The 72,089-nt window shown below is 40.0% G+C and overlaps 2 protein-coding genes across 2 annotated transcripts; both read right to left on the bottom strand.

Moving 5' to 3' along the window:
- Nucleotides 1–43,400: 43,400 nt before the first annotated feature.
- LOC138887168 (uncharacterized) lies at nucleotides 43,401–44,458 on the bottom strand. Its single transcript, XM_070168885.1, has 2 exons — nucleotides 44,155–44,458; nucleotides 43,401–44,068 (listed from the first exon to the last, which is right to left on the bottom strand). Exons 1-2 carry the CDS (start codon nucleotides 44,456–44,458, stop codon nucleotides 43,401–43,403), a joined length of 972 nt encoding a protein of 323 aa, XP_070024986.1.
- Nucleotides 44,459–46,686: 2,228 nt separating this feature from the next.
- On the bottom strand, nucleotides 46,687–49,824 carry LOC138887169 (uncharacterized). Its single transcript, XM_070168886.1, has 7 exons — nucleotides 49,269–49,824; nucleotides 49,153–49,220; nucleotides 48,917–49,045; nucleotides 48,485–48,802; nucleotides 48,141–48,393; nucleotides 47,273–47,903; nucleotides 46,687–47,182 (listed from the first exon to the last, which is right to left on the bottom strand). The coding sequence occupies exons 1-7, from the start codon at nucleotides 49,822–49,824 to the stop codon at nucleotides 46,687–46,689; spliced, it is 2,451 nt and encodes an 816-aa protein (XP_070024987.1).
- Nucleotides 49,825–72,089: the final 22,265 nt, after the last annotated feature.

Below are 72,089 nucleotides of genomic sequence, written 5' to 3' on the forward strand. Positions count from 1 at the left end.
AAATCACTCCAAAAGGTCGACCCAGGCCCACATCTCAGAATCATGTAAAAGTCACAAAATCCGAACACCCATTCAGCTACGAGTCCACCCGTACTAAAATTTCTCAAATCCGATACCAAAATCTCAATCAAAATCTCAAAATTCAGTCTAAGAACTCTCCTCCATATTTTTTTCAATTTTCCACCCTAAATCACTAAACCTAACAACAAGTCCTAAAACATCACTTAGTCGAGCCTTCAAACCATAACAAACAATGCTAAAACCACATATTGCACCCCAATTCAAGTTTAATGAACTTATAAACTTCTAACTTTCACATCCGATGCCTAAACCTATCAAATCACGTTCGATTAACCTCGAATTTTGCATACATATCACATTTGACATTATGGACCTACTCCAACTTCTGTATTCAAAATCCGAACCCGATATCAAAAAGTCCACTCCCGATCAAACTTTTCAAAAATCATCCAACTTTCCAATTTTCGCCAATTAATGCCGAAATGACCTACGGACCCCCAAAATAATAATCGGACACTCTCCTAAGATCAAAATCACCCTGCGCAGCTATTGGAACCAACAAAACTCCATTCCGGGGTCGTCTTCACACAATTCAACCTACGCTCAACTCTTACAACTTAAGCTTCAAACTTAGGGACTATGTGTCCTATTTCACTCCGAAACCAAAAATCAAACCTCCTGGTAAGTCATGTAACCACAAAATGAAACAGAGGGAGAAGTAAATATGGGATTGGGACTAATACTCTCAAAATGACCGATCGGGTCTTTACAACATTTCATCCTAAAGTTTGAATCTTTACTCTTTCATTGTCTCATAGATAGTGAAAACATGTGTGTCAGCAGTAGTTGAGTAGGAGCCAGCGCCTCAGGTTGTAATTTCTACTCATGGTAAAGGCCAAAGTATATGTAGGGCTAGATCCTAGACCGAGGCACATGCAACAACCCCTAGTGGTGGGTATCCCCAGCTATTATGCTCATGCTAAAGCAGCTTCTAAGGAGCCACCAATAGCTCTAGAGGTGGAATAGGTTCCCAATAAGGTTATTCCACCGGGTCCAGCTCTAATTCTCGAGGGTTTCATTGTTATTCAAGTGCTTTAGGACATTATGCTATGAATTTTGGGTTATTTCAACATTTTGGCACATGCCGGGATGATTATTGTGGTACCAACTACTTCCTAGGCTGAAAGGGGGAGCACAGACTCCAGCTACTTACACTCCAGAGCAGGTCACTACTGCATTTTAGACTCCAGGAGTTCTAGTTTCCCCACTAGTTGGGTAGTTCAGCATATTGCTACAGTTAGGCCTAAGGTTAGACCTGCTATATTTGTTGATGAGGAAAAGATGACGGATCAGTTCTAGAAGTTAGATCCTTCATGTTTGATTGTGATCCTGCAGCCGATGCTCAGGACCTTTTGGATAGGTGTCATGATATTTTTCACAATTTAGGTCTGGTGGATTCCAATGAAGTTGATTTTACTACTTTTCAATTAAGAAGGCCAACCAAGAGGTGATGGTAGACTTATCAGTAGAGCAGGCCAGTAGGGTCATTTTCTCTCTCTTGGACTTAGTTTTCTACTCACTTCCTATAGAAGTTCATTTCATTCACCAGGAGAGATAAGTTGTGCATCCAGTTTTAGCATCTTCATCATGAGAGCATGTCAATTATAGAGTATGAGATGAGGTTTGTGGAGTTGTCTTGTTATGTATCTATTTTGAGTCCCACCGACACTAAGAGGTGGGGAGATTCATTGAAGGGCTTAATTTTGGAATTAAGCTCAGTATGGCTAGGAAGACAAAGACTGGAACTACTCTTCAACATGTAATTGAGATATCATGGAAGATTGAGTGCATCTATGGTCAAGGGAGAAAGGTGGTGAAGGATAAAAGGCCTCGACATTCAGAAAGATTCAACAGTACCTTGTCTGGAGGCAAGAGTCATTTATGTAGAGGCTTTTCTGGTAGGCCAGTTCACTCAGCACTTCTAATTTCTCATGGTACTCTAGTCAGCCATGGTTCTCATTCAGGGCAAGCATTCTACAATATATCTCTAGCTTATGGTTTGTACGATGGTTATTCTGGTCGTTAGTATCAGACTTAGGCCCAGTAGCCATGCCAGCAGAGAGGTTGATTTGAGTGCAGAGATTTGAGACATCTTAAGAGAGATTGTCTTAGGCTTATAGGTGGTATGTCTCATTAGGGTACTCAAGATATGATTCTAGCCTCATTGTCACACTACCTTCCAGACAGCTAGTAGTGGAGCCAAGACAGTTAGAGGTCGCCCTAGAGAAGGAAGATAGGCTGGTGGAGGTCAGACTTGTTGTTATGGTTTCCTTGGTAAACCTAAGGAAGAGGCATATGATGCAGTCATTATATGTATTATTTCAGTTTATCATAGAGATGCTTCGGTTTTGTTTGATTTGGGTTCTACTTATTCGTATATGTCATCTTGCTTTGCATCATATTTGTGTATGTCTTGTGATTCTTTGGATATTCCTATTTATGTATATGTTCCTAGTGGAGATTCTATTATAGTGGATCGAGTTTATCGGTCATGTATGTTGCTATTAATGGATATGATACTATGGTTGATAGCTTATTGTTGGACATGGTAAATTTTGAGGTGATCATTAGTATGGATTGGCTATCTCCATATCATGATATTTTGGACTGTCATGCTAAGACTGTGACTTTAGCTATGTCAGTTATTTGGTCATTCTACCAGTAGGGTAATGTCATTCTTGAAGGCTTAGTGTATGATTAAGAAAGGTTGTCTAGCATATTTGGCTTTTATTCCAGATTTTAGTACAAAGGTTCCTTCTATGAATGTGACACTGGTTATGAGAAAGTTTCTAGAGGTGTTCCTTACAGATTTGTCAAGTATGCCGCCCGATAGGAATATTAATTTTGGTATTGAGTTAGTGCTGGGCGCTCAGCCTATATCTATTCCACCTTATTGCATGGCTCCAACCGAGTTGAAGAAGTTAAAAGAGCATTTGCAAGATTTTCTTGAAATGGGGTTTATTAGATCTAGTGTTTCTCCTTTAGGTGCATCAGTTTTGTTTGTTAAGAAGAAGGATGATACTATAAGGATGTGCATTGACTATAGGTAGCTGAAAAAGGTTATTATCAAGAACAAGTATCCATTATCTCGTATTGATGATTTGTATGATCAGCTTCAAGGTGCTAAGGTATTTTATATGATTAACTTGAGATCGGGTTATCATCAGGTGAGATTAGGGCTTTGAATATCCCTAAGATGGATTTTAGGACTCGTATGATCATTATGAGTTCTTGGTGATGTCATTTGGTCTGACTACTGCTCCAGCGACATTCATGGATTTGATGAATCAATTTTTCAAGCTTTATTTGGACTTTTTATGATTGTATTCATTGATGACACCTTGGTTTATTCTCGCAGTAGGGAGGAGCATGAGCACCACTCGAGGATTGTGCTACCTTGACGGAGAAACAATTTTATGCTAAGTTTTCTAAGTGCGAATTTTTGTTAGATTCAGTCTAATTCTTGTGTCACGTAGTATCTGATGATGGTATTAAAGTTGATTCAAAGAAGACCGAGGCAGTTCAGAATTGTCCTAGACCTACTAAAACTATAGAGAACAAGAGTTTGTTGGGTTTGGCAGGCTACCATTGTCACTTTGTAGAATGGTTATCATCCATTGCAGCTCCATTGACTACTTGAATCGGAAATGTATTTCTTTAAGATGGTCTGATAAATGTGAAGAAAACTGTCGTAAACTCAAGGTTGCTTTGACTACAACACTAATGTTGGTGTTTCCCACAGGTTCAGGATCATATACTATATGTTGTGATACTTCATGCATTTGTCTTAGTGAGATATTGATGCAGGATGGTAGGGTGATTGCCTACACGTCATGGCATTTAAAGCCTCATGAGAAGAATTATTTCTTGATTTATAGTTGGTGGTGATTGTGTATATGCTCAAGATTTGGAGGAACTACATGTATAGTGTGTCGTGTGAGGTTTATACTGAACATTGTAGTCTTTCGCACTTGTCAAGCAGAAGGATTTGAATTTAAGGCATCGAAGGTGGCTTGAGTTGCTTAAGGATTATAATATCACAATCTTGTATCATCCGAATAAGGCGAATGTGGTAGCGGATGCCTTCAGTAGAAAGGCAGAGAGTATGGGTAGTTTGACATCCATTCTAGCTGAGGAGAGGCCTTTGGTGATGGATGTTCAAGCTTTGCCAAATAGATTTGTGAGATTGGATATTCGAGCCTAGTAGAGTTCTTTCTTCTAGTATATCGAAGTTGTACTTGTTTGAGTGCATTAAGGCTCGCCAATATGATGATCCTCATTTACTGGTGCTTAAGAATACAATGCGGCAATGTGGTACTAAGAAAGTAGTTATTAGAGATGGTGTTATACGACTCCAGGGTCGGCTTTGTGTTTCTAATGTTAATGGCTTGAGGGAGTTGATACTTCAAAAGGCTCATATTCGCGGTATTCTAGTCATCCAAGTTCTACAAAGATATATCATGATTTGAAGGAAAATCTATTGGTGGCCGAGGACAAATAAGGACATTGTTAGTCATGTTTCACGGTGTTTAAATTGCCAGCAAGTTAAGTATGAAATCCACAAACTAGGTGATTTGACTTAGAAGATAATTATACTGGAATAGAAGTGAGAGCATATTGTTGATAATCAATCTTTCCCTATGTATTTTTATATACTCAAAATACTTTTAAAATAACATACACATGCATACATAAGCACGCCCAAGAGTTTTGGTATTTTTTCCTAATTTTTAAGATTTTTAAAATCAATTTATTGTCTATTTTTAGCAGTATAAAATTCAATAGTTATTTCCAAAATTATTATTTTGGTGAGTAACTTATTTTATTCTTATATTTACACCAAAATATAATTAACGTGATTTTTTACATATTTTTACAAATTCATTTGATATTTTTAAGCTAAATTGCATAAAATTGCAATTATGGCCTATATTACGATTAATAGCGTTTTGCGATCATAAAATCATTTCCAGTATTTTTAGATTAATTTTTATATATAATTAATTAGCTCAGTGCTTTTAATTTGTTTTTAAAATCATTTTTACTATTTTTTATAAATAAAAAGGGTAAAACTAGCTATTTAACATATAGCCTCAGTTCATTTCAATTATAGCCCCATTACATTTCGATTTTTTAGCCTAAAAATTGACCCAATTTCAACTCAAATTCGGACGACCCAATTCTTATTTTTACCCGACCCCTAACCCGTTATCCAACCCGCTCGACCCTCTTTTTAATCCAGGCCATTGATCATTTTGATCAACGGCCACGATTTCCCCTTTCCTTTTTTAATCCGCCTACACCCCTAACCCTAACGCATTTCACTCAAACTGCCACCTCTAAACACTCTCCTCTCTCAAACTTTCTCAAAGGTTCTGGAAACCCTAATCGTCTTCTACTATCTTCTACCTCAAGCTCACCGGAATCCATGGCCTCTCAGGCCATGGGTGGCTTAAACTCGTCTCCATTTGCTCTTATACGTTTGGTGTTCGAAGGTTCTAGGTCCGACCTCGGTGGTGTCTGTTCAGATCTCTACATATCCGAGGTTCTAGGGCCCTTGGCGACCTTGCTTCGGCACACTCAGGCCTCATGAGCCTGATTCGTCACCTCTTCGACTCAGGATCTGATTTTTTCTTCCAAAGCCTTTCTCATTTCTAGGGTTTCGGACCCTAAGCTATTCGAGGTTCTTTCTATGTTTGTTTGCTTAGATCTATGCTGTATCTATGCTTTACTCGACATTTAAAGTGTTTTCCCCAAATTTTCTTTTCAAAATCGTTTGTCTTCGATTTAGGGTTTCTGAAAGGGTTTTCAAAAAATATGTTCTTCTTCTTCTTTTCTTTATGTGTGTTTGTATATATCATGCTCGTGTGACTTTTTTTTTACTACGCATGTACTGTCCTTCTACTTTTCTTTTATACATGTTACTCCTGTTAATCCTTGTTTTGTTTCCCTTACTCTTCTACTATATGTGCTTGCTGTTGAGTTCTTTGATTTTACTCTATTTATGTTCTTTCTAAACATGTTTCCTCTGTTTTAATTTAAGTCTGTATCACCTCTTCTTTTCTGAACTAGTTTCTCAAATATGTTCTCTATGACCTCATGCCTATTTGTTTCTCATGATTCTGAACCTCTCTTTGATTAAACTCCCTTCTATATAACTTCTTTATTCATATGCTCGGGTGCTTTATATATGAGAGTTCTTCTTTCAAAAGGATTTTGCCAACTATTGATATGATTCCGAATTCCTTTTAATAAGGTTTGATTGATTACTATTGATTTTTCTCTAATTGAATCCTCTTTATCTATTCCTGGCTTGGTTCATTTAAGCAAGGCTTGTAATTTTTGATTTCCTTGGCTATTTGATTGATTCTCTTGCCTTATTTTTTACAAACTGTGTACTACTACAAAATTTTAAATAACTCATGTGCATTTATCCTTCTTGTGCTACTTTGACAGTTTTAACTCAAAATTTCTTTCCTTAATTGTCTTCTGCCCGTTTGAAATCAGAATCCCTTAGTTGAAGGGGAATTCTATGTGATTGATTGCAAATTATTTTCTTACCTTTTCTCATTCGTTTCTCTGCACTATAAAGGGACTGCCCTTCTGCACTTTTAAAACAAGACCTGGACTTCGAAAGAAAGTAGAACTTTACACTGCATACTCACAATCCAATATTTTTCATAACAAACACACACTTTCAACTCAACACTTTTGCACTACAGACTTTACAGTTTCACAATCTCAATTCTCTTCTAGACTCATCGTATTCTGACTGCCTGTTTACACTTTGGATTTACAAGGCTGCTGCTTTCTTCTTTGTTTCTTTAAGACTGGTATGTTATAGTTTTAGTTTCAGCATCATCCCAATGTGTTTACTTACAGCCTTTGCATCTATGCTTACTTTATTGTCTATATGGAGTTAAATGTTTAACTGACATGCTAATTTCTTTTACCTGTTTCTGCTATGAGTCCCTACCCCTATTCCCTTCTATATGCTTGAGTTAAGTCCTTGGTCTGGCAGCATCCTAATTGCTGTCCAGACCTTGGCTTGATCCACAATGGATCATGACTCTCAATGTTCGACCAGCAGGCTGGTCAGGGGCGTGCCAGCATCCCAATTGCTGGGCACGACCACTAGCTTGCCTTGGTTTTCTCTGATTCCTTTTCCCCTTTGTGCACTTACACCTATTCCTAGAATCCTAAGTTCTGCCCCTCTCTCTTGAGCCTTGCCTTGGGACCTTGAGTTCCATCTGAATTTAGACATCTGAGAGTTGGCATTTCCACACTGCACTATAATCTAATTCTGTATATCTGGGGTGTAAGCACTGCCTGGAGTTCTTGAAACTCCTTGGATCTCTGAAGCACCCTAGGTAAGAGAAGGCTTTGGAAATCTGGATCTCAGAAGTGGTTCAATTTCATATTGTTAGATACCAAGTCTGAATTAGGCTGCTCGGATGTAGCTGTAATTTCTGATGTAATTTTTTATTTCTGTCTTATTTTTCGGTTTGTAATAATTTGTATAAACTCGGGGATCTAGTGAAAAGGGGAGGGGTTTACTTTTATGTGTAAGGGTAGAAATCATGCCTATAGGAGTGTTATTTCTGATTTCTACAACTCCACGCGTAGTTATCATGCCTATAGATCCCTATATTTCTATGCAAACGCTATTAGGCAAATAGTTAGGCTTAATAATAAAGGTCGTACATAGATATCATGTTCATAGGGCTCCTGTTCAGGTATTAATCAGTAATTTGTAGAAAGCATGCCTATAGGGAATCTTGGATATAAACAGTCTTACTCATTTAAAGACTTATCCGACTTCTGAACTCGCAAATCTTTTTCCTGAAATTCGTTGCATTTGCAAAAACTGGCAGTCTTCTGCGATTGCCTGAACAGTGTGAGTTAACAACACTCTTCTGAATAAGCTGGCTAACCACTTTTCTGAAATTAGTCCGTATATTTTAAAAAATCACCTCTTTCTTGGTAAATCTGCTAAACTTTTTAAGTTGGTAACGTTTTCTATAACAAACTAAAAACCTTATCTGAAATTCATTTTTACTCTGTCCAAGACCAGCATTTCTTTTATCAGTTTGCTTTCAAAATCAGTAGTTCTATTTCAACACATAGACAAAGGTTGATTAACTAAGCGGCTCAGTCTTTGACAACTGCATTCGAGTGAGCCTAATGCGGACTTCTTGTCTAAAAGTATGTGTTGAATCAGTCCGCTTATCGCTTTATTTTTTTTAAGACCAAACTAGTACGTGTAAGACACGCTAAACTATATGCTGTTATTTTAATTTAAGGAGGTTTACTTGAGCCCTATTTACTTACATTCTTTCCCATACCTGTATTATATGTTTTGAATGTCGTCTTAGTATTTTATCCTTTGAAACTCTCAAAAGCCCCAAGCCCCTTTCCCTTTAGGATTAGTAGTCCTAAATACCTCCGGGACTGATAAGATTGGGACGGGTACTAGCATGCAATAAGTGACGATACCATTCGCGCTTTAATACCTTAACGGGGTAGGGAGGGTAGAATATGGATATGATGACCGGTGCGCTAATATCACGTGCGACCCCTCTTCTGAGGAGTGATTGCTGGATATTGCATTGAAGTGATCTATATTAATCATAAACCTAGGATCCCCTTCCCTTTATGTGCTTTCAACTTTTCAAATCTTTTAATAAATTTCTATCCTCTTTACTTACTTTCAAAGGTTTTTTGTTCTAATCGCAGTGCCATATGTAAGTCCTTATTTGAGCCTTGTTTGTTTACTTATAAAGTCACAATGTAACATGGCCGAGAACCACACTAGTGGATCTTGAGGGGTGCCTAACACCTTTCCTTTGAGATATTTTTTAGCCATTACCTGAACTCTGGTTTTCATCTCAAACCCTTCTAAAAGTGTCCTAATGCACTATAATCATTAGGTGGCGACTCTTCAAAAACTCCAAACCCAATTCTCGAAAGGGAATAGAGTTGTCCTCCCCAATGTCGTATACCCGATTTCTAACCCTCAGAAGGGGGCGGAGGAAAAAGGGGGCGTCGATAGCATGGCGACTCTGCTGGGGAGTCTTTAGGATTTTACCATTGTATGTTGCTTGTGACTTTACTATCTCATTAATTGCTTTATTTACTGTCTTTTATTCTATCACTACGAAACTGACTTGGCTCTTCATGTCTTTCCTTTCCTTTAGCTGCTTTCCTTTACTGCTTTATTTCAATACTGTTGTAATTATTGCAATTATTGTAATCATTTATCGTATGAACGTGGAAATACATGTCAATTTGTTTCATTCTTGTAAACTGCATCTTCAATATCATATTCCACTCGTGCCAAAAAAATACCATAGAAACGCTTATAATGAGTGGTTGCGTTCTTCCAATATTATCACCCTTTAAATTTGGCAAAGGCGTATTTGCGATAAAACTAGTCGATCAGCGGTGCAGTCGATGGTTCCGTGCCTTTCCCTCTTGAGTTGTCCGCTCAAGGGTACCAGTCTAATACCTCATAGAAACCTTACTCTGTTTAATTATGCATGCATCATGGTCTAACCTAGCCGAGTCAGTTATGTTATCCGCATAATGACTCATTAAGATAGCCTTGTCCAAAGTCCATCGGGTTTCCCTGAAACCCAAACGGACACCTACATGTTCTATGCATTTATTTGGAGAACTAAGTGCTTGCTATGCTAATTATTGGTTTAAATAGTCGAGTCTGGTGGGGTAAGGTTCTAACACTCTGATTTGCAGAAAATGAGGCACGAAGTCCCCAGATTTGGCATGGTAACCAACATTCATCCAAAGCTGCTAAATTGGTGGGAAGACCTCCACTCCAGTGATCAGACACTCATCCGCAAATACTTAGGGAATCTGCCATCTCTTCTAGAAATCCATCCTGACAACAAAATCATAGAGGCTGCGACTCCGTTTTGGGATAGTGACAGGTCCGTGTTCCTCTTCGGGGACCTTGAAATAACTCCTTTGCTCGAGGAAATAGGAGGTTTAGCTAGTATTTCTTGGGAGAATCCGGGTTTGCTTATGCCAGAGAATCGCAAGGGTAGGGGTTTCCTTAAGATGATGGGACTGAAGAAGAATCCAGACTTGACCTGTTTGAAAGACTCCTACATCCCATTCGACTATCTGTACGAGAGGTATGGCCATAGCAAGTCATACCGCACCTATTCAGACGAATTTGCCCTCACCTCACTAGGGCATATTCACAGGAGGGTCTTCGTATTCATGATTTGCTTCCTAGGAATGATAGTCTTCCGTATGAAGAAGGCTAGGATCCACACTAGACTGGCCATGGAAACTAAGACTATGATGGAAGGAATTGACGGGCAACATTTCAGTATAGTGCCCATGATTGTTGTAGAGATATACCGAGCCCTGGACAACTGTCAGCGAAGGGCCAGTCATTTTGAGGGATGCAATTTACTACTTCAACTCTGGCTCATGGAACACCTCCATAAGGGAGAATACCGGAAAGAGATCTTACGCAGAGACTGGGATGATCACATTGCCTTCCACCAGCCAAGGCGTATGAACTATATGCCTAACATGTTCGCTCAGCCAGAGGACGCTGGGGGATGGGTAGAGCTAGTTGAGAATCTGAAGGAGGACCAGATGCAGTGGATGGTTGAGTGGTTCCCTACGGAAGAATTCATTATTCGATCCCGAGATGCGCCATTTCTCATACTCATTGGTCTAAGGGGAACTTATCCCTATGTCCCCCTCCGGGCCATGAGACAGGCTGGGAGAAAGCAAATCATACCAAGGGTCGACAAGATGAGTCACTTTAAGGCCGATTTCCAGGACGATGATAGCCCTCACAAATGCCAAGCTCAATGCATGTGGCATTGCAAGCTCGTTTTGGGGAGAGAATCTATCGATCCAGACAGGTACCATGCCGGTTGTGTGCCATACTATTTGGGTTGGTTGGAAGACAATCACAATGATATGGGTCAGCCCGGGTTCATTCACAGACACAGAATCATCGACGAGAAAGCTGAGGCACCGGTTAAGTACAATCAACTACGCAAGAGAATTCGAGAATGTGAAAGTGAGCTTCGGGAGATACAAGAAGCCCATCAGAAGTTGATCGAGGAATGGAAGGATATGGCTGTTAGCGCCAACAAGCGATTAGGGTACTTGGAGCGAGGTCTAGTGGAGCTAGAAGGAAAGTTCCTCAAGAGGATTGAAGATTGTCAAAACGCCGAAGGAAATGCATGCGGACATCTGGCCCAAGCTTATCTACTGCTAGGACTGCACGAGCTGGTAAAGCTGTTCGAGGGACACAAAGATGCCGAATCTGGGGAAGGTCCTTCCGGGACCAAGTAGTTAGGAGTCTTTTATTTTTAATAATGTAATAAGGCCAATGGCCACTAGTGACATTTTACTATTTAGCGTTGTTTTGGATTCGTCTTATTTTTATCAATAAAATGAGGCATTTAGCATTATAAGTTCTCCAAATTAATTTGCCACTAGGCCTACCTCGGGCACAACAAGGCACCCAAATTAGGACACGATTTATATTCTTGCACAATGTGTTTAAATATTGCAACATTTTCTTCTCATAGCCCGCACTAACTTGTTACCTTTTTGTTTTTCTTTATTTTTTTTTATTCCCCTCCCCAAAGGTTAGTTCGTGCATTCTGGAACTATCATCATACAGTACAAAATCCAAGGGCCCTCTACCTCCTCCTCCTCCAAGTCCTATCCGGAACAAGAACAAAGGCAGAATGGGAGATTCAAACGCTAGAAAAGAAATTGAAGGAATTGAGATTCCTCAGGGTACCCTGGTTGCCAAGGAAACTGCTGCCCAACTTGAGCAAAAATTGTTGAAGTTCCAAGAAGAACTGGATCAAGTTCGGAATTTGGCAAATTTATCATTCACTCTCACCGCTCCTGATGTCAACTTTCCAAATACTCAAAATTCCGTACCTCTGTAGAACACCCCACAGCCACAGAAACAACCCACTCATGCTCAATGCTGCAACACATGCCACACTCCAAACAACACTCCGCTACCTATTCCTGAACCTCTAAACACAACAAACAATCACCTCCCCAACACTCCCATCTACGTAGATACTATACCCCACTATACTCAACCAATCTCAAATGTACCTGAGTCTGATGACAAGGACTCTCTCATTAGAAACTTGGCAGCAGAACTCAAGAAGTTGACCAGCCGAATACAGGGCATGGAAGGAAACAAATGTATAAAGGGGCTGAATTATGAAGACCTTTGCATTAAGCCAGATGTTGAACTTCCGGAGGGGTACAAACCTCCCAAGTTTGAAATGTTCGATGGCACAGGAGATCCCAGAGTCCACCTGAGGACGTACTGTGATAAGATAGTTGGAGTCGGAAGGGATGAGAAAGTCCGCATGAAACTCTTTATGAGAAGTCTGAAGGGGGACGCTTTATCCTGGTACATCATCCAGGACCCCAAGAAATGGACCAGTTGGGTAGGTATGACATCAGATTTCATGGATAGGTTCCGATTCAATACAGAGAATGCACCAGATGTATTCTTCATCCAGAATTTGAAGAAGAAGCCTACCGAGACATTCCACGAGTATGCTACTCGTTGGAGAGCAGAGGCTGCTAAGTCAGGCCAGCCTTAGAAGAGGAATAGATGAACAAATTCTTTGTCCGGGCTCAGGATCCACAATATTATGAGAGGTTGATGCTGATCGAGGGCCACAAATTCTCCGACATCATCAAGCTGGGAGAAAGAATTGAAGAAGGCATTAAAAATGGTATGGTTACTAATCTTGAAGCATTGCAGGCCACCAACAAGGCTTTACAGTCTGGTGGCACGTCCAAGAAGAAGGACGTGAGTGCCGTGATGTTCGTACAGGGAGCCAAATCACCACCGAAATACCACACTTACCCGTCACCTCCACTTATATATCATCCTATCCCAAATTACCAAGCACCCGCACCCTCTTACCAAAATCCGCCACCCGTTTACCAATCATCTCCACCTCCTACATATCAACCTACTTCATCCAGATACTCTCAACCCGCACCTATTTACCAAGATTATAGTGCCCAACCCTCTCACTACCAATCACCTCCCACTCGCCAAAATTTCCCTAGACCCAGGCCAAATTTTGACCGCAGACCTCCCAGACAATATACAGCCATCACTAAGCCAATTGACCAGCTGTATGAGAGACTTAAAGCTGCTGGTTATGTCTCCCCTATCCCTGCCATAACTCCAGAAAATCCTTCCCTGTGGGTCAATCCTAATAAGACCTGTGCATACCACTCCGGCATGAAGGGACATACCATTGACGAGTGCCGCTCATTGAAAGACAAGATTCAGACTCTAATCAACAATAAGGTTATCATAGCAAAGGAGCCTGCTCCTAATATCTGCAACAACCCTCTGCCCGATCACAAGGTTGGAAACATTCACATGATCGAGATCGAAGATGACTGGGACCCTAAGGGATCGATAGGATTGATTGCTGAGGGTGATGAGCCAAAGAAACCGATGGTCACACTTAACCCAATTGTGGTACAGAATCAGCCCTCCAAGGGTAATGAAGTAAATATGTCTCTACCTCTCGAATTTGAAGCACCTTCTTTTGCAAAGGCGCCCAGACCAATTTAGGTTGAGTTTGGAGTCCCAAAGGCACCTGTATCTTTCGAAGTTGCTGTGTTACAGCCAATGACACCTATTCCTGTAGCAATGTCAGACATAACACCATCCAACTCAAATGCCATACCGTGGGATTACACAGCTGAGGCGAGAAGAAAAGGAAAGACCAAGACGGGAGAAGCAATTGCTGCGCAGGGTATGACCAGGACAGGCAGGGTTTACACTCCAGAGCACCTAGCTGAGTCCAGTAAGCAAGCCTCTGGACGGACTATTGAAACTGGGCCCGATGATCTTTGGAGAAAAATACAAGCTAAGGAGTATTCAGTCATCGAGCAGTTGAACAAAACACCAGCCTAGATCTCCATCCTAGCTCTTCTGCAGAGCTCTGACGCACACAAAAATGCCTTGATGAAGATATTAAGCGAAGCTTATGTACCCAACAACATAACTGGAGGCGAAATGGTAAATATGGTAGGGCAAGTATTGGAAAGCCACAAGATCACCTTCCACGAAGATGAGCTGCCACCGGAAGGACTAAGTCACAATATGGTCTTGCACATCACCGTGCAGTGCGAGGATTATTTCATCACTAGAGTCTTGATCGATGGAGGCTCCAGCCTCAACATCTATCTGTTGATAACTCTCAGAGCATTGGGAAAGAGCCTGCTTGAGATCAACGACAGGGCCATCAATGTCAAAGCCTTCGATGGGTCCCAAAGGTCCACTATCGGAGAGATCAACCTATGTCTGCAAATGGGACCAACTTGGTTCGACGTTGACTTTCAAGTGATAGATGTCCCAACATCCTACAACTTGCTATTAGGGCGATCATGGATCCACGCTGCTGGAGCGGTAGCATCGACCCTGCATCAGGCAGTGAAATTCGAGTGGAATCACCAAGAGGTGATTATTCATGGCGATGGTACCAACCCCATATACAACTACCAGACCGTCCTAATGGTTGGAGGCAGAAGGAAAATAGGTGGAGAAATATACCACCACATCGAGCAGGTCAACGCTGTAGACAAGGATAAATGGTGGGATAACAAAATTGAAAGTATCCTGAATTGGTGTGGGTACGAACCTGGAAAGGGACTCGGCAAAAACCTCCAGGGAATCACCAAGCCCATCAAGCTGAAGGAACATGGTACTACATTTGGTTTGGGTATGAATACACTTGGGAGGAGTTCAATCACTGGTCTCCACCATGGCGCGGTCCCTACTACCCACTGGAGCATCCGATACCTCGCCTTGAGCAGACTTCCAGTAGGCAGACATCATATACGGATCAGAGGAAGATGAAGCTTTAGCGGCCATGAAGAATCTGTTCCTAGAGGACGATAATATGGACTGCTATGTTCTTTTCGAGGAGGAAGGGGAGGAAGGCCCTTCTATACAAGCTGTGAACCGAGGAGAACGCCTCAGCAATTGGTCGATCAAAACCACCAGGGCCCGGAAAGCTTCGGGGTAGCAAGGCTAAACAAAAGCACCATGCATTACACTTTTACCTTTTACTAGCTGCTTTTATTTCCGCATTGTCTTTAATTTTGAAAAGAGCTCTGATATTCAAAACAATTATAAATTCAATCTAAGCATTTCAATTTACTATATATACCACTCTTATTATTTTTCTATCATTCACTTTATTTTACACAGCATTACTATTACTTACCTTGACGATAAACCAACGATTGTGACTTGCAACGAGACAACGCAACAAACGAATATGGATTCAGAAGAGGATGATATACCAGAAGAGGTCGTTAGAGAGGTTGAGAATTTTGAGAATAGGCCTAAGTCTAACTTGGAAGAAACTGAGGTCATTAATCTGGGAGATACAGAGAATGTCAAAGAAACGTGCATCAGTGTTCACCTGTCACCATCAGAAAAGAAAGAGTACACAGAGTTCCTAAATGAATATGAAGACATATTCGCCTGGTCATATGATGGCATGACTAGTCTTAGTACATCCATTGTATCTCACAAACTGCCAACGGACCCAACATGTCCGCCGGTAAAGCAAAAGCTCAGGAAATTCAAACCCGACATGAGTTTGAAAATCAAAGAAGAGGTTACCAAGCAAGTCAAAGACAAGGTTCTCAGGGTGGTAGAGTATCTGACATGGTTAGCCAACGTCGTGCCAGTACCAAAAAAGGATGGGAAAGTTAGAGTTTGTGTCGACTACCGGGATCTTAACCGGGCCAATCCCAAAGACAACTTCCCCTTTCCTAACATACACATTCTAATTGACAACTGCGCCAAGCATGAGTTGTAGTCCTTTGTTGATTGTTTCGCTGGGTATCATCAGATATGGATGGATGAGGAAGATGCAGAGAAAACGGCCTTCATCACGCCGTGGGGAATGTACTGTTACAAAATGATGTCATTCAGTTTGAAGAATGCTGGTGCCACCTATATGAGAGCCATGACCACCATCTTTCACGACATGATACACAAGGAGATCGAGGTATATGTCGATGACGTCATCATCAAATCCAAGAAAGCCAAGGATCACAGGGAAGACCTAAGAAAGTTCTTCAACAGATTAAGGAGGTACAATCTGAATCTGAATCCCGCAAAGTGTGCGTTCGGGGTTCCTGCTGGAAAATTATTGGGTTTCATCGTAAGTCGTAGAGGGATAGAACTAGATCCATCAAAGTTCAAAGCTATCCAAGAATTGCCACCGCCAAAGAACAAGAAGGACGTGATGAGTTTCCTAGGGAGACTCAACTATATCAGTCGGTTCATAGCTCAGTCCACGGTCATTTGTGAACCTATCTTCAGAATGTTTAAAAAGGACGCTGCTACCAAGTGGATGGATGATTGTCAGAAAGCTTTTGACAGAATCAAGGAATACCTGTCAACGCCGCCGGTCTTGGTTCCGCTTGAGCCAGGAAGACCCCTATTGCTTTACCTTGCGGTATTGGAGGGAGCATTCGGGTGTGTTCTGGGACAACATGATGAAACAGGGAGAAAGGAACAAGCCATCTACTATCTCAGTAAGAAGTTCACACTACAAGAGTCCTGGTATTCCCTTTTGGAACGCACCTGTTATGCTCTGACTTGGGTCGCGCAGAAGTTAAGGCATTACTTCTGTCCTTACACTACTTATCTCATATCCAGAATGGATCTTCTGAAGTATATCTTCCAGAAGCCCATGCCCACTGGCAAGCTCGCCAAGTGGCAGATCCTACTAGGTGAATTCGACATTGTTTACGTGACCCAGAAAACAATCAAAGGGCAAGCATTGGTGGATCATCTCGCCAAAAATCCCGTGGACGGAGAATACGAGCCCCTAAAAACGTATTTCCCCGATGAAGAAGTATCTTTCATAGGAGAAGATATTGCAGAGTCCTATGATGGTTGGAGATTATTTTTCGACGGAGCAATAAATTTCAAAGGAGTTGGCATAGGAGCAGTGGTGTCAGAAACCGGTCAGCATTACGCGGTATCCGCCAAGCTCAGGTTCCCTTGTACCAACAATATGGCTGAATATGAAGCCTGTATCTTGGGGCACAAAATGGCCATTGACATGAACGTTCAGGAGTTTCTAGTGATCGAGGATTCGGACTTGCTCAAACATCAGGTTCGAGAAGAGTGGGAAACCAAGAACTCTAAAATACTCCCCTACTTGCATCACATACAGGAGTTAAGGAAAAGGTTCACAAAGATAGAATTTCAGCATGTCCCCAGAGTCCAAAACGAGTTTGCTGACGCCTTAGCTACTTTATCATCCATGATCCAGCATCCAGATACAAATTTCATTGATCCCATCACAGTAAAGATTCATGACCAGCCAACTTATTGCGCCTATGTTGAGGAAGAAGCGGATGGAAAACCATGGTTCCATGACATCAAGGAGTACTTGACAACAAGGGAATATCCAGAACTTGCCAACGCTACTCAGAAACGCACACTTCGTAGGTTATCCAGCAACTTCTTTCGCAGTGGAGAAATCCTGTACAGAAGGACTCCCGATTTAGGTCTACTAAGATGTGTCGAAGCAAAGGAAGCGTCCAAGCTATTGGACGAAGTGCATGCAGGGACCTGCGGGCTGCACATGAATGGTTCTGTCTTAGCAAAGAAGATACTTCGGGCAGGATACTTTTGGATGACTATGGAAACAGACTGTGTCCGGTATGTTCGTAGATGCCATCGCTGTCAGATACATGCCGATATGGTAAAGGTGCCTCCAAACGAGCTCACTGCAACAAGTTCACCATGGCCATTCGCCGCTTGGGGAATGGATGTTATTGAACCAATCGAGCCTGCCGCGTCAAACGGGCATAGGTTCATTCTAGTGGCAATTGATTACTTTACCAAATGGGTTGAAGCAGCCTCTTATAAAGCAGTAACCAAGAAAGTCGTGGCAGATTTTGTCCGTGACCGCATTGTTTGTCGGTTTGGAATTTCGGAATCAATCATCACTGATAATGGTTCCAATCTCAATAGCGACTTGATGAAAGCAATGTGCGAAACATTCAAAATCAAACACAAGAACTCTACAGCCTACAGGCCTCAGATGAATGGAGTTGTGGAGGTAGCCAACAAGAATATCAAGAAAATACTAAGAAAGATGATTGAAAAGCACAAACAATGGCATGAGAAATTATCATTCGCCTTATTGGGATACCGCACCACAGTCCACACATCGACCGAAGTAACGCCCTACATGCTGGTTTATGGTACAGAGGCGGTCATCCCCGCCAAGGTAGAAATTCCTTCCTTAAGGATCATATAAGAAGCGGAGTTGGGCGATGCAGAATGGGTAAAAGGTCGCTACGAGCAGTTGGCCCTCATAGATGGAAAAAGGATGAATGCAGTTTGCCACGGTCAGTTGTATCAGAACAGAATGTCCAGAGCCTTCAACAAAAGAGTTAAACCAAGGAAGTTTACACCGGGGCAGCTGGTGTTGAAGAAAATATTCCCACATCAGGACAAGGCCAAAGGGAAGTTCTCTCCCAACTGGCAGGGTCCGTACATGGTTCACCGGGTTCTAACTGGAGGAGCCCTTATTCTTGAAAAAATGGATGGAGAAGTCTGGCCGAAGCCAATCAATTCAGATGCAATAAAACGTTACTATGTGTCATCTCCATGATTCCCTTTATGATGTAATTTGAACTACGCCTGACCTGATTCCCGTTTAAGAGGGGATACGTAGGCAACCCTATGGGTTTGGTCGCAATTTAATAAAAATTCCATTTTCCCCCGCTGTTGGAACTAGGGCAGAATTTTGAGGAGGACCCTCAAAATTCCAAAGTTGATTTTAGTCCATGCATCGCCAGAAGCGCCGGCTCAGCAAACTGGGGCAGAATTTTGAGGAGGACCCTCAAAATTCCGAAGATAATTTCTTTTAGTCATTCAGCACGGCCGTCGGAAATGTCTGCTCAGCAAACTGGGGCGGAATTTTAAGGAGGACCCTCAAAATTCCGGAGCAAAAGAGGTTGCAATGTCTTGAACCACGTCGCACTCGTTGGTTCATCTAAAGAAAGCTATTTTCGATTATATATTTACGTTATATTTACTAAATCATGCATAACTGCTATCCGAATTGCTGTTGTTTAGAGACGCTGCCCCAATGACGCAGAATGCCAAAAGCCCGGGGAAGACGAACTAACCTTTTCTCTTTACAGAACTCGCGATTTTTCTTTGGATGCAGGTAGTCGACTTGCAGTATCGTTAAATATATTTATGTAAACACACTTTCCCAAGAAAGCAACTTCTCAGAATCATCACTTGCCCGCAATTGCTATCCGCACACAATCTCCCCAGCAGTCATATTATCGTAATCGGCCATCAGCTAAGAGATCTTACTACTAATCTCCTTTTACACTCTTGCACTGCATAAGGCTACTTTTCTGCCTTCCGAGGTTAAACTCTACCTCCATCTGCATATCTTTGCATCTGCATTAGGCTACTCTTCTGCCTTTCGAGACTAAGCTCTGTCTCCATCTGCATTTTTGCATAAGGCTACTCTTCTGCCTTTCGAGACTAAGCTCTGTCTCCATCTACATTTTTGCATAAGGCTACTTTTCTGCCTTTCGAGGTTAAGCTCTACCTCCATCATCATCTGCATAAGGCTACTTTTCTGCCTTCCGAGGTTAAGCTCTACCTCCATCATCATCTGCATAAGGCTACTCTTCTGCCTTTCGAGACTAAGCTCTGTCTCCATCTGCATTTTGCATTAGGCTACTTTTCTACCTTCCGAGGTTAAGCTCTACCTCCATCCCGTATTGCATAAGTCTACTCTTCTGCCTTTCGAGACTAAGCTCTGTCTCCATCTGCATTTTTGCGTAAGGATACTTTTCTGCCTTCCAAGGTTAAGCTCTACCTCCATCCTGCATTGCATAAGACTACCTTTCTGCCTTCCAAAGTTAAGCTCTACCTCCATCTGCATTTTTGCATTGCATAAGGCTACCTTTCTGCCTTCCGAGACTAAGCTCTGTCTCCATCCTGCATGGCTGAAATATCGCCACTTTATTTTCTTGCATGACTGAAATATCGCCACTTTATTTTTTGCATGGCTGAAATACTGCCACCTTTTATTTACGTCTTGCATCGGCTGAAAAGATCGCCACCTTCTGCATTTCATGGGCTGAAAGATCATCAAATTGTCCAAAGGCGACATTGTTGGGAGGCACCATTCGCACAGCCCGAGAACGCCATGCCATGGCCCGAGCACCCCATTTTATCTTTTGCATATCATTATTCAAAGGCATCATAGTTCGGAGGCATCATTCACATAGCCCGAGAACATCATTTCATAGCCTGATAATCCTTTACCATACGCTTCATGGCCCAAGACATCATGGTCCAAGGACGTCATCTTAACCGTCCTAGTACAACATTCATGGTCCGACGGGAATTTGCATCACGTTTAAATTTACACATGATATACGCTCGTATTGTTTACTTGCAGGTACACTGGTTGGCGACGGCCGTCTCAGCAGGAGCAATCTCGCTCCGGCTCCCGCAACCTATCGATTTTTAGAAACCTTTCTAAGACTAAACATCACATTCGACCATCGACATATTCCGTCAATGGTTTTTGAACTACATATGACCTGATTCCTGTAAGACCATGGATATGTAGGCGGCTCAAGAGCCATATCTCGGTCAAAACTCTTTACAAATCGTCTCTTTCGGTCAAAATAGGCCATCTTATCTTTACCCGACAACTCTTTCTTCCTTCCCGGGTAAAGAGGGGCAGCTGTTGATACCCAATTTTTCCCTATGTATTTTTATATACTCAAAATACTTTTATAATAACATACACATGCATACATAATCATGCCCAAGAGTTTTGGTATTTTTCCCTATTTTTAAGATTTTTAAAATCAATTTATTGTCTATTTTTAGCAGTACAAAATTCAATAATTATTTCCAAAATTATCATTTTGGTGAATAACTTATTTTATTCTCATATTTACATCAAAATATAATTAACGTGATTTTTTGCATATTTTTACAAATTCATTTGATATTTTTTAAAGCTAAATTGCATAAAATTGCAATTATGGCCTATATTACGATTAATAGCGTTTTGCGATCATAAAATCATTTCTAGTATTTTTAGATTAATTATTATATATCATTAATTAGCTCAGTTCTTTTAATTTATTTTAAAATTATTTTTACTATTTTTTATAAATAAAAAGGGTAAAACTGGCTATTTAACATATAGCCTCAGTTCATTTCAATTATAGCCCCGTTACATTTCGATTTTTTAGCCTAAAAATTGACCCAATTTCAACTCAAATTCGGACAACCCAATTCTTATTTTTACCCGACGCCTGACCCATTATCCAACCCGCTTGGCCCTCTTTTTAATCTAGGCTGTTGATTATTTTGATCAACGACCACGATTTTCCCTTTCCTTTTTTAATCCACCCACACCCCTAACCCTAACTCATTTCACTCAAACCGCGGCCTCTATACACTCTCCTCTCTCAAACTCTCTCAAAGGTTCTGGAAACCCTAATCGTCCTCTACTGTATTCTACCTCAAGCTCACTGGAATCCATGGCCTCTCAGGCCATGGGTGGCTTAAACTCGTCTCCCTTTGATCTTATACGTTTTGTGTTCAAAGGTTCGAGGTCCGACCTCGGTGGTGTCCGTTCAGATCTCTACAGATCTGAGGTTCTAGGGCCCTTGCCGACCTTGCTCCGGCACACTCAGGACTCAGGAGCCTGATTCCTCTCCTCTTCGACTCAGGATCTGATTTTTTCTTCCAAAGCCTTTCTCTGTTTGTTTGCTTAGATCTATGCTGTATCTATGCTTTACTCGACATTTAAAGTGTTTTCCCCAAATTTTCTTTTCAAAATCGTTTGTCTTCGATTTAGGGTTTCTGAAAGGGTTTTCAAAAAATATCTTTCTGATTCTTCTTATTCTTTTCTTTATGTGTGTTTGTATATATCATGCTCGTGTGACTTTTTTTTTACTACGCATGTACTGTCCTTCTACTTTTCTTTTATACATGTTACTCCTGTTAATCCTTGTTTTGTTTCCCTTACTCTTCTACAATATGTGCTTGCTGTTGAGTTCTTTGATTTTATTCTATTTACGTTCTTGCTAAACATGTTTCCTCTGTTTTAATTTAAGTCTGTATCACCTCTTCTTTTCCGAACTTGTTTCTCAAATATGTTCTCTATGACCTCATGCCTATTTGTTTCTCATGATTCTGAACCTCTCTTTGATTAAACTCCCTTCTATATAACTTCTTTATTCACATGCTCAGGTGCTTTATATATGAGAGTTCTTCTTTCAAAAGGATTTTGACAACTATTGATTGATTTCGAATTCCTTTTAATAAGGTTTGATTGATTACTACTAATTTTTCTCTAATTGAATCCTCTTTATCTATTCCTGGCTTGGTTCATTTGAGCAAGGCCTGTAATTTTTGATTTCCTTGGCTGTTTGATTGATTCTCTTGCCTTATTTTTTTACAAACCGTGTACTACTAAAATTTTTTCTTAAATAACTCATGTGTATTTACCCTTCTTGTGCTACTTTGACAGTTTTAACTCAAAATTTCTTTCCTTAATTGTCTTCTGCCTGTTTGAAATAAGAATCCCTTAGTTGAAGGGGAATTCTATGTGATTGATTGCAAATTATTTTCTTACCTTTTCTCACTCGTTTCTCTGCACTATAAAGGGACTGCCCTTCTGCACTTTTAAAACAAGACCTGGACTTCGAAAGAAAGTAGAACTTTACACTGCATACTCACAATCCAATATTTTTCATAACACACACACACACTTTCAACTCAACACTTTTTTGCACTACAGACTTCACAGTTTCACAATCTCAATTCTCTTCTGGACTCATCGTATTCTGACTGCCTGTTTACACTTTGGATTTATAAGGCTGCTGCTTTCTTCTTTGTTTCTTTAAGACTGGTATGTTCTAGTTTTAGTTTCAGCATCATCCCAATGTGTTTACTTACAGCCTTTGTATCTATGCTTACTTTACTGTCTATATGGAGTTAAATGTTTAACTGACATGCTAATTTCTTTTACCTGTTTCTGCTATGAGTCCCTACCCCTATTCCCTTCTATATGCTTGAGTTAAGTCCTTGGCCTAGCAACATCCTAATTGCTATCCAGACCTTGGCTTGATCCACAATGGATCCTGACTCTCAATGTTCGACCAACAGGCTGGTCAGGGGCGTTCCAGCATCCCAATTGCGGGGCACGACCACTATCTTGCCTTGGTTTTCTCTGATTCCTTTTCCCCTTTGTGCACTTACACCTATTCCTAGAATCCTAAGTTCTGCCCTCTCTCTTGAGCCTTTCCTTGGGACCTTGAGTTCCCTCTGAACTTGGATATCTGAGAGTTGGCATTTCCACATTGCACTATAATCTAATTCTGTATATCTGGGGTGTAAGCACTGCCTGGAGTTCTTAAAACTCCTTGAATCTCTGAAGCACCCTAGGTAAGAGAAGGCTTTGTAAATCTAGATCTCGGAAGTGGTTCAATCTCATATTGTTAGATACCAAGTCTGAATTAGGCTGCTCGGATGTAGCTGTAATTTCTGATGTATTTTTTTATTTCTGTCTTATTTTTCGGTTTGTAATAATTTGTATAAACTCGGGGATCTAGTGAAAAGGGGAGGGGTTTACTTTTATGCGTAAGGGTAGAAAATATGCCTATAAGAGTGTTATTTCTGATTTCTGCAACTCCACGCGTAGTTATCATGCCTATAGATCCCTATATTTCTATGCAAACGCTATTAGGCAAACAGTTAGGCTTAATAATAAAGGTCGTACATAGATATCATGTTCATAGGGCTCCTGTTCAGGTATTAATCAGTAATTTGTAGAAAGCATGGCTATAGGGAATCTTGGATATAAACAGTCTTACTCGTTTAAAGACTTATCCGACTTCTGAACTCGCAAATCTTTTTCCTGAAATTCGTCGCGTTTGCAAAAACTGGCAGTCTTCTGCGATTGCCTGAACAGTGTGAGTTAACAGCACTCTTCTGAATAAGCTGGCTAACCACTTTTCTGAAATTAGTCCGTATATTTTAAAAAATCACCTCTTTCTTGGTAAATCTGCTAAACTTTTTAAGTTGGTAACGTTTTCTATAACAAACTAAAAACCTTCTCTGAAATTCATTTTTACTCTGTCCAAAACCAGCATTTCTTTTATCAGTTTGCTTTCAAAATCAGTAGTTCTATTTCAACACATAGACAAAGGTTGATTAACTAAGTGGCTCAGTCTTTGACAACTGCATTCGAATGAGCCTAATGCGGACTTCTTGTCTAAAAGTATGTGTTGAATCAGTCCGCTTATCGCTTTATTTTTTTTAAGACCAAACCAGTACGTGCAAGACATGCTAAACTATATGCTGTTATTTTAATTTAAGAAGGTATACTTGAGCCCTATTTGCTTACATGCTTTCCCATACCTGTATTATATGTTTTGAATGTCGCCTTAGTATTTTATCCTTTGAAACTCTCAAAAGCTCCAAGCCCCTTTCCCTTTAGGATTAGTAGTCCTAAATACCTCTGGGACTGATAAGATTGGGAAGGGTACTACCATGCAACAAGTGACGATACCATTCGCACTTTAATACCTTAACGTGGCGGGGAGGGTAGAATATGGATATAATGACCGGTGCGCTAATATCACGTGCGACCCCTCTTCTGAGGAGTGATTGCTGGATATTGCATTGAAGTGATCCATATTAATCATAAACCTAGGATCCCCTTCCCTTTATGTGCTTTCAACTTTTCAAATCTTTTCATAAATTTCTATCCTCTTTACTTACTTTCAAAGGTTTTTTGATCTAATCGCAGTGCCATATGTAAGTCCTTATTTGAGCCTTGTTTGTTTACTTATAAAGTCACAATTATAACGTGGCCGGGAACCACACTAGTGGATCTTGAGGGGTGCCTAACACCTTCCTCTTGAGATATTTTCTAGCCCTTACCCGAACTCTGGTTTTCATCTCAAACCCTTCTAAAAGTGTCCTAATGCACTATAATCTTTAGGTTGCGACTCTTCAAAAACTCCAAACCCAATTCTCGAAAGGGAATAGAGTTGTCCTCCCCAATGTCGTATACCCGATTTCTAACCCTCAGAAGGGGGCGGAGGAAAAAGGGGGCGTCGACACATATCACTATTGATTTTTTGGTAGGATTACAACTTATCTTGAGGAAATTTGATGCTATTTGGGTCGTTGTAGATAGGTCGACCAAGTTGGCACACTTCATACCGGTATTGACTACTTGTACTTCGGAGAGGTTAGCTCAGATTTACATCCATGAGGTGGTTCGGTTGTATGACATGCCCATTTCTATCATTTCAGATCGTGACATTCAGTTCACATCTCACATATGGGAAGCTATTCAGCAGGAGTTGGGTACAGATCGAGCTTAGCATAGCTTTTCACCAGCATATGGATGTTTAGTTCGAACAGACTATTTATATTCTTGAGGACATATTGCAAGCTTGTGTATGATAGTTTGGAACTATGATAGAGTGTCCCCACAAGAGGGTGCTATTGTTCTTATTTATTATCATGGCTAAGTCGATCCGCGCTGCATAATAATGAAATGACCTAAGTAAGAAAGATATATGATACTTGCCTGTAGGTACATAACTTAATTGATAATCTTTCATGTCGATGATAGTGTAATATTTCCGATAAATAAAAAATCTCACTTGATTTTATTAACGCTAAGAAAAGACTTTGAAATATATTCTATTATTTCATTGCGTAAACTATTAATTGACAAAAATGTTCTTCCTTAAATCAATTGTTTATGCATATTTCATATTTCTTAATCTTGTTTTATTTCTTTTTGGAGAAGTGGTTCTTAATTAATACTAAGCATGTAGAGCTTAGGCCCATTGGCCAAATTTCTATTTCTATTTTTAGGGACTAGATCTGAGCAGCTCGAACCTCATGTATAGGATAGTTTCACATCTCTTATTTTTACTTTTTGGCGAGATTTACACTTGTACTATTGAAAGACTTTATTACTATTCTTTTGAGTCGGGAGGGGGGGGGGAGGGGAGTGATTTATACCTTTGTTGACTATTTCATTCTGTATCATAAAGATTTTATAGTCAGTATTTATTTTAGGTTATAATTTTATAATTACTCATATAGCATTCATGAATAAAACTCTTACCTTTTTTTTTAAAAGAAAAGGTTATTTTAAAGATCATATTCATGGTTTATTTTATTTATTAAAATGATAGTACTTTAAAAAAGGATTCTGTATGCATCTATTAGGTATATATAAATAGGTATTATGGTATGGGTTGGTTCAGATAGGGTTTTGAGTGTGGCTCACATGATTTTGGGGCGTGACAACTTTATCAAGCTTGCTACTCCCTTTGAACTTTTATCCTCTCATCCCTAACTTATTCCTGCATTTATCTTTTAACATGAGTCAATATTTTATAATACAAATAGTAGTTTGGGACTTTTTAATACGCAATGTAAAGTCACTTGTCATCATCGGTACCATTCAATCTTTTGAAATCGAGCTATATTTGATCCAACTTCACTAGCCAATCTTGACAGGTCGATTTCTATCTTCACATTAGCCACATTATCTCTAGACTTGGAGTAGTTTGCTTGATCTGGAGCCACAATAACTCCAACTTCACTAGCCAATCTTGACACAATTTTCCAATTTAACATATGCCAAGGTAATTCGTGCATCAAGATCCCTAAAGGGACGATTGATGTCTCCTCCTCATGCTTAGAATCAAGGGTCTATTTAAGGATTTTCATGGGTGCCTCTCCTATCAATATATTCTTCAGAGAAAATATGATTATAGTAAACATCATTGGAAAAATTAAGATAGATATGTTTTAAATCAAAGTAAGCAATTTTCATAGGGCCTGGCAAATGAAATTGGCTAATAAAGGCATTTTTTTATTTTTTCATTATGGGCGTCCCTCTATAGAACTTACCAATATGTAAGTCTGCATTTGTGGTCTACAAAATAATCTTCTCTAGTAAAGAAAATTGTTGGTTTACCCAGGTGAGTGTCATGCTTTATCTCTACTATTGGAGCTCCACTGTCAAGAGATGGTAGCTTTGCTTAGACCATGGTAGCAAAAAACAGTTTGGACACTACCAGTTTATTTATCTTCTGTTACATGTGTGTACGGGTAAAATCAAGGATAAAGTTATTCCCAATTTTCCAATGAAGAAACAAGGGACGACGTGGTTCATTGTAGACTCGGGCACAGCGAAGGGTTCCCCAGATTAGAGCCCGGGGAAGAATGACACGCCGATATACAGACATGACCGATTATAAAAGGAATCGAGCTCGAGGAAAATGAAGAATATAGGCTAAAGGAAAGATGGTTAGAAAGAACAGACGAGGGCCAAAATATCCATCCTCAACTGGATATTACGACATAAATCTCGCCCGATATGATTTAATAGAAGAGAAATATTTTTACCTTATTTAGATTTCTACAAGGACTAAAACTCCCCTACTATATAAAGGGGAGAACCTTTTTATTTTTACCGAGCCCGTATCGAGGGCTCGATCGGAGCCAGTTTCAGTGATTCAAGTTAAATCCAGAATTAATTATTTCATCCCGTTTAGTTTGATCATTTTATCTCTCTTTAATTTAATTATTTTATGTTCTTAGACCATTCATGTTAAATTAAGTCACATATCCTTTAAACCGCGTATAAATTTAGTTGTTACCAAGTTTAAGGGTAAGCAGTTTGGCGCCCATCGCAGAGCTAAGGATAATAGTGGTGATTTAATACGAATCTCTATAACACACCCTATTTTACACTTGCGCTTTGAAGTTTGATTTCAGGACTATTTAAAATATCAAATTCTCAGTCTGCTCACTTGAACATGGTTGCCGAGTCAGGCCACAACGGTAAAAATAATAACGTGGTATCAAGCAATGGAGTGCCCCCTATTGACCCTAATGGTGGCCCAATTGCTGACCCAGTCGACGCTAATTCACAGGTTGCCATCAATATCAACCTACCAACTGATCCCGAAAATAGCATTCATGGGGTAACCCGACCATCAGTTCAAAAAGCACCTAAAAGGGGGAGATGATGGAGTTAGCTTGCGATTGATTTTTGAAATGTTACAAGCTCAAAAAATGGCAATAGCACAGCTACAGAGTCAAAATCACGCACAGAACACGGCTAAACCCGAGCAGGTTGGAGAAAATGCTCGGAGAAACAAACAGATTGTCATAGAACCAGATGGGTTCAGACCCGGAGAGACTTTCGAGGTAATGAAAATGCTCGAGACACTAACAAAACGAGTGGAGTAAGTTGAAAAGAATATTGAGGCAAATGACAAGAAATGGAGACTTACAATTTGAGGGTCGATCAGATCTCGGGAGCGCCTCCAATATCAAAAAAATAGATTATAAAAAGTTCATTCAGAAACCCTTTCACCTGAGTGCGGCACCGAAGCCAATTCCGAATGCCTAATATTCTCAAGTATAACCGGACCACATATTTAAATAAGCATGTAACCTTATACACGTGCACAATAAAAGGTAATGACCTCGAAGACGACGAGATCGAGTCGGTGTTGCTGATGAAATTTGGGGAAACCTTATTCAAAGGAGCGATGATATGGTACCATAACTTAACCCCAAGTTCTATTGATCCATTTTCTATACTTGCAGATGCCTTTGTTAAAGCCCATGTTGGCACTATCAAGGTCGAGATGAGGAAATCAGAGCTCTTCAAAGTCAAGCACAGGGACAACAAAATTCCTAGGGAGTTCGTGTCGAGGTTCCAGATGGAACGGATTGACCTGCCCTCGATTGTAGATGATTGGGTTGTTCAGGTGTTTATCAAGGACTCAACCCCCAAAGTTCTATTTCTTCCAACAATTGAAGCAAAACTTAGTAGAGTACCCGACGGTTACTTGGGCCGATGTTCACAACAGGTACCACTCAAAGATTAGAGTCAAGGACGACCAGCTCGGAGCCCCCTCATGGTCTATTCACCCTAATAGAGGGAACAACATATTTAAAAGAATAATGGATCAGGAGCCGAGGCCACCCCGAGATCGGTACCAACCATACAGCTTGGATAGGAGGGGAAACAGACCCGGTCGCCACCCGACTAGGAAAGATAGGAAAAGCGACCAAGGTCATAGCAACTGAGGTTTGATGAGTAAGAACGGTGTTGAAAAAGCACTCGAGAGCAGAGAAGCCCCTACATTATCAGAGCATAACTTCAACATGGATGAAACAAGCATAGTGTCAGCCATCGGTTGTATCAAGGAGACCAAATGGCCAAGACCACTCCAGTTCGATTCCGCACAGAGGGATCACAACCATATATGTTAATATCATGGTACTCACGGTCACATGGCCAAGGATTGTTGATAGTTAAGGGAACAAATGTCTTTTCTATTCAACAATGGGCATCATCAGGAATTCCTAAGTGAGAGAGCCAAAAATCATTTCAAAAACATGGATGCAACAAAAAAATTGAGCAGGAAGAGCCTCAACATGTGATCAACATGATCATCAGAGGAGTAGATGTCTCACAAGGTCCCATGATGAAAAGAACTAAAGTTTCTATCACGAGGGAAAAATGCACTAGAGACTACGTCTTGGAGGGGTCCATCTCGTTCAGTGACAAGAACGCCAGGGAATCATCCAACCTCACAACGATGCATTGGTAATATATATGCTGATTAATAAATCTCGAGTTAAATGTGTGTTAATTGATTTAAGTAGATCGGCCAACATCATCCGATGGAGAGTCGTGGAACAACTGGGTTATTGGACCAAATCGTACTGGTAGTTCGAGTATTGAACGGGTTCAATATGGCATGCAAGACAACGAATGGTGAAATAACCCTATCGGTCAACACCGCCTAGACCACCCAGGAAACAAAATTTTATGTAATCGAGGGGGATATGAGATATAATGCCTTGTTCGGGAGGCCATGGGTCCATAGCATGAGAGCGGTGCCTTCGACCTTGCATCAGGCATTGAAATTTCCAACCTCAGGCGGAATTAAAATGATCTACCGGTAACAATTGGCTGCAAAGGAGATGTTCGTCGTCGAGGTAGTGATCCTAGTGCCCCCAATCACAACATTACAAGGTGAGGGAATGGTCGAAGAGGAAAACACCAATTATCAATCACCGATCCTGACCCCGACCAAGCGATCGGAGAAACGAGAGGAACACTCAACGAATGAGGAAGATGATTTCAGGGTCCCAAGATCCTTCATAGCACCCAATGATAGTGATTCCTCTAAGATGATGATTGAGGAACAATTACATGTCATATCGATCGAGCACCTACCAGATAGAAAAGTATACTTGGGCACAGAGTTAACCCCTGAGCTCAGGAAAAACTTACTGATTTCCTTAAAGCTAATGCCGATTTTTTTGCTTGGTTCCACTTAGATATGACAGGGATCTTGCCAGATGGGAAACTCACAAATTGAGCTTGAATCCAAAGTTCCACTCTGTCAAACAGAAGAAGAGGCCGCAATCCGAAATCAAGCACGCATTCATCAAAGACGAGGTATCTATACTCTGGAAAATAGGTTCCATTTAGGAAGTTAAATACCCGTATTGGCTAGATAACGTAGTGGACGTGCCTAAAAAAGGAAATAAGCTTAGAGTGTGTGTAGGTTACAAGGACTTGAAAAAGGCATGCCTGAAGGATTCATTTCCTTTACCCAACATCGACCGAATGATCGATGTAAATGCCAGACATAAGACACTGGGTTTTCTCGACACCTATTCTGGGTACAACCAAATATGGATGGACAAGGGTGACCAAGAGAAGACTTCTTTTATAACTAAATTCGACACCTACTATTATAACGTAATGCTGTTTGGGTTAAAAAAATGCCAGGGCCACTTATCAACGCCAAGTTAACCGAATGTTCGAGGAACAAATCGGAAAATCAATGGAGGTTTATATTGACGATATAATAGGTAAGTCCCTACAAGAAGCAGACCATTTGAAGCATTTGCAGGAAACCTTCGACATACTACGGAAATGAAATACGAAGCTTAACCTAGAGAAGTGTGCCTTCAGAGTCAGCTCGGGCAAGTCCCTCGGTTTCATGGCGTCTAATCGGAGAATAGAGATCAACCTGGACAAGATAAAAACGTAGAATATATCACCATAGTTGATAACATCAAAGTGGTAAAAGATAGATCGGGCGGATAGCCGCATTGGGTCGGTTTATTTTGAGGTTGTCGGACAAAAGCCACCAATTTTTCTCATTAGTAAAGAAGAATAACGAATTCTCTTAGACCCCAGAATGTCAACAGTCTTTAAAAGAGCTCAAGTGATACCTATCAATCCCTCCTTTGTTGCACACCCCAAAGATGAACAAGCAGTTATACCTCTACTTAGCAAGTTTCGAGGTAGCGGTAAGTGGTGTACTGGTTCGGGAAGAAGACGATACATAGTTTCCTATATATTATGTTATTAGAAAATTAGGTGATGCCGAAACAAGGTATCCACAGTTAGAGAAATTAGCTAATGCCATATTAAGCGCATATAGGAAAATAAAAGCATACTTTCAATGTCACCACATATGCGTCGTGACCTTGTATTTGCTAAGGATTGTTATGCATAAACCCTAGCTCTCGGGTTGACTGGACAAGTGGGCTGTAGAGGTTAGCGGGTACGATATTGAGTACAAACTCCGAACTGCTATAAAGTCTTAGATTTTGGCAAAATTCATGGCCGACTTTATATCAGCCTTGATCCCGAGGTCGAGAAAGAATTATTTATTGCCTTAGGGACTAGCTCGGGGGTCTAGACCCTATTCACAGACAGTGCTTTTATCATGAAAGTGTCTGGGTTGATTATCGTATTAAAGCCGCCCACGATAATACAATAAGGCAATCTATCAGAACTGTGAAATTGACTAAAAATGAAGCTGAATATGAGGCTATGATTGCAGGTCTAGAACTAGCTAAGAGCCTGGGGGTGAGGTGATTGAAGCTAAGTGCGACTCCCTCCTCGTTGTTAACCAAGTCAATGGGACATTTGACGTAAACAAATATCGGATGGGAGATACTTGGATATGTTGCAAGAGATATAACATCAGTTCAAGGAATGGACAATACAACATGTACTCCAAGATTAGAATAATGAGGTCGATGCTTTGGCTAATCTAGGGTCATCAGTCGACTCCGATGAATTCAATTCCAGAATGGTGGTGCAATCGATGAACTCAATGATAAAGGTAGGTCACGCTGAGGTAAACTCAACAAGCTTGACCTAGGATTAGAGAAACAAATAAATAGACAACCTTTAGAAAGGGAAATTATCATTAGATCCCAAAGAATCGAGGGCCCTACAAACTAAGGCTGCCAGGTTTAGCTTGGTTGGAGGAAAAATATTTTGAAGATCGTTCTTCAGACCGTTAGCAAGGTGCTTGGGTCCGGGGAGACCGACTATGTGATGAGAGAACTCCACAAGGGTATTTGCGAAAACCATTCAGGAGCAGAATCCTTGGTTTGAAATTGATCAGAGCTGGTTACTACTAGAATGAGATGGAAAAGGATGCGAAGACATTGTTCAAAAGTGTAATGAATGTCAGAGGCACTCCCCGATGATCTACCAACCGTGGGAGATGCTTCACCCGGTTTTTTCTACTTGGTCGTTCATGAAATGGGGAATGGACATTGCGGGTCCCTTACCGTGGGCACCGACAAAGCCTAATACATCTTACTTATGACTGATTACTTCTCCAAATGGGTCGAAGCACATGCGTTCAAGAAGATTAGGATAAAAGAGGTCATCGACTTCATTTGGGATCATATAATATGCCGATTCAGGGTACCGACCGAGATCACGTGTGACAATGGGAGGCAGTTCATCAGCGGCAAAATTAATAAGTTTTTTGAAGATTACAAAATCAAAAAGATTTTATCAACATCTTACCACCCAAGTGGGAACGGTCAAACATATTCAATAAACAAAACTATACTGCAGAACCCGAAGAAGAAATTGACCAACTCAAAACAAAAATGGAATGAAATTTACCCGAAGTAATATGGGCATATCGTATAACTTCGAAGTTGAGTACTAGCGAAAACCATTGTTAGTCTATGGCGTAGAAGGTTAGATTCCGGTAGAGGTAGGAGAACCGAGACTAAGGTTCCAATATGCTACGGAGATGTCAAACGACGAGGCCATGGCCAAGAGCTTAAATTTAGCAGACAAAAGGTGAGAAGCTGCCCTAGTCCAGTTAGCAACCAAAAGTAACAAAAGGGCAGATACTACAATCGAAGGGAGAACCTTTGACTCTTCCAAGTGGGGCACTTGGTATTAAGAAAAGTTTCACAGCATACCAAGAACCCGAATGACGGGAAACTAGGCCCGAATTGGGAAGGAACGTACAGAGTCACCGGTATTGTAATGACCCGGCCGATTGTTTTGATTTTTAGATCCCTGTTTCCTTAATTAAGACTCCCTGTATGTGACTTTACTATTTACTAACTTGCGGAGATGGTTGGTTTGGGTTGAAATAGGAACACTTAGATCCTTATTCGTGGCCTACAATGGTCAAGTTTGACTTGAGTCAACATTTTGAGTAAACAACCTCGGAATCGGGATTTGACGGTCCCAATAGGTTCATATGATGATTTTGGACTTGGGCGTGTGTTCGGATCAAGTTTTGGACGACCCGGGAGCGTTTCAGCACTTAATATTGAAAGTTAGCGCATTGAAGGTTTTCATGTTCTTTAAATTTGGTTTGGAGTAGACTTTGGTGTTATCGAGGTCCATTTTGGATTCCGAGCTGGGGAATAGTTCCGTATGGTGATTTATCACTTGCACGTGAAATTGGGTGTCATTCTGAATATTCTAAGTATGATTCGGTGCATTCGGAATAAGTTGAAAAGCTTGAAGTTCATAACATGATTCAATTTGGTTTTGGGGTGCAATTCTTAGTTTTGATGTTATTTTACTTGTTTCGAGAGTTGAGCAGGTTCGTATTATGTTTGTGGACTTGTTGGTGAGTTTCAGATTGCCCAGAACTAAGTCCAAAATGTTGTCACTATGGTCGCGAAGGTCTGGGACCTGTGGCCTTCGCGTTCTCGTGAATGGGCCTGCATTCCCGTAGAGTATGCTGGGGCTGGGGTGGCTGTTGTTGGTCTTCGCATTGGTGAAGAAACCCTCGCGTTCGTATAGGGCAGAACAGGAAAGCCTTCGCATTCGCGATAGGCATTTTTCAGGGGCCTGGGCTGTTTGCCTTCGCGATCGCGAGGCCTCTTCCATGATCGCGAAAAAGGGATGCCTGGGCAGTATGTTTAAAATGGCGGGACTTAGGCTTTTTGGTTCATTTCTTTCACTTGTTGGACAATTTTAGAGATCTTTGAGGAGGGATTTTCATCTAGCACTTTGAAGTAAGTATTTTCTACACAATATGAGTTTAATACATACATTATGGGCAGATTTTAACATAGAAATTGTGAAAATTTTAGGAAATTGTTGGAAAACTTAGATTTTGATAAAAATGGGATTTGACCACGAAAATGATTACGGAATTGAATAGAAATTATATATTTGGATTTGTAAGGTTATGGGTAACTTTTATCTTCGAAAATTTTCGAAATCCAGGCACGTGGGCCCGGGGGGGGGGTGAATTTTAGGAATCTTCCAATTGGGTAATTACTCTAACAGCTAAATTATGAACCTTTGAGAGTATATATATTGATTAATTTATATAATATTTGGCTAGCTCCGGATTGTTCGGCACCGACTTGAGGCTTTAGAGTGATTGATTGTGGACCGGAAAGTGAACTTTAGAACGTGGTAAGTCTGTTGCCTAACCTTGTAAGAGGGAACTGACCCTATAGGTATTTAAATTGCTATTTGCTACTAATTGTGGGTGTTACGTACGCACGAAGTGATGAGAGTCCGTGCGTAGCTAGAATACATGTTATTTTCGGGTAGACATCGGCCTTTATTATGCTATTACTTGCACTATTTGGACTCAACTTGTTAGATTAATTAGTTGTATTAGTAAATAAAACTTGGTAAAAGATTATGTGAAATCAAGCTTCATTACTTAGAGAGTTGGCGGAAATGTTTAATTATTAATGGAAATTATATCCTTTCATGGGTTTACCTCGGAATTGTAAATGTGAAATTTGAAATCCGAAAACTTTTCTTATTCCTGTGGATTGCTCTCTCTCTCTCTCTCTCTCTCTCTCTCTCTCTCTCTCTCTCTCTCTCTCTCTATATATATATATATATATATATATATATATATATATATATATATATATATATATATATATATATATATATATATATATACTAGGATGCATCCATGGATCGGAACATACGACCTCGATAGTGTATGTATACGAATATTATGGAACGGGCCGTACGACCACGTCATAATTCGTGGGTATTGTCATTCGGAGTCCGATTTCACTTGATAAGTCTGTCATGACTTGAGGAATTATAATACATATTAATCCCTTACTTGTGGAGAATATTATGTGATATTTTAGGACTTTTAATTGTTATTTGATAAATGGTCATTTAATTATTGCCTCTTATTCCATTATTGATGTTGATTTTTGGCCTACTAAATAATCTTGTGCATTATGTATTTTGCCCACTAGTAAGTATCGACGTCGACCCCTCGTCACTACTTTTTCGAGGTTATACTAGATACTTACTGGGTACATGTTGTTTATGTACTCATACTACACTTTTGCACTAATCGTGTAGGATCTAAGGCAGGTGCACCTGGTGGTCCTTCAGGCGTGTACTCCGTTACCTAGAGGCTTAGTGGTGAGCTTCTCTCTATGCCCGTTCTGCAGCGCCCGAAGTCTCTTTTTATTGTATTTATTTTCCGTCTATCTTGTTCCAGACAGTAGTATAGGAGGTTTTGTATATTCTACTAGTTTGCTCATGCACTTGTGATACCAGGTTTTGGGAGTATTCTATTACACATTTTATAGTTTTGGGGTATTAAATTCAGTACTTAACTTTTTTCGTGATTTGGTGCTTTGTTTTACTATAGTTTCTTATTAATAGTTCTCTCATTACATAAAATCAATTATTTTAAAATTATTAAAAATGAATAATTAAATGGGTAGTTAGATGTTGACATGCCTAGCGGCGACGTTGGGCATCATCATGGCCTATAATAGAAATTGGGTCGTACAGGTATAATCGGGAAAGGCTCATGCCTCGAGTCCGGAAATGAGGTACAACTACCCAACAATTGGAATGTGGCACTCTTAAAGCGGTGCTACTACTAAGGTATGAACACAATCTTCTTTATGGTTTATTACGCTTTGAACTAACTCGTGCAGGTACTCAATCGAAGTCAAATCTAAGGATTAGGTCTGAAAACACGTGTTGCACTCTTTTTTCCTTGGATCGTTTTTTTCTTGAAGTGGGTTTTATGGCAAGGTTTTTAACGAGGTAACATTAAGCGTGCTACCCAAGTTTTTACGACCAGTCTAAGATCGGGGACTGCGGATCATCCGTATCAGATCTATAGTATTAGAGCCCTCAAAATTCAGTCATGAATACTAGGGGCCATCACACACTAAGTCAAGAACCAAAGTCCTAAATTCGGAAATTTAGAAGGTATTCTTATTCGATATTGAAAGTCAAGGCTTGAATATTAGAATCAATTGTAAGGGTCAAACGGTCAAACAAACCGTGCCCTCATAGCTCATTCTCGCCATGGTAGATAGCTTTTATACTGTCGATTATTTACATGACATTCAAAGTAATAAAATATATTTGCCTGCTATGTCTCATCGGTTCACATTTGCACAAGCAATATTATCGTTAAATTACTTAGAATGAATATTGGGTTCAAAACCCTTAAGTCTACGGGCCTCTCTGAATTGAGGATTGCTACCCGATGGTAAGATCAGGAAATTCGGGCTGTTAAATCCCAGAGGTATCGAGCCTACAAGGTAGGGCCCAAACATGAAAGGCTATGGCTAACTTAAACTGCTCGGAGACATCTGAGTCTGTATATAAAAAGTAAGGTCCTTACATACTTTTAATCCACAAAAGGATTACTTCAGGCCCGGTCAAGTTACTCGGTCTTGAATTACGGCCATGAAAAGAGCCACCTTCGGTAAAGAATAATTATGTCTGTTTTAACGGACTCCATTTATATCGGGTCCTCAGAAGTCAAAGTAATTCGGAGTTATTACTTAATCCAGACCTTATCCGGGCTTTAGGGGAGCAAACAGTTTAAGTGATGTCAAATTCTATGCTAAGGCATCGATTGCATATTATAAGTCTTAGACATAAGCAAATATAGAAAAGTAAAGGATACAATGCATGGCCGAAGAATATATATATATATATATATATATATATATATATATATATACATATGTGTGTGTGTGTATATATATATGTGTGTGTGTGTGTGTGTGTGAAATGGCCCTAAAATACAAAATAGCTACAAGAAAAAACAAAAAAATCAACTAAGGCATCCTGCCTAGTCTTCATCGGAGCTCGACTTGCTGCCTGAACCATCAGACTGGTATCTCGATTTGGCCTTGGCTTCAATCCTCTTCGCCTTTTCGACCTCGGCCGCTAGGTTAATTCCCCCGGCATGGATCTCCTTAAGGGTCTCTCTCCGAGACAGCTACTGCTCATAATCAACCTTCGTTATTAGATGGGCCTCGGCTACCGCTACATCGTTCTTGTACTAGGACAACATGTCCTAAACTTCGGAGGCCTCGTTTGAAGCTTCCTCCAATTTGGACTTCATCATGGTGTATTCTTGGCCGAGAGCATCCCATTCTGTAATGGCCGACTCGAATTATGCATCGAGTTCCTCATTTAGCCAAGACCATTTGTTGGTTTTTTCTCTAATAACCCGGAGTTGTACTTTGGTTGATGCTAAATACTCTTTGGTGGCATTCCGCTCTGAGGCTAGGAGATCCATTTTGCTCCTCAACTCCTCAGATGAGGCTTTGACCTCGTGAATCGCAGGCCTAAGCTGGTCGATCAAGTCTATCTTCTCTTGGACCTGCGAGGTTGTGGTGTCAGCATTTGCGCTTAACCTATCGTTATTAATCTCAAACACTCTTACCTTTTCAATGAGAAGGGCGTGTTCCTATTTCGCGTTCGAGGCCTCCTTTTGAGCCTTTTCCAGCTCGGCTTGAAGGACAGAGTGGTCCTTGAGGACTTCACCTTTTTGCTCACAAAGAGCTTTGTACATGTCCTTTTTCTAGACCTGCTCCTTGAGCTTGAACTCGAGGTGACACACGTCCATTCAGGATTGGTGGAAGATCTTGTGATGAAGTGCCAAGGCCTGAGGCGTAAAAGGAGAAAAATCGTTAAAACCTGCTAAGACAAAATAAACTTTTTAATAAGATATGAGTAGAGGAAAGTATACCCTGTTCAATGCCTGTTGTACCTCGTTGAAGAGGCTCGGAGGATCCACTTTGATTATTTACACTTGGTCCTCTTCGGCTACAAAGAAACGAAGGGAGCTGGTCACACCAACCGACCTGAATAGCATCCTAGTATCTACCGATACTATAAACATGACCGTCTTGTTTCGGTCGGGGTCCACACTCGGAGCATGGAACTGCTTCTCGAGCTTTGGCCTCGAACTCGGTCCACCTAATCCTGGCAGCGTCTCCCTTTCCGGGATCTCCAAGTGGCCAAAACCAAATTAATCTTCCAGCATGCTGACATCTATGCCTTCAAAAAATAAATTGAGAGCCTCGTCGGTGGCCCGTGGTGCCTCGGTCGATTTTTCTGTGATGGCCCGAGCCTCACCTAAAAGAGGCTCTATGTGAGATCGTGATTCTGGGACGTCAATGGCGTCAGCAACCTCTTTTAGAACTAGAGTAGTTTTTTGAGGAACAGTGGCCACATTTTTCTCCTCTGACTCCCAAGATGAAGAGGATATAACCTTACGATCACTTTCCCTCCGGGGCTGCAAGCTTTTGTGCGGCATCAATCGGCTCATGACCGACGAACTCTAAGTCATCATCCTCGGGGTAATCCCTGAGCCTATAGAGAGATTCATGGTTCGGGACCCTGGCATAAGTACTTTTCTTGTTACTCTTCCTAACCTTGACTACAATCCTCTTCTTTTTAGGCATGACGGGAGCAACCGAGGAGTCGGGGATCTTTTATTCTTTCTTGTTTCTCCTCCTTCTTCATAGCAAACTCGATAGTAGGTTGTACCGAAGTGGAAGGCTTTTCATACGGGGACAGTTTGGTGGTCTAGAGCAAACCTGTGGAAAGAAATGACTTGGTCATAATGGCGATAAAATGAAAATGTCTTAGAAGGAAATTCAACCAGAGACAAAGGACACTCACCATGGGATGAGCCTCCCATTTGCCTTTAGAAAGTTTGCGCCACTCGCGATCGGAATATGTCAGTTGTTTGCATGTGCCCTCGACCTACTCCCTAAAGTGAGGGACTGCATTGGGGACTTGGGTGACAACTGCATATTAGAAAAAGTGGGTATTGGGAAAAGAGGGATAGATTAAGATGAGTAAATTAAAAGGAAACAAACTTACGTTTTGAGTTCCACTTCTTGAGGAATGGCAGGAACTAGGAGGGAATGAGGTCTTTGGTCTTTATCCGAACAAACCTTCCTTGCCAACCTCGGTCCCTATCCTCATCGACGCTAGAGAAGGCAGACCTCGTACCTCTTATAAAAGTTGAGGACCACAGTATCCATCGGACCGATCATGAAGGGATACGTATAAATGCTTAAGTATCCCTCCACGTGCGTCAGGATGTCCTCATCAGGGCCGGAGACAACTACATCTTTGCCTTCCTATTTGTAATCCTTCTGGACTGCTTGGAGCATTTCCTCGGTGGTGGAGCAGATATACCTCCACGCCTCCTCACCTCGATTTCCTTGTTTGGAGGCTTTTTCAACCTTAATGTCATTATCTATGGAGCAGCCTCCAGGGATAAAATCTTTAAGAAGAGGTTCTGGGGTTACTATCGAAAGGGTCGCCTTGGTATCTGCGGGCGGTGTAGATGTTGAAGGAGCATTTTGAGGCACTAATTTTGAGATTTTTTCCATCTCGACCTGAGAATATGAATGTTTAAAGGTTGGTATGAAGTTTTGAAGGTTGATATGAAGATCTGGCATGAAGATTTGAAGATAAAATATGAAGGTATGAAGACTAAAGATGAAAATATGAAGATGTAGAGAACAATTTGTGAAGATTTGAGGGAAAGATGAACAAGTAAAATATACGAGGGTAACTCAAGAAGATTCGAAATCAGAAAGTAAAAAAGTAAAATGAGGAAACCTGAGTATTTATAGGAAAGAAGTAATAAATGCGTGAAATTTTGCATTTGGTGCCTACCGAGGATGGTCAACTGGCGGCTGACACGTGTTCAAAGTCAGAACGACGCGACTGATGGGATGTTTCGGTGACCTGCCAACTCGCTTGTGGCATAAAGAGGAAGGAACAAGGGTCAATGAATTACATCCCATCATTTATGTAAATCTACTCTCCGAAAAGTAAGGGGATTGTCTTTGTATGATTAAAATTGGGGATAAAGTTATCCCTGACTTCCCAATGAAGAAATAGGGGATGATGTGGTTCATTGCAGACTTGGGTACATCTGAGGGTTCCCTAGATCAGAGCCTAGGGATGAATGACAGGCCGAGATTTGGACATGACCAAACATGAAAGGAATCAAGCTCGAATAAAGCGAAGAATCGAGGATAAAGAAAGACGATTAGAAAGGACAGACGTGGGGCCAAAATCTCCACCCTCAACTAAATATTACGGCAACAAATCTTGCCCGATATTAGCGGTGTATCATTATTTACTAGAAGAGAAAGATTTTTATCTTATTTAGACTTGTACTAGGACTAAAACTCCCTTACGATATAAAGGGTGATGTTCTAAACGTCAATACCACACAAGAGAGGAGGTGATTTGTGTGGTGCCCAATTTTTTGATCTAGAAGAACCTGGTTCTTCTATGTGTTCTAACTACTACTGTTGCGGAATTAAAAGTACAGAAAATAAAGAACACAGAGATTTTTACGTGGAAAACACCTCGCTCAAAAAGTGAAAAAAACATGACCTACTACTCAGTAGGATTTTCCCAAACATCCACTGAAATCACTGAGCCAAAACAACATTTACAAAAACTCTTTGTAAACCTAAGGATTAACTCTAATCCCTGTGTAGCACACAACCTCAACTGTTGCGACACCTTCAAGTTAGCCTATAACTTGAACAATCAAAGTACCTATTACAAATGCTTCTATGAAAGCTAAAAAGGTACAACTTTAAACTACCTACTGCAATTGAACTAAAATAAAAATAAACACATCAGAACTGGTTCTTCTATCTCGTTCAAGTAGCTTCAGGTGTGCACACTTAAATCTCAAATAAATTGCTCGCAGAATTGCCTTGATCGTTTGCTCTCAATTTAGTTTAACTTCTACGTATGTGCAACTCCTGTAAAAGAGAACAATCACTGTTATTTAATGTGTTAGTAATCAGAGTTTGATTGAGACTCAATTGCTGATCTTCCATCGAAGTTGAGTCCTTGTTCAAAACAAACTCCAACCCTATCCTTTATCCGGATTGTGTCCTCTTCCCATAAGGAGACTTTCTCTCTTCATCCAATATGCAACCTTTTCGATCAGTTCAAGAGATATTGCTGCTTGATCACTGAGACTTATCTCCTTCACGTGAATCTCACATGTCTAGGTTGATAAATACTATGCCTTACAGGATGGACCTGGTCCATGACTGAGTTCATTTGTCATTCTTCAAAACTTCACCTAAACTTGGGCCAACAAATTCCCCCTTTTTGATGATGACAAACTCTGTGCTTTTACTAATCAAAGAACCTGTAGGAACTCAGCTTGACCATCAACACATTAACTTAGAATTTTAACTTATCATCAAGGACCAAATTTAATTAGGTTATAAATATCACATTATTCAGAATAAAGAGTAAAGCACAATATCTCTTCCCCCTTTTGGCATCATCGAAAAGTTGCATACATTGTGAATCCTAGAGTTTATTAATTACTCATGGCCACTTGGGCAATTGCAAGTGAAAACATGGATGAAATCATCAATAATCAACAGACATATTCAAACTATTAAGAGCAGAATCTTCATAGAACAAGAGAAACAACAGTTGTCATTGATAAGATATGTTTCCACCAACAAACCACAAAAAGAAAGAAAAACTTCCAAAACACGAGCAAAAAAATAGAAAAAGTCCCTAATCTGGGTCACTGGGGGTACTTGACTGGTTCAGAAGACAACAACTGGACATCTTAAGGCTTGGAGGAACTACAGGGCTGGGTTAGGATAAAGTTGAGCATATTCTGAAGCATCTCATCACTCTTCTCCTTTTCTTTTGCTAGCTCAGTTCTAAGGCCATCTCTTTCAGTTTCCAGTTCAGCTACACGATCCTGGAGCCTAGCAATTTCAGCATCCTTAGATCTACACTTTTGAACCAAAGTCCTTACCTTGCTATTCACAGGTGTCTTCAGAGATGAACCAGGTTCAACTGGGGTGGAATTGACAGGATAGTCACAAGCCAGAAGAGTCTTGACGCCAAAGTGTTCCTTGCTTGATGACATCTCCCATTTCTTCAAAGGCACTTTCAGCCTGTCCAAAACAGTAGTCAATATGAACCCATATGGGGTGGCATGAGCCTTGGAGCCATTTATGACCTTGTCCAGTAATTTGACAATAAAGGCAGGCCAATTGATCTGCATTCCTCTCACAAGGCACTCCATAAGAACCAGGTCCATGTAGTTGGCAGTGTGCCTCCTCTCCTGTCTGGGCAGCAAACACTTGTTAACAAATTCAAACAAGACCTTGTGCTCAGGCCTCATCTCACTTTTCTGCACAAACTTGGCTTCAGGCACATATTCAGCAGTTGCAGCATCACAAAAATTCCTAGTGATTTGAAGAGCATTAGGGAGAGAATCTAGACACGGCCACCTTCGCCTTGTATAATCATCATACCCCTCACTAGGTATGTCTAGAATCTTACCCAATTTGAGTGCATCAAACTGCATCCTTACTCCTTTCACCAGGCTGGTGACTACCCCATTCTTCACTGTGGCATTGGCCATAAACTCAATCAATTTTTTCCTAGCCAGCCTCCCATCCATTTCAAGGACCATGTCCTTCCAACCTTGTGCAGCTAGGGCATCCACCAGTCTTCTCATTCCTGGCTCATCCAGGTCTCTCAACAGTCTTCCTTTCAAAAATTTCTTCTGCCAAAGATGACAAACCTATCTTGTTCCTTTTCAGATTCCTCTTCTTCTTCTTCTTCTTCTTCTTCTCCACTCCATTCTTCTTTTTCCTCAGTAATTTTTACCTGCTTACCTTTCACTGCAGATCTAGTTCTTTTGGCTAAAGAGGGTTCAACAAATACAGGTTCAGAGGAAGACTTCTTGGAAGAAGCCTTGGCCCTTCTTGGTTTGGGTGTAGGAACCTCCACAGTTGTTCCCCTTTCTTGACGGACCAGTTCCATCTCCTCTTCTTCATCTGCTATCTCAGAACTCTCCACAACATTTGCTTTTCCCTTCTCCTTCATTTTCTTCTTGCTTTCTTCCAGAGCTTTCTGTAACTCAGCTTCACTTTGTCTGACCCTGCTTCTAGTGGCTCTTCCCTTAGGTACTGAAGGTACAGTAGGTTTTGGGGATGACACTTTGCTTTTCTTTGTTGTCTTGGAAGCAGTTCGAGCCTTTTGTGTGGAAGCTTTATGCTTCTTTGGATCATAACTGGCCCCAACCCTTTTTAGAAGATCAGCCAGTGTTTCCTCAACAGATGAACCAGGTTCATCTTGTTGCTTGCTTAGATGCACAAGCCTTTCAGCTGCCTCCCCAGAACCACTTCCCCCTGACTTGTTGCCACCTTCTTCAACACCTTCATAGATAGCCAGAACCTTTTCTTTCCCATTTCCCCTCTTATTACCACTTGCTCCCTCTCTCTCTCTTTTTCTTTCTTTTTACCTCCACTTCTACTAGATTCAGCCCCCTTTACATCTTTGACAGGACCAAATAAGACAAACCTATTTTCTACATTTTCAACCACAGTAGAGAATACCATACAAGAACTTACCTCACCAGGGGTTTCTTGAATTTTGTCAGTGTCAGAAGACCCATATTCTTCACCTTCGCTGGCAGAAATAAAAGCTTCAGACTCAGAGCTTGAGTTAGATTCTTGAGTAGGACTTTCACTCTTCTGGATGGCCTTCAATTTCTCATTTAGAACTTTTCTTAGAGCTCCAGAAGCTACAGTTTTTCTGGCCAACATTTTCTGCCTACGAAACCTAGGTTTTGGGGTTTCACTAGGGGGTGTATATGAGGATGTATTAGAAGGGGATACTGGTGGGGGAGTGCTAGGATTATCTTGGGGGTTAGTCATGGTGGATTGTTTCTTGAGAAAAATTTGGGAATTTTTGGAGAGAAGAAGGACGATCAGACCTTGAGAAGAGTTTTGATGGTTATGGACTAATGAAGAAGATGTGTGGCGTGTATTTAAAGATGATTAGACTTAAATGCAGTAACGACAACTTTTTTAGAGGTAAATTAGAAGTATAATCAAGGTGTAATTCCGGTCTCTTAGTGATTATTAGGCATCACTAGATTTTAGGCAAAAATTCCAGTTTTTAGAGTTCTAGGGGAACGAAACTGGTTCAATGCTCAACGGATAGAATTTCTGGGAATTTGATGAATGTAGGACTTTTGCTCATGATTGGAAAAATAATCTTTCTAATTATGCAGAGTATAGAAAACATACCTGAGCTTTTCATATGAACACATACTGATGAACCATGTTCATTATATTGAACTCTCTTGAACATGCCTCAAATGCCAAAATAGAAGAAATTTTGTAAGAGATCAGTCAGTCATACACATGTCACAGGAGTATACTAATTAAAGTATGAAACTGAGTAAGAATTGATCTAGATATTTACACAAAGTTAGAACTCCTAACCAAAAAAATAATTTCTTTTTTCAATTTTTTTCTTCATTGTGCATTCTGAACTGGACCTATTAGGTGATCTTAATCATCCCTAATTCCAACCTGTTCCTCTCAAAGTTTTCTCTACTCAGTGCTTTAGTGAAAATGTCAGCTATTTGTTTATCAGTAGCACAGAATTCTATTGAAATCAATCCTTTCTCATAGTTATCTCTTAAGAAGTGGTGTCTAGCATCTATGTGCTTAGTCCTCTTATGATGAACATGGTTCTTTGTCATGATTATAGCACTAGTGTTATCACAGAATATTGGAATGCATCCCACTTCAATTCCAAAATCTACCAGCTATTGTTTGATCCATAGCAATTGAGCACAACAAGAAGTAGCAGCAACATACTCATCTTCAGCAATAGAGAGGGCCATAGAATTTTGCTTTTTGGTAGCCCATGACACAAGACATGAACCAAGGAAGTGTGCCATACCTGAGGTGCTTTTCCTGTCCACTAAGAAACCTGCATAATCAGCATCAGTATATCCTACTAGATCAAAATTACTACCTTTAGGATACCAAAGACACAGATTAGTGGTGCCTTTTAGGTATCTCAGTATCCTCTTTACAGTAGTCAAGTGGGACTCTTTTGGATTTGCCTAAAAACGAGCACAAAGCCCTACACTGAAAACAATGCCAGGTCTGCTTGCAGTAAGATACAAGAGTGAACCAATCATACCCCTATACGACTTTTGATCAACTGATGAACCAGGTTCATCAATATCTAATTTAGTGGCAGTTGCAATGTGTGTGTCTATTTCTTTAGATTCCTCCATTTTAAACCTTTTGATTAGCTCTTTTGTATACTTCTGCTGATGGATCATGGTTCCATTTGGACTTTGTTTGATCTGCAAGCCTAAAAAGAAGTTAAGCTCACCCATCATGCTTATTTCAAACTCACTCCCCATTAGTTTTGCAATACCCTTACTCAGCCTATCAGTGGTAGCTCCAAATATGATGTCATCCACATATATTTTCACAACAAGGAGATCTTTAACTTTTTCCCTTAAAAATACGGTACTGTCAATTTTACCTCTTTTGTAACCATGCTCCAGTAGGAATTTGGATAGTTGTTCATACCAAGCTCTTGGGGCCTGCTTGAGCCCATAGAGAGCCTTGTCTAACTTGTACACATGCTCAGGACATTCCTTGCTCTCAAACCCTGGAGGTTGTTTCACAAACACTTCTTCCTTTAGGTAGCCATTCAGGAAGGCACTTCTGACATCCATCTGATGAAAAGTGAATTCCATGTGTGCTGCAAAGGCTATGAGGAGTCCGATTGCCTCTAGTCTTGCAACTGGAGCAAATATCTCATCATAGTCTATGCCCTCCTCTTGGCTGTATCCTTTTACCACCAGTCTTGCTTTGTTTCTTATAACTATTCCATCTTCATCAAGTTTGTTTCTGAAGACCCATTTTGTACCAATGACTGATCTGTCCTCGGGTCTCGGAACTAGATGCCAAACTTGACTTCTTTCAAATTGGTTGAGTTCATCCTGCATTGCATTCACCTAATATGCATCCTGCAAAGCCTCAACAACATTTTTAGGTTCAATAAGAGATAGGAAAGCATCAAAAGCACACAGATTCTTTAGCTGTGATCTAGTTTTTACTCCAGATGTTGGATCAGTAATGATGTTCTCAATGGGATGAGAACTTTGATACTTGTGAGGTTTCACAACCAACTGGTTTCTGCTAGATGTTTCTCCCATGTTCTGTTGCTGAGGAACATGTTCATGAACAGGTTCCTCTAGGGGGATTGATTCAATTTCTCCTTGATTAGTTCCCCTTATCAGGTTGCCCTGATTTGAAAGACCTGTTCCATCATCTGTTCCTTCTTTTGATGCCACTTTGACTTGTGCTGGGGATTCAGTCAATTCCTTTACCAATCCAATGGCTTCATCTTCATGTTCCTGTCTCTCAGAAAGAATGTTAGTTTCATCAAATACTACGTGTACACTTTCTTCTACACACAGAGTTCTTTTATCAAATACTTTATATGCTTTGCTATGTGAAGAATATCCCAAGAACACTCCCTCATCACTTCTGGGATCAAACTTACCTAGGGAGTCTTTTCCATTATTGTGCATATAGCACTTGCAACCAAATGCCCTAAGATGGGATATGTTTGGTTTTCTCCCTTTAAGTAACTCATAAGGAGTCTTCTCTACCAGAGGTCTGGTCATGCATCTATTGATTATGTAACATGCAGTGTTTACAACCTCTGCCCAGAAGCTGTGAGGCAATTTACTAGAAAGCAACATGGTTCTAGCCATGTCCTCAAGAGTTCTATTTTTCCTTTCAACTACTCCATTTTGTTGAGGGGTCCTAGGGGCAGAGAAATTATGATCTAAACCATTTTCATCACAGAATTCAGCAAACTTGGAATTTTCCAATTCAGTTTCATGATCAGACCTAATGGATGTAAGTTGATTTCCTAATTGTTTATGAGTTTTTCTAACAAATGTAATAAACATGTCAAATGCTTCATCTTTGGAGGTTAGAAATAGAACCCATGTAAATCTAGAATAATCATCGACAAGTACCATTACATATATCTTTCCACCTCTGCTCATGGTTCTTATTGGGCCACATAGATCCATATGGACCAGTTCCAACGACTTGGTTGTACTAACCATTTTCTTGCTTTTGAAGGATGATCTTACCTGCTTCTCCCTTGCACATGCCTGACAAACTTTGTCTTCCTTGAACTTGATATTAGGTAACCCTATCACCAAGTATTTGGAGACTAATTTTTTTAGCTTATTTAGACTTGCATGACCAACTTTTTTGTGCCACGGAGGGGATCATTAACCGACAAACTTAAGCAAGTGAGTTCATTTTCTGAGAGATGTAGACAAATCTACAATATAAATATTGTTAACTCTCTTTCCCTGCAAAACAATGTTGTCAGTGGTAAGGTTAATCACAAAGTATTTGGTAGAGGTAAAAACTACAAGATTACCTCTGTCACACAATTGTGACACACTTATTAGGCTATATTTCAATCCGTCTATCAGGTAGACATTCTCTATGGAATGAGAATCTGTTTTGCCTACCTTTTCAACCCCAATGATCTCACCTTTATTTCCATTACCAAAGGAGACATTACCTCCTTTTAAGTCCTCAAGTGAAAGGAACTGGTCCTTGTTCCCAATCATATGTTTTGAGCAACCACTATCCATATACCATACTTGGCTTCTCCCTTTCACTTGGACCTGCAAAAAGAAATCAGGGGTTAGTCTTAGGAACCCAAACTAGTTTGGGTCCCTTTCTATAGGCAAAAGGATGAATCAGATTCCTTCTTGCCCACCCAGGCAACTTGTTTTTCTCTTGAACAAAGACTTTGTTCTTTTGACTGGCCTTTTCTTTTGCATTACATTTATTTTTGTAATGGCCAGCCTTGCCACAGTATGTGTAGATTTTATTTTCAGGAAGGGTGAGGTATTTGCTTCTGTGGTCCCATTTTGGAGCTTGAGTCCCATAGCCAAGTCCTCTTTTGTTGCTATTGTGATGCTCTTGTAGCCAATAGAGTGCATCAGAAGCTTTGTTCCACTTGCAAGTTCTGTCTAGTTCATGTTTCACCTTTCCTAGATCTTCCTTTAGGACTTTGATGAGTTCATCTTTCTTATACAATTAATCTTTCATTTTTCCCAAGTTTTTTTCTGGAGTAAGATATATGTGATTAGCTTTCATCTTTCCTATTCCTAGTTTTAGTTTTAAGTTTTCATACCTAAGTACTAGGACACTGTTATCAAGTTCAAGAACCTGGTTCTTCAACTCAGCATTTGTGTTATCACTCTCATTAGCCCTAGACTCTAGACTTTTGCATTTTACTTTTAGGATCACACATTCCCTAGACAGAACTTCCTTCTCATTGTTAATTATCTCAGACTCATCAATGAAGTCTAGTAATAGCTCAGCCAACTTTTCTTTAGACAAAAATTTATCTTGTCTTTGAGATGAACGATACTTACCTCTTGTTCATCATCTGATTCTCCTATGGCCATCAGTGCTTGCTCTTCTTCAGCTTCATCTTCTGAGTCTTCATATGAAGTTTCTCCCTAAGCAGCAACCATAGCCTTGGTTGAACCTTTGTTCCTTTTTGGTTGAACATGTTCCTTCTTCCTGTTCCTTCGTTCAGCCCTTTCTTTCTTCGACTCCATTTCCCATTGAGGGCAGTTCTTGATCATGTGATCAGTCTTACCACACTTGTAGCAACCCTCATTGGTCTGTTTCTTAGGAGCTCTTGACTTGTTGAATGTTGTTCCTCTTGAATAACCCTTTCCTCTCATCAGGTACTTTTTGAAATCTCTAGTGATCATAGCCATCTCATCATCTTCCAGATCTGAACCTTCAACAATTCTGAGAGCTAGGCTTCTCTCCTTCTTGGGTGTATCCATCTTCATGATTTGTCTTCTCAGTTCATAAGCAGTAATATTTCCAATCAGTTCATCCATTCTGAGAGTAGCAATATTCTTGGATTCCTGAATGGCAGTGATTTTGCTTTCCCATGAGACTGGCAGAACCCTTGTCAGAATTTTCTCAACCTTGTCTTCTTCAAGAATAATCCTTCCAAGAGACTTAAGTTCATTTGTCAGTGTAGTGAACCTAGTATACATCACTTGGATAGTTTCTCCTTCCTTCATAGTAAAATTCTCATATTGAGAAAACAACAGTGTTCCTATGGATCTTTTCACTTGAGGTGTTCCTTCATGAGCCACTTGCAAAGTGTCTCATATATTCTTAGTAGTAGTACAACTTTGGATCCTGCTGTACTCATCGGATCTAGTCTACACACAAGCCATTTCTTGGCCTTAGCATTTTTTCCCAGTTGTTTAAGTCTTCAGCAGTGCAGTCAGCCCTTGTCTTTGGTACATCCACTCCTTCTTCATTTTTCATTGTAGTTGCCAAAGGACCATCAGTGACTATGTCCCAGAGTTCATAGTCTTCTCCTATGATGTGATCCTTCATCCTGTTCTTCCACCAAGAGTAGTACTGTCCATTGAACAGTGGAGGCCTGGCAGTGGATTGCCCTTCCCAGTTCCCAGGTGGTGCACTCATGTTGAACTTTTCCTAAGGTGTTAGCCTCTTCAAGGATAACCTGCTCTGATACCAATTGATGTTCTAAACGTCAATACCACACAAGAGAGGGGTGGGGGTGATTTGTGTGGTACCCAATTTTTCAATCTAGAAGAACCTGGTTCTTCTAGGTATTTCTAACTACTACTGTTACAGAATTAAAAGTACAGAAAATAAAGAACACAGAGATTTTTACTTGGAAAACACCTGGCTCAAATGGAGAAATAACCACGACCTACTACTTAGTAGGATTTTTCCAAATATCCACTAAAATCATTGAGCCAAAAGAGCATTTACAAAAACTCTTTGTAAACCTAAGGATTAACTCTAATCCCTGTGTAGCACACAGTCTCAACTGGTGCGACACCTTCAAGTTAGCCTATAACTTGAACACTCAAAGTACCTATTACAAATGCTTCTATGAAAGCTGAAAAGGTACAACTTTAAGGCACCTACTACAATTGAACTAGAATAAAAATAAACACAACGGAACTGGTTCTTCTATCTCGTTCAAATAGCTTCAGGTGTGCACACTTAAATCTCACATAAATTGCTCGTAGAATTGCCTTGCTTGTTTGCTCTCAATTTAGTATAACTTCTGCGTATGTGCAACTCCTGTAAAAAAGAACAATCACTGTTATTTAATGAGTTAGTAATCAGAGTTTGATTGAGACTCAATTGCTGATCTTCCATCGAAGTTGAGTCCTTGTTCAATACAAACTCCAACCCTATCCTTTATCCGGATTGTGTCCTCTTCCCATAAGGAGACTTTCTCTCCTCATCCAATATGCAACCTTTTCGATCAGTTCAGGAGATATTGCTGCTTGATCACTAAGACTTATTTCCTTCACGTGTATCTCACATGTCTAGGTTGATAAATACTGTGCCTCACAGGATGGACCTAGTCCATGACTGAGTTCATTTGTCATTCTTCAAAACTTCACCTGAACTTGGGCCAACAAAGGGGATAACCTTTTCATTTTTAAGACCATAATTGGCACGCATATCAAAGTAATAAAGTTTATTTTTGTCTTCTAGTTATTTCTCAAAGTTTTCTTCAGTTACTCTTTTCTTTAGTTGCAACTGAACAAGTATCGAGGGCTTGATCGGAGTAAGTTTTAGTGATTCAACTTAAAGTCAGGCTTAATTGTTCCATCACGTTTGGTTTGATCATTTTATCTCTCTTTAATTTAATTATTTGCTATTCTTAGACCATTCATGTTAAACTAAATCACCTGTCCTTTAAATCGCGTATAAATTCAATTGTTACTCATTTTAAGGGTAAACAATCTGTAGCATCCTTAGTTCTGTTACCACTACCATTGTTCTCCCAGTCTGCATGTTGTTTTGGACTAGAGTATGCACTGAAGGAGTCACATTTGGATGTATTTTAGAGGTTTTGGTGTTGTGTATAGTGCTGATTGATGGAGTTTTGAGGAATCTTATCATTTCGACTCAGTAGTTTATCAAAGTTTGATGAAAGTTTGGGTTGTAAAGGAATGTTGTTTTCTGTGGAGGATGTTTATGGAATTGCAAGTATGATGTTTGTATTAGTGTCATTTTCGGTAACTATTGTGATGGTGGTTGGTTGGTTTGGACTTTGAAGTAGGCATATTAGCTGTTAGCGGAGGAACTGAGGCTTAGGTGCTCAACTCAAAAATAAATTTCTCGGTCAAAGTCAATATCTAGAAGAAATGGAGTTACGATAACAAAGATTTACTTCACTTTCCCAGTAATTTGTAGAATAAATCAAGGAATAAAAATAATTGGCAAACAAATATGAAACAGATTGGTAAGCACTCCCAAAATTATGGTTTCGAATAGATTAAAGAATGATTGAATAAGTTTCAATAAGTATTCACTGATGTTCAAATGAGGTCCGTGTCCTTATATAGGATCATACAATTATAACAGCTCTATTACTTAATACAGGCTCATTAATGGTATTAATTACCTTGATTTCCCATTACCATATACAATTATAACGGAAATATTTATGATTAAATATTTCTTGTAACCATATCGATTTTCCTTCTTATTTATGACAGGTTCGTGCATCTTCCTTTCTTAACAACCTTTATTCACTCCATTCCTGTTTCTCCTTTTATAACTATCAGATCCGACTCTTTTCTCAATATAACCCCGTGGGTGTTCCTCCCATTCCTTTTCCGCATTCTTTAACTTATCTAAATAAGAACACCACTTGTCACTATATTGATGGTCCATGTACCATGCCTTGTTACCTCGTTGTTAGTCCACGTATCATGCCTTTTTTCCACTAATACAGATAATTCCCCCCACATTCATTTGGAAGTGGTAAATTTTTTTGGCGGGAATTCTTTGTTGTCATTTCTCGAGTACCTTTATTCCCTCTTCAGAACTGATGCGACGTATATCATATTCATTTAATGCCCATGCCATGTGGCTTCACATGACTGGTTCTGCAGTTTCTTAGCACTTTTTAGGGGTTTTCTGCGACTGCATGAGTCACGAAGTGACGGTTCTATTATGACACTTCATAATGATCGACTTCACCAGCGGTCGCATCTCCTTATAAATACTTTATTCCCTTCGATATCTTGAAACCTTCTTCCTTCTTCTCCGTATCCATCATCTTAACTTTCCTTCGTAATTCTGTACCTTTTCTCTATATTTTCTTTGTTAAACATGTCTTCTTCAACACCAGACCCTCGCAAAGTTGTGATCGTAGATGAGCTTGCTCCTTCTATTGCCCCTACTAGGAGTAGGAGAGGTGGTAGAATCCACAGTCTTGGTTCGTTATCTACTCGCAGCTCTACTTCTCAAAGTGGTTTCGCCAGGCCATCTTCTTCTAGACCAAGATCTCCTTTAACCACTAGATCTTCTTCTAAAAATGGGGACCAGAATGAACCCATGCGTGAGCCTACGGTTTCTGATATTGTTCCTCAAGAGTTTTCGTTTGTATCAGATCGTGAAACCATAAAAAATCAAGTTTCTTCTATAGCTTCTCTTAACCTTGCTGATTTCTACCCAAGCTTGATCACTGTTTGTCTTCTTTCTTATGTTCAATGAGAATGTCATTGGAAACAAGATTTCCCAATTCTAATTCCTGGTTCCAACCAAAGAATCACTTCTTACCATGCTGGCTTTTCTTTCGTTTATACATACCCTTTCACTTTAGGGTTTAACCCTCTCATTGACCCAGTGATCATCGAGTTTTGCGCTATTTTAATGTTTGCCTTGGCCAAATTTTTCCCATTGTATGGAGGGAAGTGGCATGCCTTCGCAATTCGTCGGATTTAGTTTCAGCTCTTTTTACCTTCCGTCACTTACTTCATTTTTACTCTCCTAAGCTGTTTCGTGAAAGGGTCTATTCTCTCGTGGCTAGAAGCAAAATGGTTTTAGTTAGCCCCGAGGATGACCGTGGTCGTGGTTGGTATGCCCATTTTATTGCTGCCCCACTAGTGGATTAGTGGGTGAAGAAAACATGCCTGTTCTAGAAAAATGGAACTTTGCACGTAAGTCTTTTTCCCCTTTTCTTTCTTTGATGTCTTGAGTTCCTTTATGTAATTATATATTCATTTTTCAACAACCATGGAAGTTTTCGAAGAAATTCCTGACTTTTGTGCTTGGGTAGAAAAAGGGTTAACTGCTGCTCCCCTTGACAAAAGATCTAAGAAATTTCTTTCACAGAAATTTGGTTGGAAAGTGAAGACTCACGATAATCTTCATTCTCGCAATTTCTTTCCTTCTTTACTTGTTCATATATAAATTTTTTATCATCCCCTTTTTTATATTATTAGAGTTTGCTATTTGTGGCATCAGTCCTACATTTGTTCTGTCAACCATACTTTCTGTAAGTCTTGCTCAAGAACTGATTTTGAGTGCTTCTTTCTTCAAGAGAAAACTATTGAAGCCCGTGGGTCTGATGATGAAGAGGATGCAGAAGAAGGTTCCTTGGTGAGAAAACCACATGTTAGAAAATGCATGGTTTCAGATGACGAACCCCATGTCTCTTATGATCCCCCATCAAGTGCGATTCCTTTCATACTCATTGATGGGCCAGGGAATGCTCCTTTAGAAATTTCTGATGAAGATGCTGGTACCTCAGCTAATCCCCCCCTAGTCCGATTGAAATGTTATCCGCCCATGGCTTTGAGGGTGAAGAAGGCCTCGGTCTTGTTTCTGAAGAAATGAAACTTACTTCCCTTCCAGTTTTGCCTACTGTTGACCCCTCTATGTCTTTGCCAAATGTTTTCCCAATGGTCGCTCCTGCTGCTGCTCCTCATGTAGAAGCTAAGCCTTCTAGCAGCAGGGAGGGTATGAGAAAAGTCGTAATCGAAGTCCCCGAGGGTGGAAATTTGTTGAGAAAATCTGGACAAGCTGATGTGCGGCTGAAGCCGTTGTTAGGACTCGTGGAGAAGAAGAAGTTGGAGGGTCACAGTTCCTTGACCTTAATGAATGAGATTGTTCATTATTCTCCTAAGGTATAAATTTACTTATATTTCCTTCCTTCCTTTTCCTCATTTGTAACTCTTCTTCTTTTGCCTTTTTTGTAAATTAACTTGATAGGTACTGAGCTTATGAAAAGAATCTCTTGGACTGATTAGAAATTAATTGAGTCACACACCGAGGCTGATAACCGGAGAGAACAATTTGAAGGTCTTCAGTTGGAGAAGGACATTCTTGTTGAGGGAAAAGGAACTTTGGAACAACAACTGAGGATGGTCTCTATTGAGTTAGAGGTTCTAAAAGATTCTTCCAGTAAAGTTGGAAAAGATAATGATAGACTGAAATCATCTTTTGCTGAACAACTTTCCAAGGTTACTGAAGAGATAAGGAGTTTGAAAGAGCTCCTTGATCAAAAAGAGGTTTATGCCGATGATCTGGTTCAGATGCTTACCGAAGCCCAAGAAGATCTTCGTGCCTTAACAAGTAAAATTCAGTTCCTAGAAAGTTCTCTTTATCTTTTGAAGACAGCTTATGAAGCCTCGGAAGCAGAAAAAGAAGAATTGAAAGCTGAAATCGAGAAGTGGGAGAAGGATTATGAAGCCCTTGAGGATAAGTCATCACTGGATATTAGTTGGGCTTTTTTGAACACTTTCCTCGAGACATTAACTGAAGCTAGTCAGGAAGGTTTTAACCTTAACGCTAATATTGCCAAGGCTAGAGAAACAATTGAACAGACTCAGCAACGTCAAAGCTTTTCCAATACCAAAGACGAAGGTTCTAAAGGTGATGGAGATGGACTTGCTCCTAGCAAAGCTGATGTTTAGCCCTCTTATCCCCAAGGCGATCCTTCTTCTTCCGTTAATGATGCTCCTTAGCATTTTCCATTTCTAGACTTTTTTCTGTTGAAAATGTTTGTTTGTTGGGAACTCCCGTGTGTTTTTTTGACAACTTCTGGAAGGTTTTTCCGCCCCTATCTTTTTTGGGGTTATGATATAAATAGCACCCCTGTTCGTTGGGGTTATAAATATCTTTATTGCTTTTGTAGCATATTATGCTTTATGCTCTTTTAATATTTGAGCTTACTCTTGCACTTAAAATGCTTTAACAGACAGTGACTTCGATATACATGAGCTTTTATAAAAAATGGCCCTTTTATATTAACGACGTTGATGGAGATGACGTCTCATCTTCATATTGGTGCAAATATATGAAACGTGAAGTAGATATGAAAAGAGAAATAATTTGAGGAAGTTTTATTTTTTGAACTCTCAAATGAATAAATTATGTACGTCATTTTCATAACTGTTCATACAACACGTTCATAATTGCTTTCATTGTTGCAGGTTTACAAATTCAGGTCTATTTTCCCGCGACTAAATTTATGGCCTTAACCTAGAAGCTCGTCGGAATATCTTGCATCCTTTTTGCAAGTTTGAACTGCTTTGAAAACTTTCCAAGGGTTTTTTCAAGGTTTTGTTTCCTGCTGAACTATGCCCTTGGTAAACATTTTCATAACTGTTCATACAACACTTTTATAACTGCTTTCATTGTAGTAGGTTTACAAATTTGGGTCTATTTTCCCGAGACTAAATTTATGGCCTTAACCTAGAAGCTCATGGGAATATCTTGCATCCTTTTTGCGAGTTTGAACTCCTTTGAAAACTTTCCAAGGGTTTCTTCAAGGTTTTGATTCAGGCTGAACTATGCCCTTGGTATATAGTTTCCTTCCCTGTGTAAACTTTTATATGCATAGTCCCCCCCAGTGTTGGAGCATTGAAGTATGAAATCTCGAAAATTGGATTAACTCCTTTCTTTTTGTCCTTTACCTGAAAAGGAAAATATAAACAGGACTCAGAGATAATTTTTTAGATGATGACTACATAACCCTTTCCCCATCAGAAAAGTTGTAACCTAGACCGGGAATATGCGTTTCGGGTCTAATATCATCATTTGGTACGGGTCAGCTTTTTGTCTATCATCTAAAATAGTTAGTAAAATTTAAAAGAACAAAATAAAATCGAACTTGTGCAATACCTAACTGTGGGTATTATCCTCGTTTAGAAGTAATACTTCTTCAAATGGACTGCATTCTAGTTCTACGGTAATACCTTGCCATCTATGGTTTTCAACTCGTATCCTCCTTTTCCAGAGATGCCTCTAACCCTGTATGTGCCTTCCCAGTTTGGACTCAATTTTCCTGCATTTGCCGCTTTTGTTGACTAGAACCCCTTTTTGAGGACGAAGTACCCAATCTTGAAATACCTTAAATTGGCTTTCCTATTATAATATTGTTCAATTATCTGCTTTTGAGCCGCCATTCGTATTAATGTTGCTTCTCTCCTCCCTTTTAACAAATCCAAATTTACCCGTAGATCTTCCTCATTTGCCGCTTCAGTGGCATGCGTGTACCTTGTACTTGGTTCGCCTATCTCTACTGGAATCAAAGCTCTGCTCTGTATACAAGTGAAAATGGAGTCTCACCCATACTAGTTTTTGCTATTGTTCGGTAAGTCCATAACACCCCAGGTAATACCTCTGGACATTTGCCTTTTGATTCTTCCAATATCTTCTTTAGGTTATTGATGATAACCTTATTTGTCGATTATGCTTGTCCGTTGGCTACAAGGTGATAAGGTGCGGAAGTAATTCGTTTAATCTACCAACTTTGGAAGAATTTTGTGACTTTTGCGCCAATGAACTGTGGGCCATTGTCACATACAATCTCCTTTGGAACTCCAAATTGGTATATAATATTTTGCCAAATGAAATCCATAACTTCTTTTTCTTGCACCTATTTAAAAGTATCCGTTTCTACCCATTTTGAGAAATAATCTATTAAAACTAACAGAAATCATACCTTTCCTTTAGCTTGAGGCAATGGCCCTACAATATCCATACCTCATTTCATGAATGGCCATGGTGAAATAACTGAATGCAACAACTCTGTCGTTCGGTGCATGTCATTGCTATATCGATTAAATTTATCGCACCTGACTACAAAGTTTTTTGCTTCTTTTTCCATTTTCCGGCCAATAATATTCTTCCCTTATTAATGGTTTCACCAACGATCTCCCCCCGACCTGATTGCCGCAATTCCCCTCATGTACTTCTTTCATTACATACTCCGTTTGTGATGGTCTGAGGCACTGTGCTAAAGGTCCACCAAACAATTTACGATATAAATTTCCACAAATTAAGCTGTACCAGGCAGCTTTCAGCCGTAGCAATTGTGATTTCTTCTTATCTTCAGGCAAGATACCATACTGCAAAAAGTTCACAAATTTCATTCCTCCAATCCCAAGTTAAATTATTGAAATATACCTCACTCTTGGTTTGATCAAGTGTTGAATGAAATAAATGTATCACAATGGCATTTTCTACATTTGTTGCATCTGCGACAGATGCGAGCTTTGCCAACGTGTTTGCTTCTTATTTTCCTCCCTAGGTATTTGCATGGCTTTCCATGTCTGAAAATTATCTAAGAAATTCTCGTACCTTTTCTAGGTATTGTCGCATTCGCGTCTCTCTTGCTACGTAAGTCCCATGCATTTGATTCACCACCAATTGCGAGTCACTTTTGATCACAATTTTTTTTTATACCAAGTTCTCGTGCCAGTTTCAAGCCTGCAATCACACCTTCATACTCTACCTCATTTTTAGTGATTGGATAATATTTTATTGCTTGTCTTATGGCTTCACCTGAGGGTGGAATTAAAATAATTCCTAAACTTGATCCCTTAACATTTGAGGAACCGTCAGTAAATAGGGTCCAACTCCCCAGATTAGCTCCGATAAACACCTGTAGTTCCTTCTATGCTTCAGGAACTAAATTTGTGCTAAAATTAGTTACATAATCTGCTAACACCTGCGATTTTAGTGTAGTTCTAAGCCGATATATGATATCATACTCACTGAGTTTATAGCCCATTTAGCTAACCTACCCGATAATTCCTGTTTATGCAATATGTTTCGTAGGGGGGAAAGCAATTATAACAGAAATAGGATGACATTGAAAGTAAGGTCGTAACTTCCTTGATGCCATAAATAATGCTAAACCAAGCTTTTCTAGGTGTGGATACCGTGTCTCAACATCTAGTAAAGACTACTAACATAATAAATTGGGGATTGTTTACCTTTATCTTCTCGTACCAATACTGCACTTACCGCTACTTCTGACATAATGAGGTAAATGAGCAATCTTTCACCGTCTTTTGGTTTGGCTAATAGAGGCGTATTTGATAGATACAACTTTAGGTCCTTGAGAGCTTGTTGGCACTCGTTAATCCATTCAAATTGATTTTGCTTTTCAGCACTGAAAAGAATTTAAAACTTTTTTATGATGACTTTGATATAAATCTTCCCAGAGCTTCTATCCTTCTTGGTAATCTCTGCACTTCTTTCATGCTCGTGGGTATATCTGGTATTTTCTCAATAGCTTTGATCTGTGCAGGATTCACTTCAATACCTTTGTTACAAGAAAACCTAAAAACTTATCTGAAGCCACGCCAAAAGCAGATTTTTTTTGGGTTTAACTTCATATTGTACTTGCGAAGAATCTCAAAGGTGTCTGACAAGTGTTGAAAATGATCCCCCGCCTGTGTTGATTTGACCAACATATCATCTATACAGACTTCCATGGTTTTTCACAGGTGTTCTTGAAATATTTTAGTAACCAATATTTGATATGTGGCTCAAGCATTTTTCAAGCCAAATGGCATGACTTTATAACAGTCCTCCTATCTGTCATAAACGAAGTTTTTTCTTCATCTAGAGGGTCAATTTTTATTTGGTTTTATTCTGAATATGCATCTAAAAAACATAAAAGCTCATGACCTGCAGTAGAATCAATTAACTGATCTATATACGGTAAAAGGAAATGAATCTATAAGACTAGCCTTATTTAAATTAGTATAGTTTATGGAAACTCGCCATTTTCCATTCTTTTTTGGAACCACAACGGTATTAGCTAACCAGTCAGGGTACTTACCTCTCTTACTGAACCAATTTTTAAAAGCTTTTGTACCTCATCCTGGATTACTTTATTTTTGAAGGACCTTTGCTTCCTTTTCTTTTGCTTGACAGGTGGGTGTAATGGATCCTCATACAACTTATAAATCTTCACCTCCGGTGGTATACCTGTTATATCTGAGTGCGACGAAGCAAAGAAATCTGCATTAGCACGTAAAAATTCAATTAACTTACCTTTCATCTCTAGGCTCAAATTTGCTCCAATGTAAAATTTTCTGTCTAGCCAGTGGACAAATAATATTATAGTTGTTACACCCCATATCTTCGTATGAAAGAGTAATTCGTAAGTCAATTGATGTAAGCTCAGAAATGAGATCATCTTTGATAGTACATAGAGTAAGTTAATCATGTTACCTAGGAGATTACAAATCTTTAAGATCATGGATAACAAGTGCCAAGAGGGTTCAAAGGATAAGAAGCTAAACAAATTGAAGAAAATAAGTTTCTTCGAATGTCGATGAGTAAGGAATGTTATAACGTGTACTTTTGTGATGATACTAGGGTGCTTAACAAGATAAGGAGGTTATGTTATGAGTTATTTTATTCGTATGATAGTCGCGTGTTATGTTTTTAAGTCAAGCAAGTTATGGAATAATGTCATCACCAGTTACATTCATAAATGTGCTGAAAATTAGGAGTAGAGAGATATTTGTAGTTTTGCAAGACTACGCAGACGGCATAGATGACAAGTAGGTGTGTCACTAAAGCTTTTTGAGCAATAAATTTGGTCTGTAATATGAGGTCTTTTTGGGACATACTATATACCAAATTGAAGGCGTTGGAATTTAGTTTCTAATTCTCTTAACCGTTCGTTCATACGACATCCGGATAAAAAGATATAAGCGTCGGAAGAAGAGCCAATAATAGGGTGACAAGCGAGCACCTCTTTGACTTTTCAAAAATAGATATATATAGGCCTTATGTCGTTTCTTTCTTCACTTTTCCACATACCACGACCAGAATAAGATCCCTAAGCTTATCCTAAAACTCTTCATAAGAGTTTCAAAGAATATTAACATCCCGGGTATGAAATCAAGAAGCGATAACACTAGAACAATCCCTACGATGTAAGTATCGCTATATCGCCTCCCTTGTTCTTTGTAGTTTGAGTTTTGGAAGGTGCTTCATAGTTAAGAAAATGTCTTATTTCTGTATTTATGCTTTAAATATCAAGGAAGGTTGATAAAATCATTTTCTAATAGTTAGAACTCACGGGACGGTGATCGAAAGCCATGAGTTCGAGTTATTCGACTTGTAGTGGACTGCTTTGTGGGCTGTTTCGTGTTGCTTTTGGTTTGTCTATTTTGCTAATGTTTTATGGAATTTTGGAGGATAAAAGGTGTGGAGAAATACCATATAATGACAGAATGAGAGCTGGTGTAATGACCCGATCGGTCGTTTTGAGCATTTGCACATAGCTCGCCAGTTCTCGGGCATGACTAGCCCCATGTGATGTATTATGACTTATGTAAATTGTCGATTTTGGTTTTCAGGATAATCAGAATAGATTTGGAAAAACAATTCTCAGTTTGAAGCTTTAAATTTGAAAGGTTTGGCCAAGTTTTGACTTCGTAGTATTCAATCTTGGATTTGGATTTTTATGATTTGGTTAGCTCTATTAGGTGATTTTTGACTTGGGAGCACATACGGGATGTATTTTGGAGGTCTGTGGTAGATTTAAGCTTGAATTGGCGGAACTGAAAATTCGGCATTTTTCGGTCGGCAGTGGAAATCTTGATATAGAGGTCGGAATGGAATTCCGGAAATTGGAGTAGGTCCATTGTGTCATTTGGGACGTATGTGCAAAATTTAAGGTCATTCGGAGGTGGTTTGATAGGTTTCGGCGTTGTTTGTGGAATTTGAAAGTTTATAAGTTCTTAGGTTTGAATCCGAGGTTAATTTGGTGTTTTGGTGTTGCTTTGATTGATTCGAAGGCTTGACTAAATCTGAATGATGTTATAGGATGTGTTGGCATGTTTGGTCGTGGTCCCGAGAGGCCCAGACGTGTTTCGGATTGTTTTCGAGCTATTTTTCCTTCATTTTGCTTTGTTGTGTTTGCAGGTTTTCTGGTGTCTCAGATGTGCTTCGCGTTCACGGATAGAGCATCGCTTCGCGAAGGGTAATTTGGCCAAAGCAAAGTTTTTTTCTTCTCATTCGCGCTTTGGTGGTCACGTTCGCGATGTGTTGATGCTGCATTCTTTGTGTTTGCAAATGACGTATCGCGTTTGCGTAGCTATGTCTCCAGTATGCATTGCGTTCACGAGGCTTGTGCCGCGAACGCATAGTGCATTTCTGGGAGCCGATATTTTTTCTTCATTGTGGACGCAATGGTTGTCGCGCGTTCGCGAAAGAGGGAGTCTGGGCAGCCTTATAAAGTACTCTATTTCGAGGGTCTCAGCCATTTATGCATTTTCTGAGCTTTGGAGCTCGTGAGAAGGCGATTTTGGAGGGGATTTTCAGAGGATTGATTGGGGTAAGTGTTAAATCCCATGATTAATTCCTTATTTTTATCATTTAATTTGGGAATTTCGGGTGAAAATGGAAGAAAAATGAGAGAGTTTAAATTGGGGATTTGAGGGGCCATTCGAGGTCCAATTTTGATGTTCTTTGTATGTATAGACTCGTGGGAGGATAATCAATTCTAGTGATGTGATTTTTATCAGATTTTGAGACGTGGGTTCGGGGGTCGGGTTTAGCCAATTTCGGGATTTTTTAGTTAATTTTAGTATTTTCACTTGGGCTGTGTTCCTTTAGCATGTATTAATAATGTGAAACTAATTTTAGTTAGATTCAAAGCATTTGGAGACTGATTCGAGAGGCAAAGGCATCGCAGGTTAGAGTTTTTACCGGTTTAAGGTAAGTAATGATTGTAAATGTTGTCCTGAGGGTATGAAACCCCGAATTTCACATCGTTTCTCTACTTTGAGGTGACGCACACGCTAGATGACGAGTGTGGGGTCGTGTACCGTTGGGGATTGTGACTTGGTCCGTCCCATACGACTATTAAGTCGCGTATTTGATTGAAAACTATTTGATACTATCATGGTTTGGAAAGTATTATTATGTTTTGGGCTGAATGCCATATTTGGGGCCTCGTGCCAACTGTTTGGACCTTTAGGGTCTTTTTGCTACTGTTCCTTACTATTTTGGCTTAAAACCTGTACTTAGTCATGCTATGTTTTGCTGAATTCATAACTCAACCGTATTTACTCTGTTTTAATACTTTAAATGATATTTTGAGCTGAGCATCATGTTTTACTGTTGCTCGAGTGGCTTGAGAGGTTTCTAACTAATTGAGGCCAAGGGCATGTGTTGTGAGGATATTATAGGATCGGGCTGCGCGCCGTAGAATGTTGTACTGATTTGTGATATATGAGAGGCCGAGCGCCTGATGTATTATGCCACAAGGTGGCTTGTTATGTGAGGCTGATGGCCTGATTGATTATGCCACGAGATGGCTTGTTATAGCGCTTGGGCTGTAGGAGCCCCTCCGGAGTCTGAACACCCCCAGTAAGCACGGCTACCTAGTGTGAGTGATGTGATGTTGCCCGGGGGGCTGCTATTGATTTATGTTGTGTCCGAGTGGCTGATTATGAGTGATTGTGAGGTAGCCCGAGGGGATAATTCTGTTGATATTTTGCCCGAGGGGCGGTTTATGATTCTTTTGCCCGATTGGCCGACTATGTTTTCATCATTTCCACTCACTGTTTCATCACTTGTTTGAAAACTGCTGAAAGATGTTTTAAATGGATTTTACACATCTTCAAATGATTTCTACCGTAAACTGGAATTTTAATGAAATGATTTGATTTATATACTTACTGTGGTGTTATGACGTGGATTATGTGTTTTCTTACTGCTCAGTCTTTATTTACTCTTATTACTTAATGAGTTGGCGTACTCACATTACTCCATGCACCTTGTGTGAAGATTTAGGAGTTGCGGATCGCGATAGTGAGCATTGTTCATTCATTAAGCAAGTCTCGGAGTCGACAAGGTAGCTGCATGGCATTTGCACCCCTATTCTTCTCCCTCTTATCTTTCCTATATTTATTTAGTAAGGTCTTCCAGTCTTGTTTAGACTTTATTTTATTGAGACAGAGTTGTAGTTGCTCGTGAGTTGTGACACCCCGATGTCGGGCTTGTGTATCTATTCCGCACTGGTTAATTAGATTTATATTATGTGATTTCTTGTTAATTAATGGCTTAAAAATGACTTTCATGGAATAATGGTTTGATTCAGGAATTATGTCGGCTGGCCTAGTTTCACGGTAGGCGCCATCACGACCGGGTCAATTTTAGGAACGTGACAAGTTGGTATTAGAGCCTAGGTTACATAGGTCTTACGAGTCATAAGCAGGTTTAGTAGAGTCTCGTGGATCGGTACGGAGATGTCTGCACTTATCTTCGAGAGGCTTTAGAACCTTTAGGAAATCCCACATTCTTGAATTCTTATCGTGCGTCATTGATTCGGCTTGAAATGTAACTCTTTGAATTCCTTCCACGCGTTCGTATGCGCGCATGAGTGCTCGGTATCAGCTGTGCATCAACGGATGTGATTCCCTGATCGAGGGCCGAGATGTGGTTTTTGTGTGTCAATGTTGGGCCAGTCTGGAGGACTTGAGGACGGGCTCTGCTTGTAGCTTGAGCATTGAGGTTTTGATTATGTGAGTGTGTGTTTTTAGATTTATATGTCCGATAGTGTCCATATTAGGGTAAGTGATTGCTGGTAGCTACGTGGCGAGTATGATGTGACTGCGAGATGGGTTCATATGATTTGAATGTGACGAGAAGGGTCTGCTTGGGGGTATAAAGAACTGTCTAGTGCTTGATTTCCATTGTGATTTGATACATAGCCCCGAGTTGTGGGTGTGTTGAAGGATATTTTCATGTTGTCTAGTCAGGAAGTGAAGTAGATTTTATGTTGTGATATGAGTTCACACTCAGGAAGGTTAAGTGATTGCATGGTGTTTATAATGGTGGAAGGGCATAAAGAGATGTCAGTTTGAGGTGAAACATGTGGATTATCTCATGCGGGGTGTCCTGAGGGCGTGATCCCTATGTTATTTATTGTAAGTCCTCTTTTACTAGTAAAATATGTGTGATGCGATTTGAAAGTGGATCATGTATGAGAGTGAGCTTGACTGTTACGAAGGTGAATGCAAGATTTGCCGAAGATTTGAAGTACCAGATGGTCTGTGTTGCACGAGCTTATGAGGGATTGAGTTTAATCTCACTATGGTATTATGGCAGTAATAGAGTATATGCATTATGAGTTATTGTGTGTTTTGATCTATGGCTTTGAGCTAACTCGGAGAGTCTGCTACTGATCAGTTGATTGTACGATTATGTGCTATGTTGGTTCCAGTTTGAGGCATACTAGTGAATCAGTTGTGGCTTGCAGGGGTTGAGATCGAGGATGGCTCGAGTGAAGGAAATTTTTAATAAAGGTTACGTTATGCTTTATGGGTGTATGAGAATCACAAAATGACTTGAGTTGTTATTGGTGAAGGATGTATGGTGCATAGAGTAGGAATTTATTTAGTTGAATTAAAGTGGGGTTACTTCCATAGGTGTTGTTATTCTAATGGGGCACATGTCATTCGGTTCATTTGATCAGTCTTATTGAAATAGGAGTAGAGTGGATGACTCCCAGGAATGGTTTTGAAGGATTCAAGATTTACATGTACTAATTGGGAATCTTCAAAATGTGTGTTGGCTAGAAACTGAGATTTATATGGGAGGATGTCAGGACTTGTGGTATTTCTGTATCATTATGAATTCTACATACCAGTATCAGGAAGGCAAAAGTAATGGCTTTAGATTCGCAGAAGGTCTCTTCATAGCGGGTATCTCGGCTGTGGTACTTTTGGGGGTTCTTCAGAAGAAAACACTGGTTTATGAGCCTTAGGCCGATATGGTTTTATGCTTGGGTCTCGTGTGGTGAGTCTGGGCTAAGAACTATGGTATCATGGCAAGGAGAAGTATCAATTCGAAAGTAAATCAGAAGAAACTTGGGATAAATAGGACAGCTTGGTAGTAGGTCGGATCAGCATGGTAAGGGATATGATTAGTTCTTTGGGTGCTTATGAGGTAATGAGTTTCTACAGGTATTTTGTGGCAATGCTCTTGGGTTTTTGGTGATCTGCGTAGCTTGGTCGAGTTAAAAGAATTTAGTCCTGACGTTTTGGTTTTGTGCAAATGGAATTCGGAGAGTTCTTGATGGTTTCTACCACGATTAGAGGTGTATATTTTCTACTGGCGTGAGAAGCATGAGATGTATAGTGAATTTCTTCTAGATGGGATCAAATGGAATGTTCTTGGCTAGTTGAGTACGTAGTTGCGTGTGGCTCGGAATGGATATGAAGTTCTTATGTTCATCCTAGGATGGTATGGTATATGCGGTATGCTGTGAAGGATTGAGATTTTGCATGTGTAAGGTCACAGTTCAGTTCTGAATTGAAGGTCATAAATTCTTAGGCAGCACGAGCAGTTTCAGAAGATTAGGTAAATGATAGTACTAATTGGGGTGGCTTGATAAGGGTATACATTTCAGAAAGGGCAATGTGTTTGAGTTAAGGGTACTTCATTGGTATTGCATCGCTCTCTTGTTAGATCGACTACTGATATTCAAGTTTGCTTGGTAGCACAGAAGAATTATAGGAGTATCCCTCATGGAATGATCGAGTATTAGATGTGTGTTAGATGTTCGGGAAGTGTAGTTGGGATCAAATATGGTGGTTCGTGTGCTTTATGGATTTGGAGACCGGGAGTTCTCATAGATAGGTCATGTCGTGGTTGTGGACCGCGTATATCGGTCTTGTGTAGTGACTATTGGAGGTTTGGAAACCTGAGTAGACCTTTTGTTACTTAGTATAATGGATTTTGATGTGATATTTGGTATGGATTAGTGGTCTTCGTTTCGTGCTATTCTGGACTGTACCGCTAAGTCGGTGGCGTTGGCTATGCCGGGGATGCTACGGATTGAGTGGCGAGGTTCAACGAGTTATGTTCCTAGTAGAGTGATTTCATTATTGAAGACCCAGCTGATGGTTAGGAAGGGTTGTATTTCTTATTTGGCCTTCGTGAGGGATGTCAGTACAGAGACTCCTACCATTGATTCGGTTCTGGTGGTGAGGGATTTTTCGGAAGTGTTTCCTGCTGTCGGGCATGCCGCCGGACATGTTGATTTCGGTATTGATTTGGTGTCGGGCACCGTATCGTATGGCACCGGCGGAGTTAAAGGAGTTGAAGGCGAAGCTTTAGGAACTCCTTGATAAAGGGTTCATTGGTAGGCCAATATGGATGTGTGTTCTGCTCCGAGTCGGTTTTGTTGACTCCGAGTTGCTATTGTTGAGGGATATGCTGATTCTATTGTTATTGAACTTAATAGTGTTCTGGGAGATCTATGAGTTACCTTTCAGTGTTGCAAGGCGTTATGAATTGTTGGTTATAGGCACATATGGTGCGGTTCTATTTGTGTCTCATAGTGGAATTCGAGCGGGAAGTGTATTGGGTATTGCTCGGTGGATGGCGTATCGGTTGTGCCCTTTCGGGTTTGTGTGATATTGTGTCATTTTCTTCATCGTGGTTATGATGATATGCTTTTGGTACTAGACATCAAATTGCACGTGGTTGTTGATTTTGAGCATAACGACTTGAGTTGTTTCATGTGGACCAGTGTTTGGATAGGGTCGCGCATTGCAGCGAAGTTTTGTGGAAGTATGATCCTTCGGGTTAGATTTGTGTGTTCTAGTTATACGATGTGTGATGGGTTCTCAGTATTGTGTTGTGGGGGTACTGGTGAGCTTGCAGTACAACTCTCTCATTTGAGTCATTTTCCCAAAATTTGAGTACATTTGGACTATTGTTTATGGGTGCGTGGGTCGCACGGGTTATGGATTTAGATTGTATCGATGTGTCATGTCACTAGAGAGGTCGTGTTGGATGAGATGAGGTCATTGGGATCTAGAATGAATACTATCGGATTTGATTTCAGCATGTTGGAAGGATGATATCGGGATTTGGCTTAGAAATTTATTATGGTCCTTGCCAAAGGAGAGGAAGCTTCATGAATGGTTGATCTGAGGAATGGTTATGACTTTTTGCGTGTTTCTTTCATCATTGGCAATATACGAAAGGGTTGGAATGAGACTTTCTTTGATAAGAGGTTTATTATCGGTATTCGATTGTTGTGTGCAGCTGCCGTGAGTTGAAGTTATCGGTACAAGTGATTGAGTTGTGTGATATGTCGTGTAATTGCATCTTGAGTTGCAGATATGGTTTGCTACAACTTGTTCGTACTTATCCAGCATATAGATGAGAGATTCTGATATTATAGATAATTACGAAAATGGAAATTTGGTTCTAAGTTTCATGTGCTTGGTTGGATTGCGAAATTTCAATTATGTTGCGTTATCAGACCTATATGGGATAGGGGACGTGGGATCACCCCCCGGGTATGTGCATAGTAAGGTTACACAGCGATTCGATGGTTTTCGGAACAACTCTGGGCACGTTCGAGGACGAACGTATGTTTAAATGGGGGAGGATGTAACGACCTGATCAGTCGTTTTGAGCATTTGCACTTCGCTCACCAGTTTTTAGGCATCACTAGACCTGTGTGATGTATTATGACTTATGTAAATCGTCGATTTTGGTTTTCAGGATAATTAGAATAGATTTGGAAGAACAATTCTCAATTTGAAGCTTTAAATTTGAAATGATTGGCCAAGTTTTGGCTTCGTAGTATTCGATCTTTGATTTGGAATTTTATGATTTGGTTAGCTCCGTTAGGTGATTTTGGACTTGGGAGCACATCCCGAACTGGTAGATTTAAGCTTGAATTGGCAAAATTGGAAATTCAGCATTTTCCGGTCAGCATTGGAAATCTTGATATAGAGGTCGGAATGAAATTTCGGAAATTGGAGTAGGTCCGTTGTGTCATTTGGGACGTCTGCGCGAAATTTTAGGTCATTCGCAGGTGATTTGATAGGCTTCAGCGTCGTTTGTGGATTTGAATGTTTATAAGTTCTTAGGTTTGAATCCGAGGTTAATTTGGTGTTTTGGCATTGATTTGAGTAATTCGAAGGCTCAACTAAGTTTTATTGATGTTATAAAATATGTTGGCATGTTTGGTCATGGTCCAGAGGGCCCGGGCATGTTTTGCATTGTTTTCGGGCTTTTTTTCCTTCATTTTGCATTGGTGTGTTTGCTGGTTTTCTGGTGTCTCAGATATGCTTCGCGATCGTGGATGGAGCATCGCGTTCGGGAAGGATAATTTGGCCAGAGCAGAGTTTTGTTCTTTGCATTCGCGCTTTGGTGGTCGCGTTCGCGATGTGTTGATGCTACGTTCTTCGCGTTCGCAAATGACGTATCGCGTTCGCGAGGCTTGTGCCGCGAACGCGTAGAGCATTTTTGGGAGCGGATATTTTTCTTCATCGCGGACGTGATGGTTGTCCCGCGTTCGCAAAAGAGGGAGCTTGGGCAACCTTATAAAGCACTCTATTTCGAGGGTCTCGGCAATTTTTGCATTTTTGGAGCTATGGAGCTCAGGAGAAGGCGATTTTGGAGGGGATTTTCAAAGGATTGATTTGGGTAAGTGTTCTTCACTCAAATTTGGTTAAATCACATGATTATGTCTTGATTTTTATCATTTAATTTGAGAATTTGGGGTGAAAATTGGGGGGAAAAGGAAGAAAAATTGGAGAGTTTAAATTGGGGATTTGAGGGGCCATTTGAGGTCCGATTTTGATGTTCTTGGTATGTATAAACTCGTGGGAGAATAAGGATTCTAGTGATATGTGTTTTATCGGATTCCGAGACGTGGGTCCGGGGGTCGGGTTTGGCCAATTTCGGGATTTTTGAGTTAATTTGAGTACTTTCGCTTTGGATTTGTTCCTTTAGCATGTATTAATGATGTGAAACTGATTTTGGTTAGATTCGGAGCATTTGGAGACTGATTCGAGAGGCAATGGCATCACGGGTTAGAGTTTGGACCGGTTTGAGGTAAGTAATGATTGTAAATGTTGTTCTAAGGGTATGAAACCCCGGATTTCTTATCGTTTCTCTACTTTGAGGTGACACACACGCTAGATGACAAGCGTGGGGTTGTGCACCATTGGGGATTGTGACTTGGTCCATCCCCTACGACTATTAAGTCGCGTATTGAATACTATTTGATACTATCGTGTTTTGGAAAGTATTATTATGTTTTGGGCTGAATGCCATAGTTGGGGCCTCACGCCAACTGTTTGGACCCTTAGGGTCTTTTTACTACTGTTCCTCATTGTTTTGACTTAAAACTTGTACTCAATCATGCTATGTTTTACTGAATTCATAACTCAGCCGTATTTACTCTGTTTTAATACTTTAAATGATATTTTGAGTTGAGCATCATGTTTTACTGTTGCCCGAGTGGCTTGAGAGGTTTCTGACTGAGTGAGGCCAAGGGCCTGTGTTGTAAGGATATCATGGGATCGGGTTACGTGCCGCAACATATAGTACTGATTTGTGATATATGAGAGGTCGACGGCCTGATTTATTATGCCACGAGGTGGCTTGTTATGTGAGGCCGCGGGCCTGATTGATTATGCCACTAGATGGCTTGTTATAGCGCTTGGGTTGTAGGAGCTCCTCCGGAGTCTGAACACCCCAGTGAACGGGTACCCAGTGTGAGTGATGTAATGTTGCCCGAGGGGTTGTTATTGATTTATGTTGTGCCTGAGGGGCTAATTACGAGTGATTGTGAGGTAGCCCAAGGGGTTGGTTCTATTGATATTTGCCCGAAGGGCGGTTTATGATTCATTTTGCCCGAGGGGCTGTATATGAGTGAGTTTTGCCTGAGGGGCCGACTATGTTTTCATCATTTCTACTCACTGTTTCATCACTTGTTAAAAAATTGCTGAAAGATGTTTTAAAATGGATTTTACACTTCTTCAAATGATTTCTACCGTAAACTGGAATTTTAAGGAAATGATTTGATTTATATACTTACTGTGGTGTTATGACGTGGATTATGTATTTTTTTTACTGCTCAGTCTTTATTTACTCTTATTACTTACTAAGTTGGCGTACTTACATTACTCCCTATACCTTGTGTGCAGATCCAGGAGTTGCAGGTCGCGATAGTGAGCATTGTTCATTCATTCAGCAGGTCTTAGAGTCGACAAGGTAGCTGCATGTCGTTCACAACCCTGTTCTTCTCCCTCTTATCTTCCCTAGATTTATTTAGTATGGTCTTCCAGTCTTGTTTAGACTTTATTGTATTGAGACAAAGTTGTAGCTGCTCGTGACTTGTGACACCCCGATGTCAGGCTTGTGTATTTATTCCGCACTGGTTAATTAGACTTATATTATGAGATTTCTTGTTAATTAATGGCTTAAAATGACTTTCATCGAATAATGGCTTGATTCAGGAATTATGTCGGCTAGCCTAGTTTCACGATAGGCGCCATCATGACCGGGTCAGTTTTAGGGTTGTGACAGTTGGTCTGTTACATCCCGTACTTTAATATTAGGATGGGTCGTAGTAATCCATATGATCTTGAAGGGATTAAGACCCTTCATGAGATTATAGAAGATTTGTGACTATGTCATTATAAGCCCGCGTAAGTTTAGCAACCTTGATATTTGATGTGGTATTTTGAGTGAAACATTTTTTGTAAAAAATTGAAAAAATATGATTTTATATAGTTATCAATATTACTACTTTCGAATATGCTTTAAATTATACACATAATATGATAAAGTTTAAGAGATTTTCTTTATTGTAAATATAGATTTTTCATAAAAAAAGGGTTATATTTTTATTATTTTAAGAACTAAGCGTACGAAAATTTGTACTCTTTATATGAGATTAGAAAAATTAGAGGTTGAGAAAATATATGTATTTTTACATGGATATTTAGTGTATGTATTGATTTTATATGGTACCACAAGACCATGATAGTAGGGTATATATAAAGTGTGTTAAAAGTGGATAGTATTTTGTAATTTGAGATAATTCTTAATTATGTGGGTAATTGGTTAATGGAGGATTAAGTATTTAAATAAGGAATGGGTGGATAAGACTAACCCTCACCCCCCCCTCCCCCACACGGCAGAAGCCCTCCAATCCCATGTATGACTCTTAAGTCATTAATTTAGGTGGCAAGACTAGAGATGTGAATTGGACAAGTCTTATAACCTAAGTGATGTATCATTTTAGAAAGAGAATCTTTATATGTATTAAAGACATAAGAATCATATCCATTCATACAACGTGAGTTCTATCTGGAGATCTCTATATTTATAGTTCAATACAAATCATTAGACCAAAGTCTATCTCTCAACTCAAGATCATTCGTATGAATTATTACCTCTACTTTTTGTA

The sequence above is a fragment of the Nicotiana sylvestris genome, chromosome 3, assembly GCF_000393655.2.
Source record: "Nicotiana sylvestris chromosome 3, ASM39365v2, whole genome shotgun sequence".
Lineage (NCBI taxonomy): Eukaryota > Viridiplantae > Streptophyta > Magnoliopsida > Solanales > Solanaceae > Nicotiana > Nicotiana sylvestris.

Coding starts and splice junctions, on each gene's coding strand:
- LOC138887168 (XM_070168885.1), bottom strand. CDS start 44,458: ATGTTGGCCAGAAAAACTGTAGCTTCTGGAGCTCTAAGAAAAGTTCTA. Junction 44,069..44,154: donor TGAATCTAGTAGAAGTGGAG/GTAAAAAGAAAG, acceptor CTATCTATGAAG/GTGTTGAAGAAGGTGGCAAC.
- LOC138887169 (XM_070168886.1), bottom strand. CDS start 49,824: ATGAAGGAAGGAGAAACTATCCAAGTGATGTATACTAGGTTCACTACA. Junction 48,394..48,484: donor AAAACAAGTTGCCTGGGTGG/GCAAGAAGGAAT, acceptor TTCTTTTTGCAG/GTCCAAGTGAAAGGGAGAAG. Junction 47,183..47,272: donor CTTAGGGCATTTGGTTGCAA/GTGCTATATGCA, acceptor TTCTTCACATAG/CAAAGCATATAAAGTATTTG.